This window comes from Pecten maximus, chromosome 3, assembly GCF_902652985.1.
Source record: "Pecten maximus chromosome 3, xPecMax1.1, whole genome shotgun sequence".
Lineage (NCBI taxonomy): Eukaryota > Metazoa > Mollusca > Bivalvia > Pectinida > Pectinidae > Pecten > Pecten maximus.
This window is the reverse complement of record NC_047017.1, coordinates 29,694,114-29,758,546: the sequence shown is the minus strand read 5'-3', so window position 1 is coordinate 29,758,546 and position 64,433 is coordinate 29,694,114. Positions and strand designations below refer to the sequence as shown.

At 38.3% G+C, this 64,433-nt stretch overlaps 3 protein-coding genes across 3 annotated transcripts; 2 read left to right on the top strand and 1 right to left on the bottom strand.

Annotated features, from left to right (window-relative positions):
- Nucleotides 1–10,182: 10,182 nt before the first annotated feature.
- LOC117323860 (calpain-9-like) lies at nucleotides 10,183–38,957 on the top strand. The gene is made up of 18 exons (XM_033879362.1): nucleotides 10,183–10,732; nucleotides 18,093–18,174; nucleotides 18,315–18,576; nucleotides 18,844–19,024; nucleotides 19,648–19,734; nucleotides 19,993–20,093; nucleotides 24,217–24,294; nucleotides 24,770–24,927; nucleotides 25,720–25,880; nucleotides 26,329–26,540; nucleotides 27,071–27,179; nucleotides 27,500–27,557; nucleotides 28,390–28,448; nucleotides 29,141–29,209; nucleotides 30,252–30,330; nucleotides 30,644–30,760; nucleotides 32,429–32,481; nucleotides 32,601–38,957. The coding sequence occupies exons 1-18, from the start codon at nucleotides 10,361–10,363 to the stop codon at nucleotides 32,625–32,627; spliced, it is 2,265 nt and encodes a 754-aa protein (XP_033735253.1). The 5' UTR covers nucleotides 10,183–10,360; the 3' UTR covers nucleotides 32,628–38,957.
- A 4,728-nt stretch (nucleotides 38,958–43,685) lies between these two features.
- LOC117323858 (transmembrane emp24 domain-containing protein 7-like) lies at nucleotides 43,686–44,743 on the top strand. Its single transcript, XM_033879359.1, has one exon. It carries the CDS (start codon nucleotides 43,825–43,827, stop codon nucleotides 44,464–44,466), a length of 642 nt encoding a protein of 213 aa, XP_033735250.1. The 5' UTR covers nucleotides 43,686–43,824; the 3' UTR covers nucleotides 44,467–44,743.
- A 1,193-nt stretch (nucleotides 44,744–45,936) lies between these two features.
- LOC117323859 lies at nucleotides 45,937–49,334 on the bottom strand. Its single transcript, XM_033879361.1, has 2 exons — nucleotides 48,807–49,334; nucleotides 45,937–46,174 (listed from the first exon to the last, which is right to left on the bottom strand). Exons 1-2 carry the CDS (start codon nucleotides 49,265–49,267, stop codon nucleotides 46,126–46,128), a joined length of 510 nt encoding a protein of 169 aa, XP_033735252.1. The 5' UTR covers nucleotides 49,268–49,334; the 3' UTR covers nucleotides 45,937–46,125.
- Between the last annotated feature and the right edge of the window lie 15,099 nt (nucleotides 49,335–64,433).

Sequence of the window (64,433 nt, the reverse complement as noted above, 5' to 3'; positions counted from 1 at the left end):
ATGTCAATGTTAACCTACAGTGTGGAGTGTGACTGTGAATCTACATTGTGGAATTTGACTGTGAATGTACAGTGTGGAGTGTGACTGTGAATCTACAGTGTGGAGTGTGACTATGAATCTACAGTGTGGGGTGTGACTGTGAATCTACAGTGTGGAGTGTGACTATGAATCTACAGTGTGGGGTGTGACTGAATCTACAGTGTGGGGTGTGACTGTGAATCTATAGTGTGGAATTTGACTGTGAATATACAGTGTGGAGTGTGACTGTGAACCTACTATGTGGAATGTGACATTGAACCTACAGTGTAGAGTGTGACTATGAATCTACAGTGTGGGGTGTGACTGTGAATCTATAGTGTGGAGTGTGACTATGAATCTACAGTGTGGGGTGTGACTGTGAATATACAGTGTGGAGTGTGACTGTGAATCTACAGTTCAGAGTGTGACTGTGAAATCATAATTCCAGCTCAAATTGAGTAAACAAGAGGAAAAGATTTACATCGAGACTCTAGAAAAAAATTCTAAATCAAATATAGATTCCAGTAACATGACGTTCTCGAAATGAAAACCAAGTAGTACCAATAAAACTACACCCCATCTACATTATCGGATGTCTTAAAAAGTATCGAAACATTTCCTTATTGGATTATGGCGACTCAAAACCTCCAGTCTGCATCTCTCGAAACACTTATCTTTAGATCTTCAGCTGTCGACATATATCTGTTATATTTGTACATGTGTGTCTACTTAATGTGCACATATATCGACATATCCACTTGATTGGTACATGAGTACCTACTGGAATTGTACCAGTACATATCTGTCCACTTGATTTATACCTATACATGTATATCTGCTATATTTATACCTGAACATATCCGTCTAATATATTTCCTACTGTGAATCTACAGTGTGGAGTGTGCTTACGTCACCGGAAACATACCCTCCCTTAAATCAATCATTAACTTCTCGTGCATATTCAAATATAAACTAATAAATAAATTGAATTAGAATAAATTAGCAGACATTGGGTCATGGCAATATTATAAATCAGTTATTTTAATAAGGTCGATATTTTTTTTCAATTAATTCAAGTTCGTGTTACTATTAAATGCTATATTAAATTATTTTAATTATCCGCCAGCATCAATCAACTATGATACTCTATCAGTGTTCAACAGGATAATTGTAAAACTGAACCATATCTCACTTAAGTCAAGAAACACAGTGTTCGGGGTATATGAGTGATGTATGACTGTGAATACCCTACAGATTGGTGTGTGACTGTGAATCTATAGTGTAAAGTGTGATTGTGAACCTACAGTGTGGAGTGTGACTGTGAATCTACAGTTCGGAGTGTAATTGTGAACTTATACTGTAGATTGTGACTGGGAATCTACAATGTGATGTGTGACCTGTGAACCTACAATGTGATGTGTGACCGTGAACCTACAATGTGATGTGTGACTGTGAACCTACAGTGTGATGTGTGACTGTGAACCTACAGTGTGATGTGTGACTGTGAACCTACAGTGTGATGTGTGACTGTGAACCTACAGTGTGATGTGTGACCGTGAACCTACAGTGTGATGTGTGACCGTGAACCTACAGTGTGATGTGTAACTGTGAACCTACAGTGTGATGTGTGACTGTGAACCTACAGTGTGGTGTGTGACCGTGAACCTACTAGTGTGGAGTGTGACTGTGAATCTACAGTGTGGAGTGTGACTGTGAATCTACAGTGTGGAGTGTGACTGTGAATCTACAGTGTGGAGTGTGACTGTGAATCTACAGTGTGGAGTGTGACTGTGAATCTACAGTGGGGAGTGTGACTGTGAATCTACAGTGTGGAGTGTGACTGTGAATCTTACAGTGTGGAGTGTGACTGTGAATCTACAGTGTGGAGTGTGACTGTGAATCTACAGTGTGGAGTGTGACTGTGAATCTACAGTGTGGCGTGTGACTGTGAATCTACAGTGTTGAGTGTGACTGTGAATCTACAGTGTGGAGTGTGACTGTGAATCTACAGTGTGGAGTGTGACTGTGAATCTACAGTGTGGAGTGTGACTGTGAATCTACAGTGTGGTGTGTGACTGTGAATCTACAGTGTGGAGTGTGACTGTGAATCTACAGTGTGGGGTGTGACTGTGAATCTACAGTGTGGAGTGTGACTGTGAATCTACAGTTCGGAGTGTGACTGTGAATCTACAGTGTGGAGTGTGACTGTGAATCTACAGTGTGGAGTGTGACTGTGAATCTACAGTGTGGAGTGTGACTGTGAATCTACAGTTCGGAGTGTGACTGTGAATCTACAGTGTGGGGTGTGACTGTGAATATACAGTGTAAAGTGTCAGTGTGAACCTATAGTGCGGAGTGCGACTAAGAATCTACAGTGTGGAGTGTAACTGGGAATCTACAGTGTGGAGTGTGACTATGAACATACAATACGGAATGTGACTTTGTGGACATGTACATATTTGTCTAATGTATTACCTTCCTGTATACATGCATGCAACATTTACTATCGACAAACATTCTAGAAACTTGCTCTTCCTTTGATTAATTCGTAAATCATCCAGGTTATGCAAATGATGAAGAAATTAACATGCATAAGTTCATTAAAATCTTATAATAAGGTTAACACAGTTTTTATAAATGGAAGTTCGTGTTACTATTCAAGGCTATTTTAAAATTATCCAAAGCACATGTTTCCATTAATAAACTCTTTCCTTTTCCATACTGATAGTTAATTATACTTATTATGACTAACACGTTAGTCGCAAAATACGTTTCACGGGCATCTATACTGTGTAGAGTTTGAATGCGAACCTACAGTGTGGAGTGTGACTGTTAATCTACAGTGTGGAGTGTGACTGTGAATCTACAGTGTGGAGTGTGACTGTTAATCTACAGTGTGGAGCGTGACTGTAAATCTACAGTGTGGAGCGTGACTGTGAATCTACAGTGTGGTGTGTGACTGTGAATCTACAGTGTGGAGTGTGACTATGAATCTACAGTGTGGAGTGTGACTGTGAATCTACAGTGTGGAGTGTGACTGTGAATCTACAGTGTGGAGTGTGACTGTGAATCTACAGTGTAGAGTGTGACCGTGAACCTACAATGTGATGTGTGACCGTGAACCTAGTGTGATTTGTGACCGTGAGCCTACAATGTAGAGTGTGACCGTGAACCTACAGTGTGGTGTGTGACCGTGAACCTACAATGTGATGTGACCGAGAACCTACTGTGTGATGTTACAGTGAAACTACTGTGTGATGTATTACCGTGAACCTACTGTGATGTGTGACCGTGAACCTAAAGTGTGATGTGACCGTGAACCTACTGTGTTGTGTGTTACCGTGAACCTACAATGTGATGTGTGACCGTGAACCTACAGTGTGATGTGTGACCGTGAACCTAGTGTGATTTGTGACCGTGAACCTACAGTGTGATATGACCGTGAACCTACAATGTGATGTGACCGTGAACCTTGTGTGTGATGTGACCGTGAAACTACTGTGTGATGTGTTACCGTGAACCTAGTGTGATGTGTGACCGTGAACCTACAGTGTGATGTGACCGTGAACCTACTGTGTTGTGTGTTATCGTGAACCGTCAGTGTGATTTGTGACCGTGAACCTACAGTGTGATGTGTGACCGTGAACCTACAATGTGATGTGTGAACGTGAACCTACAGTGTGGTGTGTGACCGTGAACCTACTGTGTGATGTGTGACCGTGAACCGTCAGTGTGATTTGTGACCGTGAACCTACAGTGTGATGTGTAGCCGTGAACCTACAATGTGATGTGTGACCGTGAACCTACTGCGTGATGTGTGACCGTGAACCTACTGCGTGATGTGTGACCGTGAACCTACAATGTGATGTGTGACCGTGAACCTAGTGTGATGTGTGACCGTGAACCTACAGTGTGATGTGACCTTGAACCTACTGTGTTGTGTGTAATCGTGAACCGTCAGTGGGATTTGTGACCGTGAACCTACAGTGTGATGTGTGACCGTGAACCTACAATGTGATGTGTGACTGTGAACCTACAGTGTGGTGTGTGACCGTGAACCTACAATGAGATGTGTGACCGTGAACCGTCAGTGCGATGTGTGACCGTGAACCTACAGTGTGATGTGACCGTGAACCTACTGTGTTGTGTGTTACCGTGAACCTACAATGTGATGTGTGACCGTGAACCTACAGTGTGATGTTACTGTGAACCTAGTGTGATGTGTGACCGTGAACCTAAAGTGTAGAGTGTGACCGTGAACCTACAGTGTGATTTGTGACCGTGAAACTACAGTGTAGAGTGTGACCGTGAACCTACAATGTGATGTGTGACCGTGAACCTAGTGTGATTTGTGACCGTGAGCCTACAATGTAGAGTGTGACCGTGAACCTACAGTGTGGTGTGTGACCGTGAACCTACAATGTGATGTGACCGAGAACCTACTGTGTGATGTTACAGTGAAACTACTGTGTGATGTATTACCGTGAACCTACTGTGATGTGTGACCGTGAACCTAAAGTGTGATGTGACCGTGAACCTACTGTGTTGTGTGTTACCGTGAACCTACAATGTGATGTGTGACCGTGAACCTACAGTGTGATGTGTGACCGTGAACCTAGTGTGATTTGTGACCGTGAACCTACAGTGTGATATGACCGTGAACCTACAATGTGATGTGACCGTGAACCTAGTGTGTGATGTGACCGTGAAACTACTGTGTGATGTGTTACCGTGAACCTAGTGTGATGTGTGACCGTGAACCTACAGTGTGATGTGACCGTGAACCTACTGTGTTGTGTGTTATCGTGAACCGTCAGTGTGATTTGTGACCGTGAACCTACAGTGTGATGTGTGACCGTGAACCTACAATGTGATGTGTGAACGTGAACCTACAGTGTGGTGTGTGACCGTGAACCTACTGTGTGATGTGTGACCGTGAACCGTCAGTGTGATTTGTGACCGTGAACCTACAGTGTGATGTGTAACCGTGAATCTACAATGTGATGTGTGACCGTGAACCTACTGCGTGATGTGTGACCGTGAACCTACTGCGTGATGTGTGACCGTGAACCTACAATGTGATGTGTGACCGTGAACCTAGTGTGATGTGTGACCGTGAACCTACAGTGTAGAGTGTGACCGTGAACCGTCAGTGTGATTTGTGACCGTGAACCTACAGTGTGATGTGTGACCGTGAATCTACAGTGTGATCGTGAACCTACAGTGTGATGTGTGACCGTGGAACTACAGTGTGATGTGACCGTGAACCTACAATGTGAAGTGACCGTGAACCTACTGTGTGATGTGACCGTGAAACTACTGTGTGATGTGTTACCGTGAACCTACAGTGTGATGTGTGACCGTGAACCTACAGCGTGATGTGTGACCGTGAACCTACAATGTGATGTGTGACCGTGAACCTACAATGTGATGTGTGACCGTGAACCTAGTGTGATGTGTGACCGTGAAACTACAATGTGATGTGTGACCTGAACCTAGTGTGATTTGTGACCGTGAACCTACAGAGTAGAGTGTGACCGTGAACCTACAGTGTGATTTGTGACCGTGAAACTACAGTGTGATGTGACCGTGAACCTACAATGTGATGTGACCGTGAACCTAGTGTGTGATGTGACCGTGAAACTACTGTGTGATGTGTTACCGTGAACCTAGTGTGATGTGTGACCGTGAACCTACAGTGTGATGTGACCTTGAACCTACTGTGTTGTGTGTAATCGTGAACCGTCAGTGAGATTTGTGACCGTGAACCTACAGTGTGATGTGTGACCGTGAACCTACAATGTGATGTGTGACCGTGAACATACAGTGTGGTGTGTGACCGTGAACCTACAATGAGATGTGTGACCGTGAACCGTCAGTGTGATGTGTGACCGTGAACCGTCAGTGTGATGTGTGACCGTGAACCTACAATGGGATGTGACCGTGAACCGTCAGTGTGATTTGTGACCGTGAACCTACAGTGAGATGTGTGACCGTGAACCTACAGTGTGATGTGTGACCGTGAACCTACAATGTGATGTGTGACTGTGAACCTACAGTGTGGTGTGTGACCGTGAACCTACAGTGTGATGTGTGACCGTGAACCTACAATGTGATGTGTGACCGTGAACCTACAGTGTGATGTGTGACTGTGAACCTACAGTGTGGTGTGTGACCGTGAACCTACAGTGTGATGTGTGACCGTGAACCTACAGTGTGGTGTGTGACCGTGAACCTACAGTGTGATGTGTGACTGTGAACCTACTGTGTGATGTGTGACCGTGAACCGTCAGTGTGATGTGTGACCGTGAACCTACAGTGGGATGTGTAACCGTGAACCTACTGTGTGGTGTGTGACCGTGAACCTACAGTGTGATGTGTGACCGTGAACCTACAGTGTTAGTTTAAACAATATTTATTTATATTCAAGACAAGTGTACATATACATTGCAAATTATACATTGGTGAGGGATTTAGAAACAAGCTTAAAGCTTATATTAATCCATTTCCCTCTAAGGTTCGGCATATTGGTGATTAGTATGGTGGTACAAATACTGTTTCATAATAATAAACAGAAAATAATTATTTTGAAAAAAAAGGTAAATTATGGTGAAAAGTGATGAACAGTGGTGGAATACAAATAAATCTATGTTATAGCAATCTAATTGGAGAATGAAAAACTTGGATATATAATTATGTAAATTATTTATGTTAATTAATGATGTCGATGGGGATGTGGATAAATTACGATGAAGCTAAGTAGTTCATAAATATTTAGTCGAACCTTTTGGAATGTAATATAAAATTATGTACAGCTTCAATTATTATTTCATTTTCTTCATTTGACAAGTCTGGGTTTCCTGATAATAGAATATCAGTATTCAGATCAAAATTTAAACTAAATACAAACTGATTACGCTGATTAATAAATTTTTCACACATGAATAAAAAGTGAAAATTGTCTTCAATATATCCACATGAACAGAAAGGGCTATCCGTTAGATTTCTGTTAAATAAATGTTCTTTTAAGTTACTGCAATTTAAACGAAGTCTAGTATGTACAGTGTTGTATGTGACCGTGAACCTACAATGTGATGTGTGACCGTGAACCTACTGTGTGGAATGTGACTGTAAACGTATAATTAAGTGTATTCATATTGGGGAGAAATCAAAATAAGATTTTATTAAGTCTGGCACAATTTGTGTGAGAGTTATTCCCCTTTGTATATAATAGTACCTGTTTATTGAACACGTTCTCACATTGAATTTTAATAATTTAGGCTTTCTTGTGGAAAATTAAGACGACAAAATTATGAAATTCTTCATTTCAACCAAATTTAAAGCGAGATATTTGATATAGAAATAAGTTTGGTAACGTTAGAAGTTGTGGTAGTGAGATATAAATATTTTGAAGTCATTTACATTGATATTGTATACATGTACACGTAATGCAAGTTCGAAAATTAAGAATGAACAATAAACGGTGTACACTATTGTTTTAATTATAATATTTCAATAAACTTAATGATCTCAGAGTTAATTAAGCAGCAATATCCTGCAACGTTCATTATAGAGGATCTTAATTATGCGATACCCATACGGAAATTATGGACCTTGACCGTTGTTTGATATGTCGAGGTTCAGCGAGAATGTCATGGAGCATGTATACAACAGGTCCATGGGGGCCTGTATCGCTGACTTGGACTTCAGCAAATATGACAAAAACCCATGTGTAAGTTAAATTACAGATAATGTTCTAGTGTGTGATCTGAAACAACAGTACGGTGTCGTGCAGTAATTATAATTAATGAGCAAGCAGCTTTCTAATCCAAAAGAAGATTTAAAGGAAATTAGTTGAAATTAGTTTACATAATATAGCTGAATTGACAGTTTTTGGCCCGGCCCCTCGGGCCCCTGGAGTATTAGCCCAATCGTTTGTAGATGTGTTACTGAAATATAATTTCGTTAGTATCAATATTGCCTAAAATGGACCAATTTTAGCCCTGCCCCTCAGGTCTCTGGGAGGGGGGAGGGGGTCATCCCCATCATTTGTATAGATTTGAATCCAAGTCACCTAGGGATGCTAGCTGCCACTAAAATATAAATGCCGTGCATTAACTAGTTCTAGGGAAGAAGTTGTTAATATCAATATTTCCAAATGGACACCTTTTGGCCCCGCCCATCAGGCCCCCTTGGGGTTAGCCAATCATTTTTGTATACATTTGAACACCAGTCACCTAGACATGCTGCCACTGAAATGTAAATGTCACATTGCTGGAATCCATAGAAGTCGTAAATAGCAATATTACAAAATGAACCCCTTTTTGGCCCCGCCCCTCAGGCCCCTAGGAGCTCAGCGTCATCAGTTGTATATACTTGAATCTCATCCACCTAGGAATGCTTCCTTTGACCTATGAATATTATACATAACTTAGTTTCAGAGAAGTTGTTAGTAACAATACTGCCCTTTTGGCTCGACCCCTCATGACTCCTGGGGATCAGCCCTATCAGTTGTATAAAAATTGAATTCCCGCCACCGAGGGATGTTTCCTACCAAATACAGTCAAATTCTGATCAGCGGTTATTGTTGACGGACGGATGGACGCCAGAGGCCACGGTATGACATACAATATATGTAAACTCACATTCCTTTGGACCAGTTAGGTGAGCTTATAATCCATACCACGATTGTTTTTTGTTTTTTTTATGAGATGCTTTCTCGTGGCATTACTTGGACTTCTATCTTGCTATATTTACGACACGTGCATATAACACGCCATATTTTTACGACACGTGCACGGGTAGGCATAACATGTAAATTATAAGTCAATTATGAGATAAAGTCATACACATATGAAATAATAACAATTAAGCTGCACATCTTTATAGTGACGAACAGTCGCACGTCATCTAATGAACAATGTGCACGTGTTAGAAATGTACACGTTTACTCGTCTTATTTGAGTCAGAGACCTATACACTAGTATATAGGTCTCTGTTTGAGTTTAGCTTTTTCTCTTAAACATTTTTTGCCTATTTTAGCGTATTTTATATAGTAGCATACCAGACCTTTTCACTTTTTCTTTGTCATGAATAGTGTACAGCCTGTGATGTATATTTTTAGCCACTTTCATCTTGCATGCTATGAAAGTTTTCAATTTTGTTGCTGTTTTAATAATACATATATAATACTATAGTATGTCATTATGCCAAGTACTAGCCTCAATATACCGCTCGGCTACAGAGAACTTTGGTTGAGCGTACAGTAAGACAAATAAGTCAGAGGTCCCGGGCTCGATCCCGTGAAGTGGAGACAGTTATTTTACTAAGTTATATACTCTAACTCCTGGAGACTCAAGCTAGGACGAGTTACTGGTGGGGAGTATGCAACATACATTGTATAAGGTCTCTTTGGCTCGATCTGTTAAGCTTAAGAGGAACAGTGACTTTTTAAGTAGCCATGTGTTCGGTTACATATTTTATAAGCTTTCCAAAACAGTTCTACTGTTTAGGGCTATACATTTACTGTTTGTACACATGCGACATGATATCGATCTTCTAGTAACCATTTTGGATGACTAAACATCTATACATACCCTTTCTTCAGACAATATATACGCAATTCATACCGAACTGTCTGTTCTTAAACAGTCCCCGGAACAGAGGAGAGTGGACAATGTGCGAAAGTATTCATTATTGAGTTGTTTAATTGTTGTTTTGTTTGTTGCCATTATACTAATGTTATTACAATTACGCAATAAAAAAAAATGAAAAGTGCACAACTACTAGTTACAAGTAGATTATATACATATTATAGTTTTAGTTTATTGGCATCAAAGTAACATAGGAGTTTTGTCAGCACTGTGTGGATTCTGATTAAAGCTGTAGAATGCAAAATCAAAGTATGTATTTTTCCCAACCCAGATCAAGAATAAGACGACCAGGATAATGGCGGTTTAAAACAAAAGATCTAGTTAAATCCGGTCTAAACGTGTCGGTGACAAGACTGTTCCTTGTTGTAGTGTACTATAATGCGATCAATAATCCACGACCCGCTAAAGAATGGAATGTCAACAAGAGCCATACCGGGAGCTCACTCAACCGTGATGTCGATCTTAATCAATCGTAGCGGATTGTCCAATCAGAGATAGGAATGCTTGAGACTTTGGCAGGTTGGCGAGAGACCCTTTGCATGTGTCGGAAAACCCCTCTTGTTATGTGAAAGTGTGTACGCGCGTATTCCGTGGAGCAGGGACCATATAACTTCCGAGGATGGCTATGTTGTCCTCGCCGCATATGTGCAATGTAATGACAGTTGTGTGAGATCTTTGACTAACTGGACATGGCCTTTTACAATCCACACTCTCCGCGCGACCGACCACTTCCACATAAACAAGTGTCGAGTCCAATGCAGAATGTGGAGCACCAGTACGCATTGCCAAACAGTCACCGCGGATCTAGTCCACACGGGTCGGGGGGTATTCGCAACGGTTTCGGCGCTGCCCACCCTCCCATGCCCCACATTTCCCGGGGATTTCGGGAGACTGACACACCCCACAGTCGCCACCACCGGGGCACCAGTGACTTCGACACCCGGCGGTCAGAGTATTTGAGGAGAGGTGCCCTGTACGAGGATCCAGACTTTCTTCCCCAGGATGCTTCCGTGTATTTCAGCAGGAGTCCTCCCTTCCGGATAGAGTGGAAGCGTCCAGGGGTGTGTGTTTGGTGTTGTCATTTCTTGTACTTGCACAGTTGCTTAAAAAATATCAGAACCCAGAGTTCTATTACAGAATCGTCAATATAATGACCAGATACCACACACTTATATATATATAATTTAGGCCTTTATAAAATAGAGAAAAACAGATATATTTCTAACACAAGCAATCTGTAATGGGGCATTATTAGGTTCTGATTTATACTATTCTTTTCATTATTAAACTCCCCAATCAGCTGTGGCTGTTTCCTAATGTGCATACAGAAACTATTCACACTGGCGCCAATGTGAAGCCTCTAGTGGCATATGCACACCCGCCCTCCCCCTGAGGAATTTTTATCTTATAATATAGTTGTCATCTGCTGGTTTTTTGCGATTAACATTTCAATGGTTTATCTAATAACATTTTTGGTTGATTCTTTTACTTTGTTATTGAAAAGCATCAGAAAAAAATCAAATTTTCAAATGCTACAGACAGTGACAGCTCTGTAATATTTTTTTTTCAATTGAACCACAATTAAATTATCTTTCAACCACTATTCCGTACCACATAAAACCCAAATAAAGATATAATTGATTAATAATAGTACAATTGAATTTATTGGCATACATCTTCCTATTTGTTACATGACAGCTTATTATAATGCATCTGTCAAAGTTCTTCTGAGACTGACTTCTAAAATTGTCAAATATGTGTGACGGAGCTCATTATGAAATAAATATTTCAATGTCTCCACCAGTAAACAGACTCCTGATACAAGATTTTCTACTCTTCAAAGTGAGCTGAAGAGAACTCTCTCTGTAGCTAATTAAGTTGATAGTAAGCAGCTTAAGTATCCTACCAGGGTGAAAAATATGAGCAAAAAAAATGATGTGGTTTAGTAGGAGTTTTTTCATGTGAATAAAACAAACAAAAATATGATAATGAATTTGATAAATGGTAAATAGTGAATTGATATAGCTGAGCATCAAACCCATTTGATATGCAGGGGTCAAAATTTTTTTTTTTTCATCACTAGCAATTCATTGCGAGTGTCTAAAATTTCACTAGCAAAATGAAATTTGAATGCGCAAACTTTATAGCAGTGTTTTCATTAATTTAAATACAAGTAAAGTAGAGAAAATACAGAAATCACAACACTTATCAGAAATATTTCATTCATCATCAAAATCTTAATTTCTAAAGTTGGTATCTTTTTCCATTCACATTTTCACTATTTTTGCTCATGTATCACATATATGAACAGATTGTTGGGGAAACATATGCATACTAGCAAAGATTTGCAAGTAGACAAAATTTTAACTAGAATATCTTGCAATTTCACTGGCATTTTGCTTGTGAGAAAAGCTACGAGTTCTGTCCCCTGGCTGAGACATACCAGATTCTCGTATAAATGTACTTTTCGTTCTCTGCTTGAAGTTTAGCTTTAAAGTTGGTTATAAGGAGTGGTTTGCCCGTTATCATAATATGACTTGGTGTGGTGTCAAGTTGCCATATCTAGGTGTGGAATTTCGGTGTGATAGCACTTTAAAGCTATTTGGCACTCCCATCATTTGTGGACATCCTTTAATGTCCTTATTGTGTTACGTGGATGTACAGAATGTCGGTTGTAAACAAATCAAACAACTTCATGGAAATCTATAACCAATGTGGTTCAATCATAGCTGATTGGCTCTAGATCTGAAAGTATTTTATTGAATATACACTCCTTATTGTGTGATGCTGTGTCAAAATCATACATGTGTTATTTTGGTAATTAAGATGCAAAATTTAGGTAAAAAAAAACAGTTTCATTAACATTAGGGATAAATAGCATTTCTTCTTTTTCTTAATATTTTTGTTTTTATGTTGTTGTTTTTTTTTGTGCTCCTACTTTGGTATTCAACTGGGCTTACCTTTATGATTGTGAAGTCAATTGTATTGAGATATGTAGTAATTATAAATGAAGTTACACTTGAGGACAAGTTCAGCTTTACTAATCAGACAATCAGTTTTACAACAGGTAACCTGGGTAGGAATCTCTTCTTTTTCATTATTACCAGCTATGGTATTCAGAGAATGCTGAACCTTGGGAAATTTGTCTGTTGTGCATTTCAATTATTACCAGGTAAAGTAATCATGGATGACTGCTGAAGTTCTATTTAATCTGCATTCAAACTGTACTGAAAAGAACCTTTAAGGCCAGGAGTTATTTAACCTGTTAACTACAATACACAAAGTAACTGGAGCTCACTACATGTACAATCCACACCATATTCTCAGCTGCACGCTTCTTACAAATTTCTGAAAATTTTTCACTGTACACACAAGCACTTGTATGATAAAAGTTGAATGGAATGTAGAGGGGTTGACAGGAAAGAGAGTTTTAGTTGGACTAAGTAAACATGGGGATTTAGAACACAATCACAGGATAGATTCTGTAATCTCATCACTGCATACACAGTGATCTGTACACCGCAGAATCTGACGGGATTACAGGGTATTAGCCTGGTGTTGGTCACTACAGGGTGCCCTCACCTGTGACCAACGATAAGATAAGGTCAATCTTTATAACCGACAATGTCTCCGAGTTGTATACACGAACTATAGAAATAGCCTGAATTGGTGTTTGGGTGGGATAGTGTACATTGTTAGTACCTATACACCTATATATACACACCTATTTAGAACAGTTGACATCTCTGTTCACTTTGGAGGTAAACACAAATATTAAATGTTTACAGATCAACAATGATTTAAGCTTGATTAGGGTCAAATATTACTACTGCCATATTTGATCAAATAAGTAGTCTATGTAAGAATACCTGGCATGCGTGCATGGCCAGACCAAAGACTGGCTTTGAAACATCCAGACAACATTACCTTAGAAGCACTAAATACCATATTCCTCTGAAACACCACAGACACATGTTTTCCTGAAACACCACAGACACATATTCCTCTGAAACACCACAGACACAAGTTCCTATGAAACACCAGACACAAGTTCCTCTGAAACACCACAGACACAAGTTCCTCTGAAACACCACAGACACATAATCCTCTGAAACACCAGACACATAATTCCTCTGAAACACCACAGACACAAGTTCCTCTGAAACACCACAGACACAAGTTCCTCTGAAACACCACAGGCACAAGTTCCTCTGAAACACCACAGACACAAGTTCCTCTGAAACACCAGACACATAATCCTCTGAAACACCACAGACACATAATCCTCTGAAACACCACAGACACAAGTTCCTCTGAAACACAATAGACACAAGTTCCTCTGAAACACCATAGACACAAGTTCCTCTGAAACACCACAGACACAAGTTCCTCTGAAACACAATAGACACAAGTTCCTCTGAAACACCACAGACACAAGTTCCTCTGAAACACCAGACACAAGTTCCTCTGAAACACCAGACACAAGTTCCTCTGAAACACCATAGACACAAGTTCCTCGAAGATCTGAAATACCACAGACACAAGTTCCTCTGAAACAAATTAGAATCCAGCAGATCATATTCCTTTGAAGCAGCTAGCCTATAGGCCCAAGACCCTACTCATTGAAAGCAGTACCCTAGATCCCAGGCCTAGGTATTCCTTTTAATAACCCATACCAGCAGATCCCTATTCCTTTGAAACAGTCTAGCCCATACTCTCTTACAGCAGTACCCTAGACCCATATTCCTTTGATACAGTCTAACCCATATTTCTTCAGATCTAGCATATATACATGACTTAACCACAGTAATTCCAACTACCCCATTATCCTCTTATCATTTTTCTGTTTCAAACTTCAACTATTATATGATAATCCTGCATGGGGCAGATTATTCAGAACAACTTTAGTCATATCTATATATACTGTAGATGATAAGAAGAAATGAATTTATTGAATTAAATAAAGAATTATTAACACTGAAGACAAAGTCCTATTACTAAGTATTTTATATTGAAATAAGTATTATCTCTGTACACTATATATATATATATCTAAGTGCTGTACTCTATGTTTCAGCATGTAAGCACAAAGATGACTATCAATATCATAAAGTAGACAATTAAACCTGTACATTAAATGAACATTCTATAGATCCTGTGATAGGAGGATGGTGTTAATGATTCTGGCCCTATTGATATGAAAATCAACAAACCTTGAACATTGACACCTGCGTTCAATACCTGTTTTAATATTTAATTGGTGATAATGATGGGTTTGTTTGGATACAATAAACCACACATGTTGACAGTTTTTGTAACACTAGGTAGTCAATGTATAATGGCAGTTTTTGTAACACTGGGTAATCAATGTATAAAATAAGCTATGGCCTGTATACACTGTGAAACATATTTAAATTATTAATATTTATGTTGACGAGGGATACAAACTAAAAAAAACAGCAGTCTTTGTACATATACTGCCAACAGAGACAGCCGATTTAATATTGGTAAATATTGTCATTTTATAGACATAAACTAAACTAAACTGAAGGTAAAAAAGTTATTTTTTATATACACCTGAGGTTTATAATCCTGATCTGCTGTGATCTGAAGATGCTTAAGCAAAGCTAGAATCTGTTACTACATGTCAAAATGATTCTCCAACACCAATAGCTACCTCAAGTTTCATTAGATATGCATGATTCCTGCCGAGGCACGCAAGACAGGTGTTGTAATTCTTAGTCAGGTGTAAAATACAATTGTCCTTCAACACGAAAAGTTAGTGAATTATTGACAGGTTGTAGAATCATCACTAGGCAAAGATTTGTCATTCTATACTATAGTAGTACTACTGTTTGTGTAAAATTTGGAGAGAAACTAGTATTTTGTTGTGGTGTGAATCTGATTATGCTGAATTTATATTGATATCCAATAAATATCCTATAACACAGTAAACATTGCTTGTTTTAAAGGTTCCATAATGGTGCTCAATTATCAGCTTTTCAGTTTCTGATGTCCTTCATTCTAACATATTCTGTATCATGTTAAAGCCTAAAGATGATCTGATGAAACACTTTTTACAGCTTCAGACATGACAAACCTTCACTGCAAACTTCCGGGCTAATATTTCAGCATATTTGTGCCATTTTCAAAGTCAATTTTATACTTTTGGAGTACCCAAGTGATATTTCCACTTTGAAGTTAAATTTTAGTGGCTTAATTTATTGGTGCTTAAAGGGTTTTGGACACATAGGGTATTTTTCCATTTTCTGTTAGCCCGACCCCATAAATGTTGGCTGACACAGGTTTTACCTCGCCATACAAAGCTGTTTATCTATTTTAGGCCAGTAGGGGGATATTGCTGCTGGCTGAAAAATTTTAATGAGCTAGGTGGTCACGTGGTCCGACGCGTCATCTGGTTCACATCACCAGTATCACTAGGCTAGAATCTGCCTTGTTATATGCATTTATAGAGGGAAACTTCAAAAAGCCCCATATTATTTTGTAAACATTGAAAGCAATGACAGTGAATGTCCTGATTTTATCATCTTACATGTTTAGATTTTCTTTCCACACCTCATGTCTGTAATTGTATAATCAAAATAGTAGACCAGCGGACAATATCATAACCTTGGTTATTTACTAATATCACATGTCATCTGTTTATTTATTTTTTTATTTTAAAAACTCAAACAATGGCATATACACTATAGGTCTACTCAGAGATGTAAATATCACATATGTGATATATACATCTCTGGTCTACTATACAGTGAGGTGACAAAATGATCTCACTTGTGAAGTCTTTTTACGGTGATTAATTTTCCTAGCCTTGTTAACCATTTTATTTTTGGCATAATTTGATAAGATTTTGTACACTTTTAAGAACATGTTTTACCCTTTCCTGACGTAATATTAACATAAAAATATCCATTTCTTAATTTTGCAGGATAAAGATTTGATAAAAATGCAGTAGTTTGAAATACAGTTGTCTCATCCTGATGTAATTTAATTAGATAGTACGTAATCACAGAACTGATTTTTTTTTATCGGAGACGATACATGGGTTTTTTGTTCATTGAACTTTGAGGATTTCCTTTGTACATATTAAATCAAGAATTTTTAAATATTGGTTGAAATTAAAGCGTCCAGATAATTTTTTACTCAAAGCATGTTATGATGACATGTTGGAAACTAAATATCCTTGGATTCTTTATTTAAATCAGTAACTTTGAACTGTCAGTCTTGGGTAAATGTTTGAAGAAATCAGTTACTGTTCTGATCAATTTTACAGTAATGTATTCAAACAACGTCCTTTTTTGACAATTTCCTTAAAGAATGTTTTATGAAGGTTATGAAGGAAATGTATTTGATGTGGTGAAAATGCTACGCAGACATTCGTATTGATTTGATTAAAACATATCATTTTAAATACTGTAGTATGTTTAAACGTATTCAGTTACTCAAAGTAGAAAATATGAAAGAACTTAACAATTTAGGAATATATTTATCACTAGCAAATAAACTAAAGGAAAGATTTTTTATAAGATTTTAATTAGAATATATTCATTTTTAATGATTATTTCTCTGTTTCCCTGTAACAAATCTGACAAATTAGCTGATTGAATTATAAATCATGTAAGAGTGGATGCCTTTGTCCATTAATGTTATATACTATTTTATCCAATAAGTTGTAAAACTTATGCAATAAAGTTGAATTTAATACAGTTGTTTAATGAATAACGGGATCATCACTGGAGTACATGTAACCAATTCACTGTTGTAACCCAATATATTAATGTAAAGTATTCCCACATCACAAAACCTTTGGTAGATAGTGTGTAAATAGTGATTTAATGCGACATTATAACGTTAGTTATACTATCATCTCGGCAGCAGTGAACCTGTGACGTAGGAGGCTGACCGACCTCGTAGGAGGCTGACCGACCTCGTTATCAGAATGAAATTTTGCATATAGGTCAGTTGTCCAGATGGGCCCATGCTGTGCCCTGTATCTCAGCGTGTATATACACAACCCCAGGAGTGTGAGGGTTATTTGACTGGCTTTTCAGAAACTAACCTATAGACAACTTTAACCTTTTTGTGTCTAAAACCCTTTAACGTAGAACTATAATTTAGTTAATGAAGGATCTAGATCTGCTGACAATTTGTATGGCGAACCAAGAATGGTTAAAGTTAGTGAAGGGGACTGGCTATACAGTGTATAGAGGTACTTATTTGAAGCATACAGTACAATGATTGTTGGAGAATACTACATGTAATGTAGTATTATTGTTAAGAATTCAAGTGATATATGATATACACACTCTTTGATAGTAGAATCCAGATGATTATGTGATATATACTGTATTTGTTCCAGATGGTACATATGTTATACCTGGTATCTACTGTGTATTTCAGGAAATAGCAGGGTACCACCACATGAAGCCAAATTTCTTCCTGGACAATGCTTCTAGATTTGATGTGCAGCAAGGAGAGCTAGGTAAGAATCAGTTTTGATATCAATCTATATATTATATAAAACTCTGGTAGGACCAGACCATTGATTTTGATTAATTGATAAACAAGATACAATAAATTACATGCTTAATTGTATATATACATGTAATATATAAATGTCAGGTGACTGCTGGGTGGTGTCCGCCATTGCCTGTCTGTCCAGTCCAGATCATCGTGAACTTTTTCGGCGGGTGGTCCCAGCTGATCAGGGATTCCATGAGGGCTGGTATGCAGGCATATTCCGCTTTAACTTTTGGCACTTTGGTAAATGGGTGGAGGTGATTGTGGATGACAAGCTACCCACAAGTCGAGGACAACTTCTGTTTGTACACTCCAACAACCGCAATGAGTTCTGGTCTGCTCTCCTGGAGAAGGCCTACGCTAAGTAAGTTCCCTTACTCACACCTCACATCAGGACCCCATCACACACTTCCACCACAGCCAAAACAGTGATTAAGTCTAAATTCATTTACCTTGTATAACGATCATTATAAAATTATGAAATAAATAAAGTGTATTTATATATGATAAACCTTAATTTTATTTATTCATGTTTTAATAACAAATCAACAATGTTTATATGTAAGCTTTACTCATCATTGAATATTTGACTTAATTAACACGTTAAACATCAAGAAATTCCTGCCTACAGATTAAATGGGTCCTATGAGGCTTTGAAGTCGGGCAATGTAGGGGATGCGCTGACTGACTTTACCGGGGGAATCTGTGAGAGCTACATCTTACGAGGAGCAAAGACCAACGTACCACGCAACATTGTCAACATCCTGTTTAAAGCCCTCGACCGCCAGAGTCTGATTGGATGTGGGATCAATGTAAGGCCCCTGATGAGGAATGTTATAGATTAGTTCAATGAATTATATAAGGGTAGAGATCCTAGTGATCAGATACCTGTCAAACTCAAGATGAAATCTGCCATTTTTATTGATGCTTTATCAGATTTAAGAGATCAGATAACCTTATTGTTATAGATTTCCTTTGTTTGAAGGTCTGAGTTATCATACCTGATCGGTGATTCATTTTGCATGAAAATTTTATTGATACCTTATCAATGTATCTTCTCTTGTGAAGTCATGACTTAAATCTAGATAAAGTCCCTAAGGGTATAAATGTTACTGTTTAACACACATCAAACATTTCAGATTATCTGTGATGTAAAAATGCAAGTTTTGTATTCGCATAATTATGTTTATAAAAAAAGGCTGTCTACACATCAGATACAGATCACAGATACTATCTCGATTGTAATGATACATTTAAACACAATATCAATACAGTAATAAAATTATTGAAGGTGAAAGATTTGAAGTTTGATGAAATAAATTCATCAGTATATATATGATACACATTTTGAACACTACATTTTTTGTGTTGACTGGTAGGATTAGGGTTATGTATTTAGTTACTGTTTTATCATTCAGACAGTGTTATTTTTCAGCAAATAAAGGGTGGGCCTGGAACAGAGAGTATTCTACCCAATGGTCTGTGTGCTGGACATGCTTACAGCATTACTGATCTCCGAGAGGTACAATATATACACGATGTTTATTGGTGTCGTGATTCTTATAGTGCCTGGTATAAAACAATGATGAAATGCTATTCGGCATTAAAATTACAATTTTTATAAAGATAAAAAGATTAAATGATATTACATTTAAAACACTACTATTAATGAAGAATCACATAATCTACTGTGTTTAATAATTTTCATGTTATTATAAAATGTTTTAGTAAATGCAGTCATAATTTACAATTACATATATACCGTGTTGTTTTATTACAGATATTGCTCATGTCTGAGGAAGGAGAAATGCCTATAACACTAGTTAGAGTGCGAAACCCCTGGGGTAGTCGAGTGGAGTGGAACGGACCATGGGGAGATATGTAAGTACTAGATGTAGGTGTGAAACCCTGGGGTAGTCGAGTGGAGTGGAACGGACCATGGGGAGATGTGTAAGTACTAGATGTGGGCGTGAAACCCTGGGGTAGTCAAGTGAAGTGGAACGGACCATGGGGAGATGTGTAAGTACTAGATGTGGGCGTGAAACCCTGGGGTAGTCAAGTGAAGTGGAACGGACCATGGGGAGATGTGTAAGTACTGATGCGGGCGGGAAACCCCTGGGGTAGTCAAGTGAAGTGGAACGGACCATGGGGAGATGTGTAAGTACTAGATGTGGGCGTGAAACCCTGGGGTAGTCAAGTGAAGTGGAATGGACCATGGGGAGATGTGTAAGTACTAGATGTGGGCGTGAAACCCTGGGGTAGTCAAGTGAAGTGGAATGGACCATGGGGAGATGTGTAAGTACTGATGCGGGCGGGAAACCCCTGGGGTAGTCAAGTGAAGTGGAACGGACCATGGGGAGATGTGTAAGTACTAGATGTGGGCGTGAAACCCTGGGGTAGTCAAGTGAAGTGGAATGGACCATGGGGAGATGTGTAAGTACTGATGCGGGCGGGAAACCCCTGGGGTAGTCAAGTGAAGTGGAATGGACCATGGGGAGATGTGTAAGTACTAGATGTGGGCGTGAAACCCTGGGGTAGTCGAGTGAAGTGGAACGGACCATGGGGAGATGTGTAAGTACTAGATGTGGGCGTGAAACCCTGGGGTAGTCAAGTGAAGTGGAATGGACCATGGGGAGATGTGTAAGTACTGATGCGGGCGGGAAACCCCTGGGGTAGTCAAGTGAAGTGGAACGGACCATGGGGAGATGTGTAAGTACTGATGCGGGCGGGAAACCCCTGGGGTAGTCAAGTGAAGTGGAACGGACCATGGGGAGATGTGTAAGTACTAGATGTGGGCGGGAAACCCCGGGGTAGTCGAGTGGAGTGGAACGGACCTTTAGGAGATATGTAAGTACTAGATGTGGGCGGGGAACCCTGAGGTAGTCAAGTGGAGGGGAATGGACCACGGATAGATATGTACAGTATTTACCTGCAAATAATCACCCTTCTCTACTTTTACAGAATTATCGATTTTAAAATTGTATTATAGCTAAAAGCGGTTCACATTTTAGTCTTCCATAAAGTTTAGTTCAAAACTTTTACATTAAAGGAGGGGTCTTTTTGAGGCAAAATACAGTACTAAACTTTAACACTAGGGGAGGGGGCTTGTTTGGAATAAATTCAGTACTAAACTTTTACATTAAAGGAGGGGTATTTTGAGGATAAATACAGTACTAAACTTTTACACTAAGGGAAGGGGGCTTGTTTTAGGATAAATACAGTACTAAATTTTACACTAGGGGAGGGGGCTTGTTTGAGAATAAATACAGTACTAAACTTTTACACTAGGGGAGGGGTCTTTTTGAGGATAATACAGTACTAAACTTTTACACTAGGGGAGGGGGCTTGTTTGAGGATAAATACAGTAAGGATGAGGAAGCCCTAGGTTAGCTGAGTGGAGTTTAATGGACCGTCAGATGTTTCAAATGGTAACCGATCAATAGTGGTAAGAAATAATGGCAACATCCAAAGGAAAGCAACCTTTGAAAGGTTGACATTTTGTTAAGTGAATAATGATTCATATGTATGAAAAGTTCAGAGTAAAGATTCTCTCGAGTCAAAAGTTTGTCGCAAAGATTTAATCCAGAAATTGTCAGATGAAGTGAGAGTGGATATCTCCCCCATACCCAATAAGACCCTCCCATTGTACTGGTGGAGATCTCCCCCATACCCAATAAGACCCTCCCATACATTGTACTGGTGGATATCTCCCCCATACCCAATAAGACCCTCTCATACACTGTACTGGTGGAGATCTCCCCCATACCCAATAAGACCCCCCCATACATTGTACTGGTGGAGATCTCCCCCCATACCCAATAAGACCCTCCCATACATTATACTGGTGGAGATCTCCCTCATACCCAATAAGACCCTCCCATACATTGTACTGGTGGAGATCTCCCCCATACCCAATAAGACCCTCCCATACATTATACTGGTGGAGATCTCCCCCATACCCAATAAGACCCTCCCATACATTGTACTGGTGGAGATCTCCCCCATACCCAATAAGACCCTGTCATACATTATACTGGTGGAGATCTCCCCCATACCCAATAAGACCCTTCCATACACTGTACTGGTGGAGATCTCCCCCATACCCAATAAGACCCTCCCATACACTGTACTGGTGGAGATCTCCCCCATACCCAATAAGACCCTCTCATACATTGTACTGGTGGAGATCTCCCCCATACCCAATAAGACCCTCTCATTGTACTGGTGGAGATCTCCCCATACCCAATAAGACCCTCCCATACATTGTACTGGTGGAGATCTCCCCCATACCCAATAAGACCCTCTCATACATTGTACTGGTGGAGATCTCCCCCATACCCAATAAGACCCTCCCATACATTATACTGGTGGAGATCTCCCCCCATACCCAATAAGAAAAACCTCCCATACATTGTACTGGTGGAGATCTCCCCCATACCCAATAAGACCCTCCCATTGTACTGGTGGAGATCTCCCCCATAGCCAATAAGTCCCTCCCATACATTATACTGGTGGAGATCTCCCCTCATACCCAATAAGACCCTCCCATACATTATACTGGTGGAGATCTCCCCCATACCCAATAAGACCCTCTCATTGTACTGGTGGAGATCTCCCCCATACCCAATAATACCCTCTCATTGTACATTGTACTGGTCTTATTGGGTATGGGGAGATCTCCACCAGTACAATGTATGGGAGGGTACTGGTGGAGATCTCCCCCAAGATCTCCCCCATACCCAATAAGACCCTCCCATACATTGTACTGGCAGAGATCTCCCCCATACCCAATAAAACCCTCCCATACACTGTACTGGTGGAGATCCCCCCATACCCAATAAGACCCTCCCATACACTGTACTGGTGGATATCTCCCCCAAGATCTCCCCCATACCCAATAAGACCCTCCCATACACTGTACTGGTGGAGATCTCCCCCATACCCAATAAGATCCTCCCATACATTGTAATGGTGGAGATCTCCCTCATACCCAATAAGACCCTCCCATACATTGTACTGGTGGAGATCTCCCCCATACCCAATAAGACCCTCCCATACATTGTACTGGTGGAGATCTCCCCCATACCCAATAAGACCCTCCCATACATTGTACTGGTGGAGATCTCCCCCATACCCAATAAGATCCTCCCATACATTGTACTGGTGGAGATCTCCCCCATACCCAATAAGATCCCCCCATACATTGTACTGGTGGAGATCTCCCCCATACCCAATACGACCCTCCCATACATTGTACTGGTGGAGATCTCCCCCATACCCAATAAGACCCTCCCATACATTGTACTGGTGGAGATCTCCCCCATACCCAATAAGACCCTCCCATACATTGTACTGGTGGAGATCTCCCCCATACCCAATAAGACTCTCTCGTTGTACTGGTGGAGATCTCCCCCATACCCAATAAGACCCTCCCATACATTGTACTGGTGGAGATCTCCCCCATACCCAATAAGACCCTCCCATACATTATACTGGTGGAGATCTCCCCAATACCCAATAAGACCCTCCCATACATTATACTGGTGGAGATCTCCCCCATACCCAATAAGACCCTCCCATACATTATACTGGTGGAGATCTCCCCCATACCCAATAAGACCCTCCCATACATTATACTGGTGGAGATCCCCCATACCCAATAAGACCCTCCCATTGTACTGGTGGAGATCTCCCCAATACCCAATAAGACCCTCCCATACATTATACTGGTGGAGATCTCCCCTATACCCAATAAGACCCTCCCATACATTATACTGGTGGAGATCTCCCCCATACCCAATAAGACCCTCCCATACATTATACTGGTGAAGATCCCCTTGGGTAGTAGATTTGAGTGGGTTAAACTTGTGGTTGGTATGGAATACAAATTGCAGAAGTAGGATACACCTGTTGTTAGACTTGACATTAAGGGGTTTATAAAAACTGGTTACTGAGGAAGGAAAGTCACAGATTTGTTGTTTATGTTATTATTGACTTATTGTAGGTCTAGAGAATGGAACAGCATCCCAGAACAGGACCGAGAGAAAATGGGACTAGTGTTTAGGGATGATGGCGAGTTCTGGTAAGTTGTGTAGAATTAGTGTGCCTATATAAAAAACTGTCGTTAAGTCTACTGTAATATTTGAAGAAGAATGTTTATTTTGTTAAAACTTTCAAAGGATGTAATACAGTTTATGGAAGCATTGTCTCCAGCACTTCCATGTTTTTGGTTTCTGTAAGATATAACTTAAATTATAAGTAGATGAAACTTGGAAACCATGTACAATTATATATAAGACTAGAAGGTTAGTTGAGAAAAAACTGATAATTATTTTGATAATTATTATGTTAATGTATACAAATGTACATTTTAGAGTTAATCTCATTAAAAAGCTATTGGTATTGAAAGCATTTCACTAATGAAACTTTCCATCTATTGTTAAACACACTATGTGGGTTTGCAAATTTACCCTTGCTATATCTTCACAATGAGTTGGTAGTTGAAGGTCACATGGCCATTAGTTGTAGAGAAGTAATATTATGTTGTCTGGTTGAAGGATGGAGTTTGAAGACTTTAAACACAACTTTGATAGCCTTGATATCTGTAACCTAACACCAGACTCACCTATAGAAATGCCTAAACAGTGGCATACCGCCGAGTACCAGGATACGTGGCAGAGAGGCTTCAATGCTGGAGGGAGACCATCACAACAAGGTACGGCCAAACATTCAAATATTACAATTATACCCATACCAAAATAAGTTATAAAAGTTATAATATATATATATAATTATTAATACAAACATTCAGATACCATCAGCCAAACATTCAAATATTACAATTATTATTAATACAAATGTTCAGATATTACAATTATGATAAATACAAACATTCAAATATTACAATTATCATTAATACAAACGTTCAGATACCATCAGCCAAACATTCAAATATTACCATTATTATTAATACAAACATTCAAAAATTACAACTATTATTAATAAAAACATTCAAATATTATTGATAAAAACATTCAAATATTACAATTATGATTAATACAAATATTCAAATACCATCAGCCAAACATTCAGATAATAGACACCAAGCATTCAAATAGAAGTGGCCAAATATTGAAATGCTAGCAGCCAAACATTAAGAAACTAATGACCAAACATTCGGATACTGGCAGCCAAACATTCAAACACTAGCAGCCGATAATAGAAATACTTCCATCAAACTTTCAGATACCAGCGGCCAAACATTCAGATACTGGCAGCCAAACATTCAGATACTGGCAGCCAAACATTCAGATACTGGCAGCCAAACATTCAGGTACTGGCAGCCAAACATTCAGATACCGGCGGCCAAACATTCAGATACCGGCGGCCAAACATTCAGATGCTAGCAGCATGTCCCGTTTATTTGTCTGGTAGTAATACCACAAACTGTTGTTGTTGTGAATATTTTATCATCTAAATAGTAATTATGTACAGATGTGTGTTACAGACACCCACTGGACAAACCCCCAGTACAAGGTGGCCTTGTCTGATATTGACGAGGACGGTGACAATGTTTGCAGCTTTATTTTACAAATGATGCAGAAAGACAGACGCAAAATGAAACAGAAAGGAAAGAAAAACCTGTATATAGGGTTTGTGATATATGAGGTTAGTAAGCTACATGTTGTAAATCAGACATATAAACTTTTTATACAATTTTGTAACTTCCCTCTTGTAGTGATATGAACTGGTATCATTTTATACCAATAATGATAAGCATGATTATCTGTAATGTTGTTAACAAAATGTGTGGATTATATGTGTCCTCGACTGTAACCTGACATGTGCAGTTGTGAATGAAAACAGAAGTAACATGTGGTAAACCTTCTATGGTGTTGTGGTGAAATCTATGATTTAAGACAGTGTATATCAAATCAGTAACAAGTTCTATTCAATAGGTTTTATATAACACTTTGATAGGAGAATTATATTACACAACATATAATTAGATATGTAGGAAGTTATAGTGATTAATATTGTTTTATAGGAAGACCGATCCATTAACAATAGATCCATTGACGATGTATGTTGTGACCTTTACGTTATTGTATTCCAGCTTCGCAAAGAAGAAGAAATGCCTTTACCTAAGGAGTTTTTTGAGACCAATCGCCAAGTAGAATCAAGTGGCCATTTTATAGATAGTCGACAGATAATTACACGTATGACGATGAATCCTGGTGAATATGTTGTGGTGCCATGTACATACGATCCTAACGAACTTGGTAGTTTTTACCTGAGATTTTTCTTTGAAAACAAGAATGCTGTTACGTAAGTTTTCCTCAACTTTCTCCATCTGTACATTATTTTTTCCAATACCATATATGTCACAGCTACTGTCTCTCTGTGTGCTTTGTAATTATAGTAAAAGTTGTTGTGACAGATAATATGTCAAATATTTACTACAATTCAGTGATTTTCTTGGGAGTTATGCCCCTTTTGTCTGAAGTATGGTATTGCTTTTTAATTACCTGTGAAACCTACATGTGATCTGTACATGTACCTTGCATAGTTTGTGTTCATTTTATTTTTCATTTCAATGTTTTCTGAGACGTTTTGCCACTTTTATGAAATTCTATTTTGTGTCTGTTGTACCTTCCAATCATTTCATTATTTTTTCCTCCTGGGAGAGGGGATATTGGATTACTTTTCATTAAAACCCTGTGGATTCTACATTGTAGATTAAAAGTTTAACTCACACAAAATACATGTGCCAGTGTTTTGTTGGCTGATTATGAGATTTTTCTCAAGGATGAACATTTGTATAGATTCCTTGTATAGATTCCTTGTGATATTTACAGCAATATGGATGCCACACCAGAGAGAGTGTCTGTAACTCTACCCCCAACACCTCCTGACAGTGACAAGGAGGAGAAGTTCAAGAGATTTTTCTACTCTGTCTCAGGGGAGGTAAGTCAAAATTTCATGACCTTTCTCATTAAAGATACATTTTCCTTCATATGTATCAAAGATGCATAATGCTTTGCTTTTCTGTAAAATGCTTGTCTTTTTGAAATATCAATTATCTTGGTTCTATTTCTGATATAGGCAGAAGTTACTGTTAAATTATTCAAAGTTTCATTTTGAAGACTGGTTTTTGTCTAGAGAGAAATGATATTTTTTAATGTATAATTGTAAATATATAGCATTTGGTGTTGCCGACGACCTCTTACGAGTTCTACTTGTATAATACAAGTTACAACCAGTGTAATTGTTTTTATTCCCTACAGGACATGGAAATAGATCCGTTTGAACTGAGAGGTGTTGTGAATGATGCCCTCAGGAAAGGTAAGACGACAGTAAACACCTAGATTTTAACTCCATAATTAGTGGAGAGAAATCGTAATTATCATAATATATCAGACCAACTCCATAATTAGTGGAGAGAAATCGTAATTATCATATCAGAGATCATTATCTGTATCAATACTTTTGCAAGGGATCGAACCTGGGGGCTCTGGTTTATTAGTCTTATGCTCAACAGAGAAGTTCTCTCTAGTTGAGTGATATATTGCGACTAGTATTTATCAGGGCAGCAGTCTAGTACTACCTATCATTGAAATATTTCTTATTAATAATTATGGAGTCACCTCTCCACAGATTATTTCTGGGCTCTGTTAACAGTATAGTTTCCTTCCCATACTAAGACCCCGGCATACTTTTATCTGAGGCAAATTTTAACTAATAATTAAATTTGTATCATATGCCATGATAATTGTCTGTTATTAAAAGCCTTTTTATGGAATAGATATGACCTTGACATGCTTCCATGGTCACATAAAAAATTCTATGATATGCATTTGTGAACTGTATTGAAATGACCAATTGAAGGTTAGCTGGTTTGGACTTTTCTTTTTCTGCCAAAATCTCCAGATTACCAGATTAAAATTCTGTTGCAAATGATGCAATATATGTAATGAAAGAAAATGAGAGGAATTATTCCTATCAATATGTTTTACAAGATTGGGCATATTTGGCATGGATAGTCTCAAGGGTTACAGTACACATATCAATCAAAACAGAATTTATGGTGTTTCAGTTATAACTTATTGGCAGTTTTGGATTTCCAATAATAGTTTTGTTGTTTGCTTTTGTTAATTACCTGCTGTGTTGATTTCAGAACCCTTACACAGAGACCTGTCAGTGGATGCCTGTAAATCGTTTGTTCTGCTTTTGGATGTATCCTTTACATACCCATGTATCATCTGTTAAAAAATAAGACTTTGAAGTTAGTTTGGTAATGAAGGAAAAGAAATTCTGAGCTAAATATATCTAATATTATTACTAAAATGGTATTTTTGTCAACTGGCTTATAAGTCATTTCAGCCACATGTTTAACTAAAACTATACCAATAAATATCTAGCTGTCTGTCCTGCAGGTTTCTTATCTAATGTAGTAAGTGAAATCAGTAAACTGGTTTAGTATTTTTGAAATGAAGTTCAAATGTTATGTATTATAATTGTAGTTGTCGTGTTTTTGGCTGTCACTGTCGCCATGCGTTATGCATAAATTTTTCACATTTCACACTTCTTCTCAAGTTTCACCAGTAGGATTCAGCTCATATTTGACTGACATGATCCTGAGATAGTCCTGATCAAGTGTTTTTATTTTCAGTTCATCTGCCTTGAAAAACACAAGGAGCTGGAAATTTATGGGGATATTAAGGATGGGCAGTTAATTAAGTGTTGTTATTTTTCGGCCTAAGAAAGACTTACACATGGCAGTGACAGCAACCATTTTTTAACATGATTACGCAATCATGGATTTCTTAAACAACAAATATATTAAAATTCTTCTCAAGTTTGACCAGTGTGATTAAGTTCTAACTTTACAGATACAGTCAGTTGGTGGATTCCTTAACTTACTACAGACAGACAACTCCGGCCAGCTAGGCTACCCAGAGTTCCAGTATCTGTGGAATCTCCTCAGGAGTTGGAAGGTACAACTCAAATAAATGTTTATAATCTGTTTCATCATGCAGCTACTTCACTGTAACAAACCCAACAACAAAATTTGTATTTTGTTGCATTCTGTGGTTACGGTAATGAATTTGTGTTGTGGGTTCAGCTTCTATCTATATAATATGTACCACTATCTATGTCCTACTACACTTTCCTGTTATCATCATCAGTATCCTAACACGGGAATGCATGATTTTAATGCAAAACTAGAACTATAAGCCATCCCTCAAAACCCTTGTACCAGGGTATACTCATTTTCAGCTTAATCAGACAATATCTCCACAAGCATTGATAAGTTACACACCATTTGACCAAGTTTCAATGAAATTGATCTAAGAACTGATGAGATATTGGCTATTACACAAACACTGTTTATAGTGACCTGGTGTCCATGATGAAGGAAATTTCCACAAAAAAAACTGACCGGTCATATTTCTGTTTTGTTTCATTGAAATAGGTTCCTTTCTTTGCAGGGATTAGTATGTTCAAAATCTGTCTTGTTGTATACAGGTCTTGTTTTGGTTATCATGGCAACCAAGGTTTCGTTAAGCAGTACCATGGTTATTGTCATCTAACTCACACTGAAAATATCATACAATGTACCGGTATCTCTATTTTGACCAATCAAAAGCTTACATTATGTTTCATATTTTTATTTTATAAGTAAAGCAATGATAATTTACACCATTTGACCAAGTTTGAATTAAATCAATCTAAGGATGCATGACCTATAGACTATTACACAAGGACCTGTATATAGTGGCCTTGTTACCATGACAACCACAATGTCCACAATAAAAGAGACTGAATGCACATTTACACATGATTCCCTGTCATTTTTGTGTAGTTTTATAATTGAACTAGTTTCACTTGTTTAGGAGGTATCTGACAAAAACAATATTTTTTTCTACTGACATGCATAGACAGGCTAAAAACATGCATATTTAATTATATCATAGAAATTTGATATATCCTTAGTAGAAGTTGAACTTTGATGATGTACTGTGGGATTATTTTCAGAAACTGTTTTACCAATTTGATGCAGACCAGTCAGGAAAGCTAAGCTCATTTGAGTTGAGGCGAGCAATAGGAGCAGCAGGTGAGATGAGTTACCTCCCTTTATTTTCTCCCTTCCACAGCTTTGTGTGTAATGTAATTCAGGAGGGTTTCGAAAATTATGAAAATAATCATTTTACAAGAGAAATATGCAGCCATGTAAATTAAGATAATTCAGAATATAATTATGCATTTATTGTATGCTTCAATGATTTCTTTGGTCCAATACATATGTCTGAGATACAAACCCATAGGCTTTGTCATTCAATACAGTTCACACGTGCTACATAACATACCGGTGAATATTTATTTAAGTGATTTAGACTAATTTCTTTCTTCCATGCTTATTTCATCAGGTTTCAAAATCAATAATTCCACGATGCAGTCCCTAGTGTATCGGTATGCTGATGAGAGATGTCTTGTTGGATTGGACAGCTACCTGATCTGTTTAGCTAAACTCATGAAACTGTTCAGTAAGTCTTTTTCTCGCACCTTAAGGTACAGTCAAACTTCGATGTTTCGAAGTTCAAGGGACTAACAGAAAAACTTCGAAACAGCGGGACTTCGAATTATTCATGGTTGACAATAGATCGATGTTTTCTTGATAATGACCATATCTGTTAACGTTATATGTCCTCGGTGTCGGTGTTGACCGTCGCCTGTCAGGCTCACATCAAAACGTTAGTTAATTTACCCCAAACCCAACAAAATAGAAATACTTTTCATCAATTATACATATAACTATGTATATGTTACAAAGCACTTATATCCCGGCTTATAGATAAAACAGAAGTACATTGCACACTTACGTTAACGTTTTTCTACTAAAGGCACATGTGTTTACGATATGTGCATATAAAATACGGAATGCCGATCAGTTGGAGAATGCATGCTTGAATGACAAATAATCGATTTACTTGGATATTTATGTATAAGTTTGAAACGTGACACTTTGAATATGAGTGAAGACATCGCTAATTGTTTGTGTTTAAAATTGGTCCGCTTGTTTTACTGTTCCGTAAAATTTTCTTACCAACCGCTGATTTCAATGGCGGCGGAGACGACTACCGGTATGGTTTACCGGAGTGATTAAATGCCATGGCTTCTAAATATACCATTTATCTATCAATTTAGTCTGATTATTAATTAACCCCATGATCGGGAGTGACAACGCACGCTATCGTTATCCCTATTGTCAGTCAGGGCATTTTTGGGAGGGGTGTGAACTCTCGCCGCGGGGGTCACGACAAACACCTGTCCAGTGGTCAGTACAGGTAAACTTTTTGTTTGAATCATGAGATGTCAATTACCTATAATATCATAGCTAACGGGCCATGAAAAAAGTTCGATACATCGAAAACTTCGATTTATAAAAATTCGAATCATACATAGGTTCGTTAGTAGCGTTATATAGTGAGGAAATTCGGGACCAAGCAAAAAGTTCGATACAGCGAGAAATTTGAATCAACGAAGTTCGAATCATCGAGGTTTGACTGTATTTGTAATTAAATAGATTTATTTAATACTTTTTCTCTCCTCAATCTGTTGCATGAGTCTTACTCAGTCCCCTAAAGTTCCTGATAGTTAAATGTTTGCTATCATATATTGTATAAAGTGAACACTGTGGCGTGAATATGTCACTCTGGTGTGAATATGTCACACTCTAAATTTTGAGTGAGTATGTCACTGCGGAATGAATATGTCACACTGTGGGTTGAATATGTCACACTGTGGAATGAATATGTCACACTGTGGAGTGAATAGGTCACACTGTTGAGTGAATATGTCGTACTATGGAGTGAATATGTCACTGTGGAGTGAATAGGTCACACTGTGGAGTGAATATGTCACACTTGAGTGAATATGTCACACTGTGGAGTGAATATGTCACACTTGAGTGAATATGTCACACTGTGGAGTGAACATGTCACACTTGAGTGAATATGTCACACTGTGAGTGAATATGTCACACTTGAGTGAATATGTTACACTGTGGAGTGAATATGTCACTGTGGAGTGAATAGGTCACACTGTGGAGTGAATATGTCACACAGTGGAGTGAATAATGAATATGTCATATGAGATTGTTTGTTTAACCTGTATAATAACTTTTAGCATTAACTATAACTTTATATTTCCAGATGACTTTAAGAAATACAGCTCAAACAACCAAATGTCGTTATCAATAAATCAGGTGAGTTGATACAAGTAAAACACTATACACTACCCTTCCAACCTTGTCTATAGTTTTACCTCACACTTGAGTATGTTTGTGATTGCTGTTATTAAAGTGTGTTGTATCTTTTGTTTTAGTGGTTGGAGCGGTCCCTGTCGGTATGATGCTGTGATGAGATGACATCACTTTCTAAGTTAATGTGAAAAATTATCTGTGATAGTCTGTGTGTCTGATACACATGTATGCTGCTGAAGATTGTGTTAAATGACAAATTTGACTAGTGCCTGAAGGACTGGATGCAGCAAGGGTACTTACTGCTGACAATAAGCTGTGAGTAGTAGCTGTAGGTTCAGAAATGTGCCCGCTGACAATAAGCTGTGGGTATACGTAGTACCTGAAGGGTCAGAAATGTGCCCGCTGACAATAAGCTGTAAGTAGTGCCTGTTGGATGAGGAATGTGCCCGCTGACAATAAGCTGTGAGTAGTACCTGTTGGATGAGGAATGTGCCTGCTGACAATAAGCTGTAAGTAGTGCCTGTTGGATGAGGAATGTGCCTGCTGACAATAAGCTGTAAGTAGTGCCTGTTGGATGAGGAATGAGACTGCTGACAATAAGCTGTAAGTAGTGCCTGTTGGATGAGGAATGTGCCTGCTGACAATAAGCTGTAAGTAGTGCCTGTTGGATGAGGAATGTGACTGCTGACAATAAACTATGAGTAGTATGATTTGGATGAGGAATGTGCCCGCTGACAATAAGCTGTGAGTAGTGCCTATTGGATGAGGAATGAGACTGCTGACAATAAGCTGTAAGTAGTGCCTGTTGGATGAGGAATGAGACTGCTGACAATAAGCTGTAAGTAGTGCCTGTTGGATGAGGAATGAGACTGCTGACAATAAGCTGTAAGTAGTGCCTGTTGGATGAGGAATGAGACTGCTGACAATAAGCTGTGAGTAGTATGATTTGGATGATGAATGTGCCCGCTGACAATAAGCTGTGAGTAGTGCCTGTTGGATGAGGAATGTGCCTGCTGACAATAAGTTGTGAGTAGTGCCTGTTGGATGAGGAATGTGCCTGCTGACAATAAGCTGTGAGTAGTGCCTGTTGGATGAGGAATGAGACTGCTGACAATAAGTTGTGAGTAGTACCTGTTGGATAAATCTGACTGCTGACAATAAGTTGTTGGTGGTTTCAGTAAGTTGAGTGTGACTGCTGACAATTATTTGAGTAGTACGTGTACCTGTAGCATGAATCTGACTGCTGACAATAAGTTGTTTGTGGTTTCAGTAAGATGAGGAATTTGATTATACTGACAATAAGTTGTGAGTAGTACCTGTAGCATGATGAATGTGACTGCTGACAATAAGTTGTGAGTAGTATACCTGTATGATAAGACTGGACTATACTTACAATAAGCTGTGAGTAGTGTTATAACAGTGCAGAATGTGACTGCTGACAATAAGTTGTGAGTAGTACCTGTATATATGATAAGACTGGACTATACTTACAATAAGTTGTGAGTAGTGTTATAACAGTGCAGAATGTGACTGCTCACAATAAGTTGTGAGTATAAGTAGTACCTGTATATATATGATAAGACTGGACTATACTTACAAGAAGCTGTGAGTAGTGTTATAACAGTGCAGAATGTGACTGCTCACAATAAGTTGTGAGTATAAGTAGTACCTATATATATATGATAAGACTGGACTATACTTACAAGAAGCTGCTATTCATTTTGTAGTAGTGGATATAATACAAAGAGGATGAAGCTAAACGAAAAGTCAGGAGTGGATCAATAACATCATCTGGTATTATTTGTCTTGACAGACATTAACTACCTTAGAAATATTATCTTTAAAGATGAAGGGTATTAAAATTTGATGTATAGAATGATGTCTCGTTATGTTTTACATAGACCATATACTTTTGTTTTGAAGTAGAAATATGTTGATTGGGCGATACTCCAGAGTTTAGATATCTTAAATAGAATTGCTGTGGTGTGTTTATTACCTTACAAAGGAAAACCACATTATCATTGCAAACTATCCAGTAATGTTAATTGTCAAAAATCAATCATTTGGAGCCTGGCATGGTATTTTAGTACGAGGTTATTTGTATTGTTAAAGAGAAGTTGTGTACATCTAAATGCTAATAGCCTAAGTACGAAGTGACCTTGTTATTTTGGATGACAGTAATACACCTTAACTGTAGATATCTATCAGTGTCAAACAAATGGCCAACATTACTGGTCTACCATATGCATGTTTAGTGTGGTCAGACACATTTACGTGTAGTTGATGTTTTTATGTTCAGTGGCATTAAATGAAATGTAATACAATGTATTTAATGGCAACCACTGAAATATTTACGAAAGGAAAGGTATACATAGACTCCATTGGCAAAATTTCAGGTTTAAGTGTATATTGATGTCTATTGGCGATAGTCCACATTTACATGTAGATATCCATTCGCGAAAGTTCATGTTTACATGCATTTATGTAGATATTCATTGGCAAATGTCCACAGTTTACATGAATGAAAATATCTATGGCGAAAAGTCCACGTTTACGTGTATGTAGATGTCCATTGGTGACTGACCACATTTACATGTATGTCGATATCCATTGGCGATAGTCCATGTTTACAGGTATGTAGATATCCATTGGCGGTAGTCCACATTTATATATAGATATCCATTGGTGATAGTCCATGTTTACATGTATGTAGATATCCATTGGCGATAGTCCACATTTACATGTATATGTAGATATCCATTGGCGATAGTCCACATTTACGTGTATGTAGATATCCATTGGTGACTGACCACATTTACATGTATATCGATATCCATTGGCGATAGTACATGTTTACATGTATGTAGATGTCCATTCATTAAAGTCCACATTTACATGTATGTAGATATCCATTGGCGGTAGTCCACATTTACATGTATGTAGATATCCATTGGCTATAGTCCCTGTTTACATATATGTAGATATATATTGGCGGTAGTCCACATTTACATATATGTAGATATCCATTGGCGATAGTCCACATTTACATGTATATGTAGATATCCATTGGCGATAGTCCAAGTTTACATGTATGTCGATATCCATTGGCTATAGTCCCTGTTTACATATATTTAGATATCTATTGGCGGTAGTCCACATTTACAGGTATGTAGATATCCATTGGCGATAGTTCAAGTTTACATGTATGTATAGATATCCATTGGCTATATATAGTCCCTGTTAACATGTAGATATCCATTGGCGGTAGTCCACATTTACATGTATGTAGATATCCATTGGCGATAGTCCATGTTAACATGTAGATATCCATTGGTGATAGTCCATGTTTACATGTATGTAGATATCCATTGGCGATAGTCCATGTTTACATGTATGTAGATATCCATTGGTGATAGTCCATGTTTACATGTATGTAGATATCCATTGGCGATAGTCCATGTTTACATGTATGTAGATATCCATTGGCGGTAGTCCACATGTACATGTATGTAGATGTCCATTGGCGAAAGTCGACATTTACATATATTTAGATGTCTATTGAGGTTAATCCACGTTTAAAAATATCTAGATGTCCATTGGTGATTGTCCGCATTTACATGTAAATGATAAATAGATGTTCATGGGGGGTTACATGCATGTATCTGTCAATATATATATATATATATCATACAGTAGATTGGAAGGTAACCATTTCTTTTTTTAATCTCCCCATGGAATGCCTAATATAATCGGGAAAGCCTAATTATTAGGCATTCCACGAGGAAATTAGTACTTTTCTGGGTACCAGTGATGTATCTGTCAATATATATATATATATCATACAGTAGATTGGAAGGTAACCATTTCTTTTTTGACTTGTTTGTTTCAATGATATTTCATTTGTTTGATTGCCGCCATTCCAGAGTTTGTTTCAATGATATTTCATTTGTTTGATTGCCACCATTCCAGAGATTTTAACAAGCTTCACATTTTTACATCTCTGTATATTTATTAATAGGAAGTTATGATCTAACAACAAGGGCCATATTGTCTGAAATTTGTCATACTGTTTTATCATACATGTACACTGTCATATCAGGAAGGCATATAAAGTGTTTGTGGCTGTCTGTTTGCATTCCTCACAGTTCATGTGGTAAAGATTTACTGTTTACAGTTAGCCATACAATGCTACACAGAAACTTCACAATGCTGATGAATTGTTTTCTTGACATTTTTGTTGGAAAATGTTTTGCTCTTATTGTTTTTAATGTGTTTTTTATGTGTTTTTAATTGTGTTTCATTGTTTTTGATGAAATCTTTTGAAAAGAATTTTACTCAACCATTGCAAATTTTTCCATTACCTGGTAGTATTAAAACAGAAAATTACCAGTATGTATGTATATGTGGACAATACATGTCTGAATAAATGTTGATGCAGTAAAATAAAGTAATCATTTTGTCTTTTACTCAATAGTTTCTTTGTTAAACCTCTTAAATAAGTTTTAATTTAACAATTTTAGTATTTATCAATTTAACTTTAAGATGTATGTTGCTGCCCGTGACTATCTAACAATACTGTCACCCTAGAGGTTCCATTTAATCACTCTATGTACAGGTTTAACTTTATCAGTGTAATATAATTCTGTAGATGTATGATCAATTATCCAGGAAGTAAGATTTTATACTGAAATCTGGAATAGATAAGACCACCTGTGGAATATCAGATGTTAGAACCTGAAGTGGTTTTCACCTAATCAAACTTACATTATCATAAAATGTAACTGCAGATGAAGTTACAGTAAGTATTTATGTTTTATCCTTTTTACAATTATTGTACAATTATGTATTAAATGTATTAAAAGTTTAACAAACAGCTAATGGCTTTTTTGGGTAACTCCTTAATTTTAAGGTAATACATACTTGAATAAACACTTTTATTATATTATAAAATTTTCATATTTAATATTCTTAATGGAAAGATTCTTAATGGAAAAATATTTAATGAAAGTTGTTTTCTTTTTTAAACCTATATTTTGCAGGGCAGGTGTCACATCTATAGAACTTAGTGATAAGTCACATCAATGTCAGTGTCTCAATTTTACACAATGTTTTCGATGTTTTCCATTAAAACCAGTAGCACCATCTAGTCATGTTTAGCTTCCTAGTTTATCACTGTCTGCAAGATAGTCCACAGTATTTGATACATCATTCAGCTGTTTTATACAATTATTTGTTCATCGATTGATAAAGAACAGATTATTTATTATAGCAAATCAGTGTATTGATCGAATCAGTTTATTCTGTAATAAACATGTATAATCAAACCACTTTCAATAATCAAAACTTTGCTTAAGCTTTTTTTAGGCTGGTCAGATTTTACCTGCTGGTCACTGAAGAAAACTTTCGATTGAGTGACTTGTTCATTGGAAAATATGGTAATGAAACAACAGCTGTCTTTGTTTTTCTGTTGTTGTTTTTTTCAAATGTGCCGCATAATATTTTCAACATGAAGTACTTGTAGTTTACCTGTAAAGTTCACCAGTATTTATTGACAACAATATGAGAACATCACAAAATTGAAACAAAAGTTTATCATAATCAAGCTCACAGACATTAACATAAATCACAGACTTTTGACATAAATCACAGACTTTAACATAAATCACAGATTTTAACATAGGTTGAGAATCATCAGTTGTATCCATTCTGTCAAGGAGAAATGCGCGTGCACCAAAGATAATACCCAAAAACTTGTACTCTACCTCATCAGATGTAGTGACATCATCACTTTGTTGGTCATTAAAGGTAAAACTACTCCACATTCCTAGTTCTGGTACGCGTGTTATCCATTGTTCTCCAGGTTCAGCCCCAACATTATAAACAATTTTTGAAATACATTATTTAGATATGGTATGAATCAATTAAAACCAATACATTTTGTACAATGTTGTATGCTTTTTTCATATTTTTTTTTTAATCAAAAGTTTTATAATGTTTGTGTACTTCCATTGTGATAATGACTAAAATGTTGTATGAATGGCGAGTGTATTTATAATGTGTCTTTTGTTTAAGATGTCATTTTTTATCAGAAATTGTGTTTTACTCCATTCCAGTAACATTCCTTATGTATTTATTCATGTGGGTCGGTGTAGGCAGCAAACTGTGAGACCTGAATACGAGTAGTGTTCTAACTTTAAAGTTTAATTTTAATTTTTAATCCATGCTTATTGTTTGTCCATCCTTCGTTGATTATGATACTTATTACTTATATATATACAAATGTAGAAAATACATTGGTATATCCAAACAGTATATTGATTTTTGTATTGATATCCTTATGACTGTGAACCAATGTTTGTGTGATTTTTTATTTGTTTGTGATGGGGTGGGAAAGACATTGTATGGATTAAACATTCAGACAAGTCCTGTGTCTAATGGGAAGAATGATATGAAAAGTAATAAAAAGTTACTAATGTTGAGTTATGTGTCCATTGTTTATTTGAAAAAAATATTCTTAAAATGATGCTACAATACTGTATTGTTAAAATTGTCTCTGTTGTTGACATTGTCTCCATGATGTTGACAGTCTTTCTGATGTTGACATTATCTCTGATGTTGGCATTGTCAATTGTCACAATGATGTTGACATTGTCTCTGATGTTGGCATTGTCTCTGTGATGTTGACATTGTCTCTGATGTTGACATTGTCTCTGTGATGTTTACTTTATCTCTGTGATGTTAACATTGTCTCTGATGTTGACATTGTCTCTGTGATGTTGACATTGTCTCTGATATTGACATTGTCTCTGTGATGTTGACATTGTCTCTGATGTTGACATTGTCAAAGATGTTGACATTGTTTCTGATGTTGACATTGTCTCTGATGTTGACATTGTCTCTGTGATGTTGACTTTGTCTCTGTGATGTTGACATTGTCTCTGATGTTGACTTTATCTGTGATGTTAACATTGTCTCTGATGTTGACATTGTATCTGATGTTGACATTGTCTCTGTGATGTTGACATTGTCTCTGATGTTGACATTGTCTCTGTGATGTTGACATTGTCTCTGTGATGTTGACATTGTCTCTGTGATGTTGACATTGTATCTGTAATGTTGACATTGTTTCTGTGATGTTGACATTGTCTCTGTAATGTTGACATTGTCTCTGTGATGTTAACATTGTCTCTGATGTTGACATTGTATCTGATGTTGACATTGTTTCTGAGGTTGACTTTGTCTCTGTAATGTTAACATTGTGTCTGTGATGTTGACTTTGTCTCTGTGATGTTGAAATTGTTTCTGTAATGTTGACATTGTCTCTGTGTTGTTGACATTGTCTCTGATGTTGACATTGTCTCTGTAATGTTGACATTGTGTCTGTGATGTTGACTTTGTCTCTGTGATGTTGACATTGTTTCTGTAATGTTGACATTGTCTCTGTGATGTTGACATTGTCTCTGTTGTTGACATTGTCTCTGATGTTGACATTGTCTCTGTAATGTTGACATTGTCTCTGTAATGTTGACATTGTCTCTGTGATGTTAACATTGCCTCTGATGTTGACATTGTCTCTGAGGTTGACTTTGTCTCTGTAATGTTGACATTGTCTCTGTGATGTTGACATTGTCCTGGTGTTGACATTGTATCTGATGTTGACATTGTCTCTGATGTTGACATTGTTTCTGGTGTTTACATTGTATCTGATGTTGACATTGTCTCTGTGATACTGACTTCTGAAGGCTAAATCTGTGTGAAATATGATATTTTACCGATATACTTCTAAAATCCTTTTGTAGGAATGACCACGTCTGATTGCTATAAAACGAGTTTACTATTTTTACCCAGAGTGGCCGAGTGGTTAAGGTGTCCCGACACTTTATCACTAGCCCTCCACCTCTGGGTTGCGAGTTCGAAACCTACGTGGGGCAGTTGCCAGGTACTGACTGTAGGCCGGTGGTTTTTCTCCGGGTACTCCGGCTTTCCTCCACCTCCAAAACCTGGCACGTCCTTAAATGACACTGGCTGTCAATAGGACGTTAAACAAAAAACAAACCAAACAAACCAAACTATTTTTACCCACCATACTTTAAAATCACAGAAGAGAATGCAACATTTTATAGATATCAGATGTTTAAGTTTTGTTATTTTAAACTTTTAAAATCAAGCATCTGATTGCTATAAAACGATTTATTCTCACTCGAATTTAATGATCCTATTCCTGTCCACAAGTAACCGTGGGCAGGGCCAAATAAAGAGAAGTTACTAATGTTAAGTGCTGTTCAACTTAATTTGATTTTAATTTTCTTTAGAACAAGAAACCCAAATGTTAGTTAAAGAAAATTGTTGACTGCAATGCAAAGTGTTGAGTGGTAGATCATAAATTGGGGGGAAATATTTGTATTAAATATAACTAGCTTAGTGAGCGTTTTGCCATAATCACTGAAATATCCATGTTAGCGATACAGGCCCTCTGAGTCTCTTGTATATCAAGCCTGCTGTCGTTATTGTAGTGGTATGTCCCCGATATGTTTGTATATGTAGTCGGAAGACTTAAAATTAATTGTAACACCACAGTTGTACTAACACTACAGTAAGGGCGCCGTTTGTTGGCGTTTCGTTAGGTCCTTATGGCCGTTTCCCGATGGCCGTTTGTTGACGTTTTGTTTTGTTCAAATTGCCGTTTGCTGTCGTTTCGTTATGTCCCGATGACTTTTTGTTGACGTTTCGTTTGGTCCCGATGACTTTTTGTTGACGTTTCGTTTGGTCCCGATGACTTTTTGTTGACGTTTCGTTTGGTCCCGATGGCCGTTTGCTGACGTTTCGTTAGGTCCCAATGGCCGTTTGCTGACGTTTCTATTAGTTCCGATGGCCGTTTGCTGACGTTTCGTAAGGTCCCGATGGCCGTTTGCTGACGTAAAAAAAACCGTTTTATTGGGTCCCAATGGCGCCGGTGATTACAGAAAAGGACTTGTATATTTAACAGTAAGAGAACATCAGCAAATGGAACTCGTCTAGCATGACGGTGAAATAAACACAATGCCGGATACTGGTTAAAAGCCATCCTCTTGGTTTACAACCCGTCAACCAGGTCCCTTCTGTACTTCATCATAATAACATATACACATCATCACGAACAAAGAGCGGCTGACGTTATAGGAACCTTCTATAATACTGACAGTATTTATACTGATTTCAGTCTTCGTTATGATTTGCTTATACGAAAGGCCGACCAACCCGCGGACAAATCTATTTCAGTAATAACAAAAACAGCGTCATTATCCAATGCTTGAAATAGTGATTGATTGTAAGTTTATGAAATGTTGTAGATTAAACACTAAATGTAAAACGGAGAGTCGATAGTGTTATAGTGTCTAGTTATAAATCAGAAAGGGTCGGTAGCCTGTGTAAAGACCATGTCGCTTCCGGTTCCAAGTCTGTGTAAAGACCAAGTCGGTCCTGGTTACAAGCCAGGTAAAGACCATGTCACTTCCGCAAGGATAACTTTGCGCTTCCTGATAAATGCCATGTTTGCTTTATTTTCTAAATGTTTAAATACGAGTCTAAATTGTAAAACAGTGTTCAGTTTGTTTGATACTTATGGAAGCAGTATTTTTTGTTTTATGCATGTGAAGTGTAGGGCTTGACGAAAGGATCAGACATAGAAAATGTACAAGATCATTTTTGTAAGGTTAAAAATCTACGTATAATGTAATGGTATACTGGGAACTTGGTCGTTTTCCCTTAGAATATACACGAAGATATGGGATTGTTAAATGTTGGTTCGAATTGCTTGACACGAGAAATTGTATATTGAATACTGCATATGATTGTTTTAGTTAAAACACTGGTTTATGTTTTAATTGAATACACGGTGCCAAAGCGTTACTTTGTTCTTTAGGTTTCGGTGAGGTATGACTGTCAATCACCAAATAACGTTTAAGCTATTTTATCTTGTATACGACAAAGCATTTTTGATCAAACCCAACAGTATTTGAGAGATTTATTAGAAAAGTCTTCGAAATGTTTTATATAGACATAGTGTGGACAGTTTTTCCATTCAGTTGCATTTAATCAAGTATATACCTATGTAATACAGAATATGTTTATCAAAACTGTGCATTCGTTAGCAATCGAAAGTGGCCGTTTTAGCAATATTGATCGAAATATAAGGTATTGTTTAATTTGTAAGTCAATGACCGAGAAAGAAAATGAATACCATTTTATATTAATATGTAATTTGCATAGCAATTTAAGAAAGCGCCTCATTGAAAAATACGGTTGGCAAAAACCTTCAATGTTCAAATTAATACAGTTACTAAGTGTAAACCATGTCAAAAAATTAAGTCGTTTAGGCAAATTTATTTTCGAAGCTAATAAAATCCGATCTGTATATCTTTACCCATACTCCATGTTGTATTTGTATTGCTGTTCTATACCAATATTATGTATTGTGTTGTCTTATGGGTCGTATTTCCCACAGTCAGTAAAGATATTGAAATTGATAAATGGTAACCGCTTTAAAGTGCGGTTTCCAATTGCGCTACAAGTGAGATATAATGTACATTTGTACTTAAAATAAAGATGTGCGATAACCCAATCTAATTAAAATTAGATGTTCATTACTCCCTTCATACGGAGATTATGGAGTGGATAATGAACATCTTATCTTAATTAGATTGGCGATAACCTGTTGTGCAGGTGAAAGATAATTGTCCGTTGCTGTGTTTTATACTGCGTTTATGTAGTCCCGGGAACAATGTATTACATAGTACTCGCTTTACACCCCTCTTTGTTTTATCACGTGCCTGCGGGTCCATTTTGATATCCCTAACTTCCCGTCATGATCTCAACACCTTTGGTCCCTCACATTACTGCATGACGAGTCTAAAGAGGACGAAACAACAGTTTGGTGTGGTTTTGTATTCATGAAACTGAAACTGTGTATGCTTCAGAATCGTATAAAATGTTGATCTTCACTTAGAACTGCGTCAATCCTTCTACATCAATAAAGATTAATGTAGATTTCGGTGATTTTTGCCGCCCATGTTCTCCTTGACAGTTATTGATCATTACAATAAGCAAAAGGCAAGGATAGATAATATGGCGTTTTGATAACGATGCATCAGGCCATCTGCTGCCCAGTATTTCTAAAGACACAGCTGGTGTTGGTCCCGACCACGTGTGTCAAGAGAAATACTCGATGTCTATTATTTACAGGCCACGAAACCGTCGACGTAGACTGTGTCGAGTTGGCGAAATATGTGACACATCAGACCACTGGAGGTATTGAAGTGACAACCAAGGATGTCCATCAGTTAAGCAGCTCTAACTTTCTATATTACGATGGCGCCAATAACTTATGATCTAAGAATAGTTGTGATTTTATTCCTGTTTTGTTGCCGATCTATGGCCAGTGGAACAGCTTTAACCTTTGAACTGCCAGAAACTGAAAAGGTGTGCTTCACCGAAAAATTTCGGGATTCGACATCAAAACTGCTGGTTTATAAAGTTTTACGAGGTGGAAATAACGATATAAATGTTTGGATCCTGTCGCCGAATGGGAAGGTGGTGTACAACGCTGACCGCAAAACAGAGGATAAGGTTCTGTTTGACAGCTCCTACGGGGAATACCAGATCTGTTTCGACAACGAGTTCTCTCCCTTTTCGCACAAGGTTGTCTACTTCGACTTGCGCAAAGAGCAGATAGACAACTTAGCTGTAGAAGCGGGTAACACCGTCCCTACGGTGAAGACCGCCGCCGAGTCGTCATGCGAGAACATACATGAAGTGATGACGATGGTGGTAGACTATCAGAGGGACTATAGACTTAAGGAGGTGATGGGGCGTTACATAGGGGAGGTAATCAATGCTGGAGTCATGTGGTGGTCTGTTGGTCAGACAATCATTGTGATGGTCATTGGCTTCGGACAGGTATTTATACTAAAGACGTTCTTCACGGAACGAAGTTCTAAAACATCCATATAGATATCACTTGTGTACACCAGAACGGAATAAGAGGAACATTTACAAACCATCCGTAATAGACGTGTTTAACGAACGTATTGAAAATAATATTTTTACATCTTCATGCATCTTTTCCATTGTGTCTAGTCGATGTTCAACTGTAACTTGTACATTTATACATTACTGGTGTACATGTCGTTGTAGTAGTGTTTCTGACGTCGCCGGGTGGGCAGTATCCACTAATCAATGGACAATTGGAGTGAAATCTAAATAAACTAATCGATGAATCGACAAACGCGCCGGCTGTTGAGTTGTATATTATCAGTTAATCAAGTTGTGCACAGAAGATTTAGCTGTCTAACAAAGGTGTCGTAACAGCCGGTGATGTCTTAGTAAGGAAATATTTACCCACGGGACTAGTATAACTAAACGTGTTGATAAAAGCATAGCGATTTATGTTAGGTGATTACGTTAGTGAAAAAACACAATACGTATTGAATTAGTAACTTACAAAAAAAACGACACTAAAACAGAAACTTCAAAAATTTCATTTTATTGTTTTATATCAAAATATCAAAATGGTTAATGGATATATAAGAAACGAAGAGGAAATATTGACTACCAAAATGTGAATGTCGTATTTAAAGAAATATAATTATATAAAAAAAAACTAATATTCATAAATCTCGTTTTCACTTTATTAATAGTCAATTATGTAATTTTTTCCTTGACTGAATAGAACAGTTGAAAATGGGTAACTTTTTCTTCATTTCTAATTGGTAAAATTTACTTGCAGTTTTTAATATATAACTAAGATGCACACTTCAAATGAAACAAGATTTTCGATAAACGTAACATGTAATAATTACCAATAACTAATAACACATGACTACCCAAAACGACAATGTACAAAACTGTTCCTCAAAACATTGAACTAAATGATCAGTAAGACAAAGTGTTGGTCTGAGGTTCTCACATTTATAACCCAATAGTTAGTATTGTGTAATTACCATCTGTGTTATAAATATGTATTGCATAATAGGTATTATAAACCTCGAGGGTTTATTTGGATACAAACTGTATCTGATTTAATGTAATACTTTTAGGTATAAATAAATATATATGAAAAAAGCACAACATAAAAACGAAAACAAGGGAGGTACAGAAAGCACCAGATAAACGGTTCTAAATATATCACAGCAAAGTTGGACAGTAGTAACAACATAAAGATCCTATCGGAATCATCTTGTCACAACAAACAGATGTACAATGTAATACTGACTACATAAACTAATTAAAAGTATGGTCATTTCAAAATATAATACTGATATGTCGGGTAGAAACTTCTAAGATAAAGAATCACTGATCCTTGGATTAATGAAGGATAAAACAATTAACAACATGTCTTGATGCAAGTGTAATACTGATATCTATGCCACGTACAAAGATATGAAAGCTATGTGTAACGTTAGACGTGGTAAGATTGAGCGGAATACTGGGTGTAAATATATACAAGTTTTACAAAAAATGAGAACACACAATGTGGCGACACGGGATCTTGGTTAAATGGTAAAAATCTGAGTTCCTATCTTTTTAAGTAGCGAAGGCTTCACCAATGTATGGTATCACCTTTCATCAATGTATGGTTCACCTTTCATCAATGTATGGTATCACCTTTCATCAATGTAGTTTGAAGAGCTTGTTGGTTGTGTGCATGTCATCCACATATCTACAATGGAAAACAATAAGTATCAGTTGACAAGAGTGACAACCATCGACAGATCGATAGTAACACACTTAATATATTAGATGTTCGGTGTATATAGGTGTGGCAAAGTGAGAATGGAAGGTTGTAAAGCGGTTGAATTTTAGCTTCCTTAATAATTCAAACTATCGATTAATGTAAACCAGACGATTTGATAACAAGTAAAGGGTCAAAGAAATACTGATATTGCATTTAATACATCTAATATTAAATTTTCATTGACATAAATAAACACAGTTTATTGTTCAGTACATGCTTACAAATGTATTAGCATTATGCTTATAAATGTATAAGCATTGGGTCTTCCCATTAGAGCGATATTAAGCTGGAGACATCACCATCAAACAAACGCGTGACGTCATTTCCAATAGTTAGCGTCGTGTATAATAGCTTGACGCCATCTACAATAGCGTCAATTATATGAAAGTCATAATAATATGTCCCCTGGGATTAATCTGGTATTTTAGGAGTGCTGGACTAACCATTTTGAGAACAGGATTTTGGAACGGAAGCCTCGGTGTAATGCAAGCCCAAGGTCTACATTTTACTTTGATATAAAGTGATTATACAGTAGTTTATTTCGCTGTTTGTTTATTCGTTATTATATTGGCATGATTAAAAAACAAAACAAAAAAATGTTACCTTCATTTTTTTTTTTTTTTTCACCTACATTTTTGTATTTTTGGGATTTTTTTCTCGTGATTGGGTGATTTTGTCGGTATAGGAAAACAGCCATTTGTGAATACTTCCCTTCCAGAGTAGTGAAGTTACCATTATAATATTGCTCGTTTTCATGTTTATGTTAGAGGTGTTTTATCGCTTATTTAACTGTTATATACAAATCCTACAGTAGTTCCAGAGGAAGACTCTAGTTTTACATTTTCTAGTAAAAATATGTTATAAGCAATTGTAACCATAATTCGGACATTGCACAAAGTGGTACAGAGAGTGGGTGTTTGGCGAGTGTAATGGGTATCAATACAATCGCTTTATTTAGATAGGAAAACCATGAATACAAACTGATACTAACCAAATGGTTCAGAGGGTTAGAGTAATTTAAAGTTATTAGTTTAAAATTGTAGGCATCTGTGATGTGGAACATTCTGTTGATGCTGAATTGTTTTGAAAAAGGAAAGTATAAGCACAGTGGCCGGTTGTAAGTCGTTCACACGACGGTTAGAATTTTTACTATACAATGTACTTTTTTTTCACATTAGACATTTTCACGAAATTTTCAGGTGAAATTAACCTAATTATTAATTTCCTGATTTGTACTCATGACAAACTATTCTAAGGTTAAATATATTTACACTAGCCGTAATATTTCTGATGAGAAGCAATACGATATCTTAGCAAAATAACAAAGATAATTATAACCGGTAGGAACAATGAGTTATTTTGTGACAGCAGGATTCCGACTCTTAAAAATGATTGTCAAAGAAGTCATGAACATTTTAGGAAAAAAGAAAGATGAAATCAAATGGATTCGTGGTTTTTGATCTTAAATAATTCACTCCAATGCCTAAATTTCAATGTTCCTGTGTCAAACATTTGCCTTTCATTTAAAATACATTCTAAATTCATGTCGATATTGAAAAAAACAAGCATGCTAATATATTTATTCTGAAGAGTCTGATATGAATGTCCCTCTTTGAGTAAAATGTTCATGAAACCGCATTGAAATTACAAGCTTAATTCTACAAGTTGCTCGCATCGAAATGAATAGAAAATGAAGTAGCAAATTAATAGTAACTATAATTTTACAAAACGTCTAGATATGCACAGACGCTTGGTACAATATTATGTATTACATTGTATGTATCTAGACTGTGGAGACCGCTGGCATCACATTCTCTCTCGTATCCTTTCAAGAGTAAAGCCTCACAAGAATAAAATGCACTTTCAGAGAACACTTATCACTTGATGGTGTGTACACAAAGAGTGAAACACAATCTGACACACTCATAAGACGTTGTGTGTAACATGTGATGTTTTGATTATGTGTTTATATCAACAACGGGTGCACCTTATTTGTTCCTCAAGTAAAATATGACTATATAACAACCATGTTTATTTTCTATTCACCTGTTCACAAAGCCCGAGTTTCCTCTGGCCCTGACACCAGACATGGTGTCAGGGCCAGAGGAAACAACTCGGGCTAAATATTGTAGGCTCTATACGGATGGAATAAAACACCTAGATGGGACTAAATGGGTGTTCTGAGGTAAATAAATATATCATTTTTCCATATATATAAGGTAGGTGTTATGTCACACCCGATTTTATTGTATTTGCACCAAATTCTTAGCGACACCAAACGGTGTCGGATAATTCCACGTTTTCATAATAGTAGTGCGCTCTGGTCCTACACAGACCTGGTGTCAGGGCCAGAGGAAACTCGGGCTACTGTTCACAATGAGCAAGGTAACGCATAAGAAAGTATACCGACAAGTAAATAAAGTATATAAGACATGGACATGCTATTTGACTATTTCGGTGCTGCACTGTATGGTGTTTTGAAATAGCATTTATGTACACACGTACAATAATGTACACATACAATGGAAACGATTCGTCCGAATCTAGGAATACTCACTTCGTCATTGGGCTGTTTATCATAGGATATCGACGGGCTGGTACCAAAGAATGCATAACAGGTACCCCTCCAGCAGTACCCCAGTTCGGGGGAGCAACTCTGATCAGACTTCCACTTGACGGTATCATTTGTTTCAGTGTGGAGTATTCCTCGCATCGAGTGCTGGGGTGGGATTTAAATATAGCTGCCTCTGGACCCCTATCAAAGCTTCTGAGAGGAGGCTCAATGGTAGGGACCCAATGTGTCTCTGCCCGAGGAAGAACTTTTGGGGCTAAAAGTTTATGACGAGGAACTGGGGCAGTAACACGAAGGTCGGTGGGGATGTATCGCTTCGTCACCCATACAGTTTCCGGTCCTTCCTCTAATTCCTTTCGCTCCTTTTCCTTGTCCTCTCTTTCCTTTAAGTATCTACTGTAAGCGTATTTATAGGCGCCAAAGGCGCCCATGCTGTGGGCCGTCATCTTCTGATATAATGAAAATAATCTAGTCTGACGACAGAACGTATAAGGTAACCAAGGAAGCCGTAGATCACAATGACTTCAACGCTTGAAAACAGTCGGTATCACGCTGGCGCTTTAAATGCCACAAAACGGTGTCTAGCCAAATAAACACCCAACTATATTAGGGCCGTTTTCGTTTATCGCGGCCCAACGGTTGAACTAATTTGGACATGAGTTGTTCGTTTACTAAATAAGGACCCACCTGGTGATTTTTTGTTGTTTTCAGACAAGCTTTGATAAAGACTTTCAATGCCTGCATAAAATCTGCAGGTCCGTCAAAACATATGCCTGAAATATTACATTTGAAAACAGACGAACATATTTGTCGGCATTGACTTTGAGCCAGTCATTAAGATATATTTTTCATCAATAACACCAATTGTTAATTTAGACGATTCATGGAGCTTGACCTAGGTCAATGCCATAGGAAACCATTATTATAATAAAAACTTTCAGTAAGAAACTTTCACTAAATTTTCTGATGATTTCATAAGAAAAAAAAATTAAGGACTTAATGAAGATAGGGATCGTTGAAGAATCTGTAAGGGGCTAATTACGTGTTGTACATATTACAGTATGATTGGCATATATTAAAATTCAGTACACGAGATATATCTTATAAACACAAAATATATCTTTCTATTTCTTACATATCTTTATTTTTATATTGTATATATATTTAATTGGTAATGTACATGTAGTAATAACGACAGTATAGACAAGTAAATTGTCGAATTTTCGATCCTATCTGCCCATTTTTCAAGAGAAGTAAATTACAAACGATCAGACATATAAATACACATATAGAACAGTTACAAAAGTTTAGTAGTAGATAAACAACAAACAACACTGTATTGCGCTATCAACACGACACGTTATACTAGGTTTACCGGTCCGTACCATCAATACCATATGTTATACTAGGTTTACCGGTCCGTACCATCAATACCATATGTTATACTAGGTTTACCGGTCCGTACCATCAATACCATATGTTATACTAGGTTTACCGACACGTACCCACACTACCACACGTTATACTAGGTTTACCGGTCCGTACCATCAATACCATATGTTATACTAGGTTTACCGGTCCGTACCATCAATACCATATGTTATACTAGGTTTACCGGTCCGTACCATCAATACCATATGTTATACTAGGTTTACCGGCCCGTACCATCAATACCATATGTTATACTAGGTTTACCGGCCCGTACCATCAATACCACACGTTATACTAGGTTTACCGGTCCGTACCATCAATACCATATGTTATACTAGGTTTACCGGTCCGTACCATCACTACCATATGTTATACTAGGTTTACCGGTCCGTACCATCACTACCACACGTTATACTAGGTTTACCGGTCCGTACCATCACTACCATATGTTATACTAGGTTTACCGGTCCGTACCATCACTACCATATGTTATACTAGGTTTACCGGTCCGTACCATCACTACCATATGTTATACTAGGTTTACCGGTCCGTACCATCACTACCATATGTTATACTAGGTTTACCGGCCCGTACCATCAATACCATATGTTATACTAGGTTTACCGGCCCGTACCATCAATACCATATGTTATACTAGGTTTACCGGCCCGTACCATCACCAACATATGTTATACTAGGTTTACCGGTCCGTGCCATCAATACCATATGTTATACTAGGTTTACCGGCCCGTACCATCAATACCATATGTTATACTAGGTTTACCGGCCCGTACCATCAATACCATATGTTATACTAGGTTTACCGGCCCGTCCCATCACCAACATATGTTATACTAGGTTTACCGACACGTACCATCAATACCATATGTTATACTAGGTTTACCGGTCCGTACCATCAATACCATATGTTATACTAGGTTTACCGGTCCGTACCATCAATACCATATGTTATACAAGGTTTACCGGCCCGTACCATCAATACCATATTTTATACTAGGTTTACCGGTCCGTACCATCAATACCATATGTTATACTAGGTTTACCGGCCCGTACCATCAATACCATATGTTATACTAGGTTTACCGGCCCGTACCATCAATACCATATGTTATACTAGGTTTACCGGCCCGTACCATCAATACCATATGTTATACTAGGTTTACCGGCCCGTACCATCAATACCATATGTTATACTAGGTTTACCGGTCCGTACCATCAATACCATATGTTATACTAGGTTTACCGGCCCGTACCATCAATACCATATGTTATACTAGGTTTACCGGCCCGTACCATCAATACCATATGTTATACTAGGTTTACCGGTCCGTACCATCAATACCATATGTTATACTAGGTTTACCGGCCCGTACCATCAATACCATATGTTATACTAGGTTTACCGGTCCGTACCATCAATACCATATGTTATACTAGGTTTACCGGACCGTACCATCAATACCATATGTTATACTAGGTTTACCGGCCCGTACCATCAATACCATATGTTATACTAGGTTTACCGGCCCGTACCATCAATACCATATGTTATACTAGGTTTACCGGCCCGTACCATCAATACCATATGTTATACTAGGTTTACCGGCCCGTACCATCAATACCATATGTTATACTAGGTTTACCGGCCCGTACCATCAATACCATATGTTATACTAGGTTTACCGGCCCGTACCATCAATACCATATGTTATACTAGGTTTACCGGTCCGTACCATCAATACCATATGTTATACTAGGTTTACCGGTCCGTACCATCAATACCATATGTTATACTAGGTTTACCGGCCCGTACCATCAATACCATATGTTATACTAGGTTTACCGACACGTACCATCAATACCATATGTTATACTAGGTTTACCGACACGTACCATCAATACCATATGTTATACTAGGTTTACCGACACGTACCATCAATACCATATGTTATACTAGGTTTACCGGCACGTACCATCAATACCATATGTTATACTAGGTTTACCGGTCCGTACCATCAATACCATATGTTATACTAGGTTTACCGACACGTACCATCAATACCATATGTTATACTAGGTTTACCGGTCCGTACCATCAATACCATATGTTATACTAGGTTTACCGGCCCGTACCATCAATACCATATGTTATACTAGGTTTACCGACACGTACCATCAATACCATATGTTATACTAGGTTTACCGCTACGTACCATCAATACCATATGTTATACTAGGTTTACCGGTCCGTACCATCAATACCATATGTTATACTAGGTTTACCGGTCCGTACCATCAATACCATATGTTATACTAGGTTTACCGGCCTGTACCATCAATACCATATGCTATACTAGGTTTACCGACACGTACCATCAATACCATATGTTATACTAGGTTTACCGGCCCGTACCATCAATACCATATGTTATACTAGGTTTACCGGTCCGTACCATCAATACCATATGTTATACTAGGTTTACCGGTCCGTACCATCAATACCATATGTTATACTAGGTTTACCGGTCCGTACCATCAATACCATATGTTATACTAGGTTTACCGGTCCGTACCATCAATACCATATGTTTTACTAGGTTTACCGCCACGTACCATCAATACCATATGTTATACTAGGTTTACCGGTCCGTACCATCAATACCATATGTTATACTAGGTTTACCGACACGTACCATCAATACCATATGTTATACTAGGTTTACCGGTCCGTACCATCAATACCATATGTTATACTAGGTTTACCGACACGTACCATCAATACCATATGTTATACTAGGTTTACCGGTCCGTACCATCAATACCATATGTTATACTAGGTTTACCGGCCCGTACCATCAATACCATATGTTATACTAGGTTTACCGCCTCGTACCATCAATACCATAATGTTATACTAGGTTTACCGGCCCGTACCATCAATACCATATGTTATACTAGGTTTACCGCCTCGTACCATCAATACCATAATGTTATACTAGGTTTACCGGCCCGTACCATCACTACCACACGTTATACTAGGTTTACCGGTCCGTACCATCACTACCACACGTTATACTAGGTTTACCGGTCCGTACCATCAATACCATATGTTATACTAGGTTTACCGGCCCGTACCATCAATACCATATGTTATACTAGGTTTACCGGCCCGTACCATCACCAACATATGTTATACTAGGTTTACCGGTCCGTGCCATCAATACTATATGTTATACTAGGTTTACCGACACGTACCATCAATACCATATGTTATACTAGGTTTACCGGTCCGTACCATCAATACCATATGTTATACTAGGTTTACCGACCCGTACCATCAATACCATATGTTATACTAGGTTTACCGGCCCGTACCATCAATACCATATGTTATACTAGGTTTACCGGTCCGTACCATCAATACCATATGTTATACTAGGTTTACCGGTCCGTACCATCAATACCATATGTTATACTAGGTTTACCGGCCCGTACCATCAATACCATATGTTATACTAGGTTTACCGGTCCGTACCATCAATACCATATGTTATACTAGGTTTACCGGCCCGTACCATCAATACCATATGTTATACTAGGTTTACCGACACGTACCATCAATACCATATGTTATACTAGGTTTACCGGCCCGTACCATCAATACCATATGTTATACTAGGTTTACCGGCCCGTACCATCAATACCATATGTTATACTAGGTTTACCGACACGTACCATCAATACCATATGTTATACTAGGTTTACCGACACGTACCATCAATACCATATGTTATACTAGGTTTACCGGCCCGTACCATCACCAACATATGTTATACTAGGTTTACCGGTCCGTGCCATCAATACTATATGTTATACTAGGTTTACCGACACGTACCATCAATACCATATGTTATACTAGGTTTACCGGTCCGTACCATCAATACCATATGTTATACTAGGTTTACCGACCCGTACCATCAATACCATATGTTATACTAGGTTTACCGGCCCGTACCATCAATACCATATGTTATACTAGGTTTACCGGTCCGTACCATCAATACCATATGTTATACTAGGTTTACCGGTCCGTACCATCAATACCATATGTTATACTAGGTTTACCGGTCCGTACCATCAATACCATATGTTATACTAGGTTTACCGACACGTACCCACACTACCACACGTTATACTAGGTTTACCGGTCCGTACCATCAATACCATATGTTATACTAGGTTTACCGGTCCGTACCATCAATACCATATGTTATACTAGGTTTACCGGTCCGTACCATCAATACCATATGTTATACTAGGTTTACCGGCCCGTACCATCAATACCATATGTTATACTAGGTTTACCGGCCCGTACCATCAATACCACACGTTATACTAGGTTTACCGGTCCGTACCATCAATACCATATGTTATACTAGGTTTACCGGTCCGTACCATCACTACCATATGTTATACTAGGTTTACCGGTCCGTACCATCACTACCACACGTTATACTAGGTTTACCGGTCCGTACCATCACTACCATATGTTATACTAGGTTTACCGGTCCGTACCATCACTACCATATGTTATACTAGGTTTACCGGTCCGTACCATCACTACCATATGTTATACTAGGTTTACCGGTCCGTACCATCACTACCATATGTTATACTAGGTTTACCGGCCCGTACCATCAATACCATATGTTATACTAGGTTTACCGGCCCGTACCATCAATACCATATGTTATACTAGGTTTACCGGCCCGTACCATCACCAACATATGTTATACTAGGTTTACCGGTCCGTGCCATCAATACCATATGTTATACTAGGTTTACCGGCCCGTACCATCAATACCATATGTTATACTAGGTTTACCGGCCCGTACCATCAATACCATATGTTATACTAGGTTTACCGGCCCGTCCCATCACCAACATATGTTATACTAGGTTTACCGACACGTACCATCAATACCATATGTTATACTAGGTTTACCGGTCCGTACCATCAATACCATATGTTATACTAGGTTTACCGGTCCGTACCATCAATACCATATGTTATACAAGGTTTACCGGCCCGTACCATCAATACCATATTTTATACTAGGTTTACCGGTCCGTACCATCAATACCATATGTTATACTAGGTTTACCGACCCGTACCATCAATACCATATGTTATACTAGGTTTACCGGCCCGTACCATCAATACCATATGTTATACTAGGTTTACCGGCCCGTACCATCAATACCATATGTTATACTAGGTTTACCGGCCCGTACCATCAATACCATATGTTATACTAGGTTTACCGGTCCGTACCATCAATACCATATGTTATACTAGGTTTACCGGCCCGTTACATCAATACCATATGTTATACTAGGTTTACCGGTCCGTACCATCAATACCATATGTTATACTAGGTTTACCGGTCCGTACCATCAATACCATATGTTATACAAGGTTTACCGGCCCGTACCATCAATACCATATGTTATACTAGGTTTACCGGTCCGTACCATCAATACCATATGTTATACTAGGTTTACCGACCCGTACCATCAATACCATATGTTATACTAGGTTTACCGGCCCGTACCATCAATACCATATGTTATACTAGGTTTACCGGCCCGTACCATCAATACCATATGTTATACTAGGTTTACCGGCCCGTACCATCAATACCATATGTTATACTAGGTTTACCGGTCCGTACCATCAATACCATATGTTATACTAGGTTTACCGGTCCGTACCATCAATACCATATGTTATACTAGGTTTACCGGCCCGTTACATCAATACCATATGTTATACTAGGTTTACCGGTCCGTACCATCAATACCATATGTTATACTAGGTTTCCCGGCCGGTACAATCAATACCATATGTTATACTAGGTTTACCGACACGTACCATCAATACCATATGTTATACTAGGTTTACCGGCCGGTACCATCAATACCATATGTTATACTAGGTTTACCGGTCCGTGCCATCAATACCATATGTTATACTAGGTTTACCGACACGTACCATCAATACCATATGTTATACTAGGTTTACCGGTCCGTACCATCAATACCATATGTTATACTAGGTTTACCGGCCCGTACCATCAATACCATATGTTATACTAGGTTTACCGACACGTACCATCAATACCATATGTTATACTAGGTTTACCGCTACGTACCATCAATACCATATGTTATACTTGGTTTACCGGTCCGTACCATCAATACCATATGTTATACTAGGTTTACCGGTCCGTACCATCAATACCATATGTTATACTAGGTTTACCGGCCTGTACCATCAATACCATACGCTATACTAGGTTTACCGACACGTACCATCAATACCATATGTTATACTAGGTTTACCGGCCCGTACCATCAATACCATATGTTATACTAGGTTTACCGGTCCGTACCATCAATACCATATGTTATACTAGGTTTACCGGTCCGTACCATCAATACCATATGTTATACTAGGTTTACCGGTCCGTACCATCAATACCATATGTTATACTAAGTTTACCGGTCCGTACCATCAATACCATATGTTTTACTAGGTTTACCGGCACGTACCATCAATACCATATGTTATACTAGGTTTACCGGTCCGTACCATCAATACCATATGTTATACTAGGTTTACCGACACGTACCATCAATACCATATGTTATACTAGGTTTACCGGTCCGTACCATCAATACCATATGTTATACTAGGTTTACCGACACGTACCATCAATACCATATGTTATACTAGGTTTACCGGTCCGTACCATCAATACCATATGTTATACTAGGTTTACCGGCCCGTACCATCAATACCATATGTTATACTAGGTTTACCGCCTCGTACCATCAATACCATAATGTTATACTAGGTTTACCGGCCCGTACCATCAATACCATATGTTATACTAGGTTTACCGCCTCGTACCATCAATACCATAATGTTATACTAGGTTTACCGGCCCGTACCATCACTACCACACGTTATACTAGGTTTACCGGTCCGTACCATCACTACCACACGTTATACTAGGTTTACCGGTCCGTACCATCAATACCATATGTTATACTAGGTTTACCGGCCCGTACCATCAATACCATATGTTATACTAGGTTTACCGGCCCGTACCATCACCAACATATGTTATACTAGGTTTACCGGTCCGTGCCATCAATACTATATGTTATACTAGGTTTACCGACACGTACCATCAATACCATATGTTATACTAGGTTTACCGGTCCGTACCATCAATACCATATGTTATACTAGGTTTACCGACCCGTACCATCAATACCATATGTTATACTAGGTTTACCGGCCCGTACCATCAATACCATATGTTATACTAGGTTTACCGGTCCGTACCATCAATACCATATGTTATACTAGGTTTACCGGTCCGTACCATCAATACCATATGTTATACTAGGTTTACCGGCCCGTACCATCAATACCATATGTTATACTAGGTTTACCGGTCCGTACCATCAATACCATATGTTATACTAGGTTTACCGGCCCGTACCATCAATACCATATGTTATACTATGTTTACCGACACGTACCATCAATACCATATGTTATACTAGGTTTACCGGCCCGTACCATCAATACCATATGTTATACTAGGTTTACCGGCCCGTACCATCAATACCATATGTTATACTAGGTTTACCGACACGTACCATCAATACCATATGTTATACTAGGTTTACCGACACGTACCATCAATACCATATGTTATACTAGGTTTACCGGCCCGTACCATCACCAACATATGTTATACTAGGTTTACCGGTCCGTGCCATCAATACTATATGTTATACTAGGTTTACCGACACGTACCATCAATACCATATGTTATACTAGGTTTACCGGTCCGTACCATCAATACCATATGTTATACTAGGTTTACCGACCCGTACCATCAATACCATATGTTATACTAGGTTTACCGGCCCGTACCATCAATACCATATGTTATACTAGGTTTACCGGTCCGTACCATCAATACCATATGTTATACTAGGTTTACCGGTCCGTACCATCAATACCATATGTTATACTAGGTTTACCGGCCCGTACCATCAATACCATATGTTATACTAGGTTTACCGGTCCGTACCATCAATACCATATGTTATACTAGGTTTACCGGCCCGTACCATCAATACCATATGTTATACTATGTTTACCGACACGTACCATCAATACAATATGTTATACTAGGTTTACCGGCCCGTACCATCAATACCATATGTTATACTAGGTTTACCGGCCCGTACCATCAATACCATATGTTATACTAGGTTTACCGACACGTACCATCAATACCATATGTTATACTAGGTTTACCGACACGTACCATCAATACCATATGCTATACTAGGTTTACCGGCACGTGTCATCAACATGACACGCTATACACCAGGTTTACCGATACGTGCCATTAATATGGCACATTACTCTTAGTTCACCGGTACGTCCCATCAATATATATGACACATTATTTTGGGTAGCAGATCACAGTAGGATAACCTGGTCATTGTTGATTCTTTTTTCAGTAGATAACTGTTGTATTATGATATGCAGACAAAAATTAAATAAATATATATTATAATTGGTATATTCATTATTACATCATCATGACTGACAGCGCGAAAATATCCACACCGCGAACAGTTTGGAAGCTGACTAAGCGAAAATTTTAACGCGCGAAAATATCCACTTTTACAATAGTACAGGCTTCACATTCGTTAAAAAATGTGTTGGAGATTATGAGTTTCCGGATTTTCTGAAAGTGTATTTACACTGGAAATTTTATTTCACAAAAAAATGGTGAGTAGCAGACTAGGTAAGACAGCAGGAAATCCTTATGATGAAGATATGTCAAAACAAGATAATTCTGTCTTTGGGTAGAGATATTTAAGTTCGAATAGGTTTCAGGAAAAAATAATGTTAAGGGAATTGTGTCATTTTGGGATAAAAAACAACAACATGGTATTTTGCAGTTTTTAAGGTTTTTGGAGTGGTAACCGTGGTTTTCACAGGTCTTAAAACCACAGAAAAGATATGTTTACTTATCCTTCACGGCTGTATTAAAATTGCAAATGTTGTCTAGAGTACAAATATTTTTACTTTTGTTCATATGCAGGGTTAACTAGCTATGTTTAATAATCTAAAACATGTGCCTAGAAGTATACCACCAGCTAGATATATAGGTCTACCGACACGTGCCACCAATAGAACGTGTTTTAAACTTGGTTTACCGACACGTGCCACTATTAGAACGTGTTTAATACTAGGTTTACCTACACTATTAGAACGTGTTTAATACTAGGTTTACCGACACGTGCCACCAATAGTAGGTTTACCTACACGTGCCACCAATAGGACGTGTTTTATACTAGGTTTACCGACACGTGCCACCAATAGGACGTGTTTTATACTAGGTTTACCGACACGTGTCACCAATAGGACGTGTTTTATACTAGGTTTACCTACACGTGCCACCAATAGGACGTGTTTTATACTAGGTTTACCGACACGTGCCACCAATAGGACATGTTTTATACTTGATTTACCGACACGTGTCACTATTAGGACGTGTTTTATACTAGGTTTACCGATACGTGCCACCAAAAGGACATGTTTTATACTATGTTTGCCGATACGTGCCACCAATAGGACGTATTTTATACTAGGTTTACAGACACGAGCCACTATTACGACGTGTTTTATACTATGTTTACCTACACGTGCCACCAATAGGACGTGTTTTATACTAGGTTTACCTACACGTGCCACTATTAGGACGTGTTTTATACTAGGTTTACCGACACGTGCCATTATTAGGACATGTTTTATACTAGGTTTACCTACACGTGCCACTATTAGGACGTGTTTTGTACTATGTGTACATACACGTGCCACCAAAAGGACATGTTTTATACTAGGTTTACCTACACGTGCCATTATTAGGACATGTTTTATACTAGGTTTACCTACACGTGCCACTATTAGGACGTGTTTTGTACTAGGTTTACCGACACGTGCCACCAATAGGACGTGTTTTATACTATGTGTACATACACGTGCCACCAAAAGGACATGTTTTATACTAGGTTTACCTACACGTGCCATTATTAGGACATGTTTTATACTAGGTTTACCTACACGTGCCACTATTAGGACGTGTTTTGTACTAGGTTTACCGACACGTGCCACTATTAGGACGTGTTTTGTACTAGGTTTACCTACACGTGCCACCAATAGGAGGTGTTTTATACTAGGTTTACCTACACGTGCCACCAATAGGACGTGTTTTATACCAGGTTTACCGACACGTGCCACCAATAGGACGTGTTTTATACTAGGTTTACCTACACGTGCCACTATTAGGACGTGTTTTATACTAGGTTTACCGACACGTGCCACTATTAGGACGTGTTTTATACTAGGTTTACCGATACGTGCCACCAATAGGACGTGTTTTATACTAGGTTTACCGACACGTGCCACTATTAGGACTTGTTTTATACTAGGTTTACCGATACGTGCCACCAATAGGACGTGTTTTATACTAGGTTTACCGACACGTGCCACTATTAGGACGTGTTTTATACTAGGTTTACCGATAGGTGCCACCAATAGGACGTATTTTATACTAGGTTTACCGACACGAGCCACTATTAGGACGTGTTTTATACCAGGTTTACCTACACGTGCCACTATTAGGACGTGTTTTATACTATGTGTACATACACGTGCCACCAATAGGACGTGTTTTATACTAGGTTTACCTACACGTGCCACCAATAGGACGTGTTTTATACTAGGTTTACCTACACGTGCCACTATTAGGACGTGTTTTATACTATGTGTACATACACGTGCCACCAATAGGACGTGTTTTATACTAGGTTAACCTACACGTGCCACCAATAGGACGTGTTTTGTACTTGGTTTCCCTACACGTGCCACCAATAGGACGTGTTTTATACCAGGTTTACCGACATGTGCCACCAATAGGACGTGTTTTATACCAGGTTTACCGACACGTGCCACCAATAGGACGTGTTTTATACCAGGTTTACCGACACGTGCCACCAATAGGACGTGTTTTATACTACGTTTACCGACACGTGCCACCAATAGGACGTGTTTTATATTAGGTTTACCGACACGTGCCACCAATAGGACATGTTTTATACTTGATTTACCGACACGTGCCACCAATAGGACGTGTTTTATACTAGGTTTACCGACACGTGCCACCAATAGGACGTGTTTTATACTAGGTTTACCGACATGTGCCACCAATAGGACGTGTTTTATACTAGGTTTACCGACACGTGCCACCAATAGGACGTGTTTTATACTAGGTTTACCTACACGTGCCATTATTAGGATGTGTTTTGTACTAGGTCCACCGACACGTGCCACCAATAGGACGTATTTTATACTTCGTTTACCGACACGTGCCACCAATAGCACGTGTTTTATACTTGATTTACCGACACGTGCCACCAACATGACGTGTTTTATACTGGGTCTACCGACACGTGCTTTCAATACGAAACGTAATACTAGGTTTACCGACACGTGCCACTATTAGGACGTGTTTTATACTTGATTTACCGACACGTGCCACCAATAGGACGTGTTTTATACTTGATTTACCGACACGTGCCACCAATAGGACGTGTTTTATACTAGGTTTACCTACACGTGCCACCAATAGGACGTTTTTATACTAGGTTTACCTACACGTGCCACCAATAGGACGTGTTTTATACCAGGTTTACCGACACGTGCCACCAATAGGACGTGTTTTATACCAGGTTTACCGACACGTGCCACCAATAGGACGTGTTTTATACTAGGTTTACCGACACGTGCCACCAATAGGACGTGTTTTATATTAGGTTTAACGACACGTGCCACCAATAGGACATGTTTTATACTTGATTTACCGACACGTGCCACCAATAGGACGTGTTTTATACTAGGTTTACCGACACGTGCCACTATTAGGACGTGTTTTATACTAGGTTTACCGACACGTGCCACCAATAGGACGTATTTTATACTAGGTTTACCGACACGAGCCACTATTACGACGTGTTTTATACTCGGTTTACCGACACGTGCCACCAATAGGACGTGTTTTATACTAGGTTTACCGACACGTGCCACCAATAGGACATGTTTTATACTTGATTTACCGACACGTACCACCAATAGGACGTGTTTTATACTAGGTTTACCAACACGTGCCACTATTAGGACGTGTTTTATACTAGGTTTACCGATACGTGCCACCAAAAGGACGTTTTTTATACTAGGTTTACCGACACGTGCCACTATTAGGACGTGTTTTATACTAGGTTTACCGATACGTGCCACCAATATGACGTATTTTATACTAGGTTTACCGACACGAGCCACTATTACGACGTGTTTTATACTAGGTTTACCGACACGTGCCACCAATAGGACGGGTTTTATACTAGGTTTACCGACACGCGCTATCAATACGACACGTAATACTTGGTTTACCTACACGTGCCACTATTAGGACGTGTTTTATACTATGTTTACCGACACGTGCCACCAATAGGACGTGTTTTATACTAGGTTTACCTACACGTGCCACTATTAGGACGTGTTTTATACTAGGTTTACCGACACGTGCAACTATTAGGACGTGTTTTATACTAGGTTTACCTACACGTGCCACCAATAGGACGTGTTTTATACTAGGTTTACCGACACGTGCCACTATTAGGACGTGTTTTATACTAGGTTTACCGATAGGTGCCACCAATAGGACGTATTTTATACTAGGTTTACCGACACGAGCCACTATTAGGACGTGTTTTATACTAGGTTTACCGACACGTGCCACCAATAGGACGTGTTTTATACTAGGTTTACCTACACGTGCCACTATTAGGACGTGTTTTATACTATGTGTACATACACGTGCCACCAATAGGACGTGTTTTATACTAGGTTTACCTACACGTGCCACCAATAGGACGTGTTTTATACTAGGTTTACCTACACGTGCCACTATTAGGACGTGTTTTATACTATGTGTACATACACGTGCCACCAATAGGACGTGTTTTATACTAGGTTAACCTACACGTGCCACCAATAGGACGTGTTTTATACTTGGTTTCCCTACACGTGCCACCAATAGGACGTGTTTTATACCAGGTTTACCGACATGTGCCACCAATAGGACGTGTTTTATACCAGGTTTACCGACACGTGCCACCAATAGGACGTGTTTTATACCAGGTTTACCGACACGTGCCACCAATAGGACGTGTTTTATACTAGGTTTACCGACACGTGCCACCAATAGGACGTGTTTTATATTAGGTTTACCGACACGTGCCACCAATAGGACATGTTTTATACTTGATTTACCGACACGTGCCACCAATAGGACGTGTTTTATACTAGGTTTACCGACACGTGCCACCAATAGGACGTGTTTTATACTAGGTTTACCGACATGTGCCTCCAATAGGACGTGTTTTATACTAGGTTTACCGACACGTGCCACCAATAGGACGTGTTTTATACTAGGTTTACCTACACGTGCCATTATTAGGATGTGTTTTGTACTAGGTCCACCGACACGTGCCACCAATAGGACGTATTTTATACTTCGTTTACCGACACGTGCCACCAATAGCACGTGTTTTATACTTGATTTACCGACACGTGCCACCAACATGACGTGTTTTATACTGGGTCTATCGACACGTGCTTTCAATACGAAACGTAATACTAGGTTTACCGACACGTGCCACTATTAGGACGTGTTTTATACTTGATTTACCGACACGTGCCACCAATAGGACGTGTTTTATACTTGATTTACCGACACGTGCCACCAATAGGACGTGTTTTATACTAGGTTTACCTACACGTGCCACCAATAGGACGTTTTTATACTAGGTTTACCTACACGTGCCACCAATAGGACGTGTTTTATACCAGGTTTACCGACACGTGCCACCAATAGGACGTGTTTTATACCAGGTTTACCGACACGTGCCACCAATAGGACGTGTTTTATACTAGGT

Bases quoted from the DNA above. Each gene is read 5' to 3' on its own strand.
- LOC117323860 (XM_033879362.1), top strand. From the start codon at position 10,361: ATGGCCTTTTACAATCCACACTCTCCGCGCGACCGACCACTTCCACAT. The intron at 10,733-18,092 runs GTGTGTGTTTGG...TGTGTATTTCAG, and splicing joins TAGAGTGGAAGCGTCCAGGG to GAAATAGCAGGGTACCACCA. The intron at 24,928-25,719 runs GTACGGCCAAAC...TGTGTGTTACAG, and splicing joins AGGGAGACCATCACAACAAG to ACACCCACTGGACAAACCCC.
- LOC117323858 (XM_033879359.1), top strand. From the start codon at position 43,825: ATGGCGCCAATAACTTATGATCTAAGAATAGTTGTGATTTTATTCCTG.
- LOC117323859 (XM_033879361.1), bottom strand. From the start codon at position 49,267: ATGACGGCCCACAGCATGGGCGCCTTTGGCGCCTATAAATACGCTTAC. The intron at 46,175-48,806 runs GTGAGTATTCCT...TTTCCATTGTAG, and splicing joins ATAAACAGCCCAATGACGAA to ATATGTGGATGACATGCACA.